A 71,773-nucleotide genomic window follows, 5' to 3' on the forward strand; every position below is an offset into this window, starting at 1 on the left:
CCAGCAGAAAATGAAGGAGACAGGAAGAGGTTTGTTTATAAGAGGAAAGATCTCACTACATATACAAAGATGAAGTGTGTTATGTCAAGATACCAAGTAAGATTCTTGCTCTGTTTTATTTAGATCAAAAAAGAACAGATGCGCTGCAAACTCATCTATATGAGCTATTTTGTTGCATTCAGTTTTCCAGTTACATTTGGAGAGGGAAAATATATATACACAACACCTTGATACTTCAAATCAAAGCTCTTTGCAATTGTACATCTGCCTATTCTAAGGAAAGGGCTCTGTCTTTGATTACCCAACCTCATCTTCTGAAAACACGAGTTTCGAGGAGTTGAGTTTCTCCTCTGTTAAAATCTACACCTGCCAACTCGGTAACTGACATAACACAAGTGGGAAGATTTTAAAATGTTCCTGCTTATCTGCATTATTTGTATAATACTACCAAGACTGTGTTGCCAAACAACAGTATTAAAGTAGTAGAACTGACTTTCCAAAGCCTTAGGTTTTAAAAATATTGGCTCCATTTTATTTGTTTGAGATTTTTGAGAACTGATGTATTCTCAGTTCATATTTTCAATCTTTTGTTTTCATTCAGAAAGACTAAAAGAAATAAAAGAAACAACTTTGAGAAAGTACTTACGGTTCTCATGGAAACACATGAGAACATTTCTGCCTCCCAGAGCTGAATCTTAAAAAAACCCCAATATCGTAAGGCTTAGTGACATTGCTAGAGTTGCCACACTATGCAAAACATCACTTCTGTTGTCTTTGAACTATTGTTTATAAAATAAAGAGATGTACAAACACTTCTGCAATGAAAACATTACAAAACTTCTGTACAAAATATTTAAAATTTTATACAGGAAAACGTGTGCTGAGAATTAGGAGACCTGGCTCCTTTACCAGCTCAGCCACTGAATTTCCATGTGACTCAATTTCATCAGTTCTTTGCATCTTCACTTTCTGCATATATGAAGTTGACTGGCAATCCTTAATAAATGAATCCTTAGAAATGTGCTCTGAAATTCTTGGGTGGAGGTCATGTACATGTGTAGAGTATTATTAATGCTATGACTAACAGGCATGCATAATGAGAATTAGGAAACATAACTGGACAGTATGTATATAGCCTATTACAGACATCTCACCAGCAGGGGAATTATTTCTAACTATGCCACTGATTTATTTTCTCATTTGGGGTGAATTATCTCTGACGCTTGATAGTTTGCTCCAAAATAAATAGGGAATACTAATTCCTCCTGTCCTTTCTGGAAATGTTTTTCTTCTGATTTGGGAAATGTTGAGTGTTTAAGTCCCAGTAATAATAGTTAAATATAGTATCGATAAAATAGTCATATGAGATGGACTGATAAAATAATTCTTTATTCACTTATTCATAAATCACAAAAAACGTGATTGACCCCAGCATACCTATCATCAGCTGAGCAGCACAAATAATTTTACATCTATTTGCTCCATCCTCTTTTTGCAATTTTGTTCTTTCTTCATTTTGCCTGTGTATATTTGGAACAACATTTTGATATGCAGCAGCGTCCTTTAGTGTTTCTTTTTTCATATTCTCTCTTTTGTATTTTCCTGTGGTCTCCCTCTATTACAGCGTACAATAATTGTAGACAAGAGGATGCATGCAAAACAAAGATGCTCATTCAAATATAAGCAGGAAAGCACGAGCATGTTACAACCCAATCTCCATTAGTCCACAACTGACAAATTCCATTGCAGTCGCCGAAAATTTCCTCCGCTATTGCACTGAATTTTTGCACGTTATTTACGAGCTGTTGCATTGGACTCCAGAAGTGGCTGCACTTCCCTCAATGAAAAATTCACTGTACAGTTTTGAAAAACTCATTAAGTTAGCTCACGTTTAATTTAATCTTTGCTCAGAGTTTGACTGGGTGTAAAAAGCAAGTGAGGAGTTGAAGAGCTAGCCCAATATCTGCAAAGTGTTGCTTTGTCAAGAAAAATGCCTGTGTAAACAGTGAAAAGGCTCTTTGTGGTGACGCCAGCCAGTTAATCTAAAATCATGGGTCCTAGAGAGCTGGCTGGGGGGGGAAGCGTTAAACGTGGCTGGCACGGGGGGGGGGGGGGGGGGGAACTTACCGCAGGTGGGAAAAATGATCGGATGGGCTAAATAAAGAGTCTAGAGGTGTTTCTGTTTGATGAGGGAGCAGTGTGCTTGCAGGAGGCCTGTCCGCTGCTGCTGTGCACCTGCAGAAGGAGCCGGGCGGGGGCCGGTGGCATCACGGGAGGTTTCTGAGGAAGGTGGCGATGTGAAAAGCCGTGCGCCACTTTCTCTCCATCAGCCTGCTTCTGTTAGGACGAGAGGAAACGGCCTCAAGCTGCGCCAGGGGAGGTTTCGGTTGGATATTAGAAAAAACTTCTTCACTGCAAGGGCAGTCAGGCAAGTGCCCAGGGAAGTGGTTGAGTCCCCATCCCTGGAGGTATTTAAAAGAAGGGTAGATGTGGTGCTTGAGGACATGGTTTAGCGGTGGACTTGGCAGTGATAGGTTACGGTTGGACTCGATGATCTTAAGGGTCTTTTCCAACCTTAACGATTCTATGATTCTATGTTCTGCAGGCCAAATCTCCCCCCTCGCCTGACTATAAAGTTCTAGTGCATTATCAATAGCCCCCTTGCCTGCTTATAGGCCAAGCGCAGCTCCAGCCTGGTCCTTTCCGCGTTGCCCAGGTTCACGCTGGGCGTGCTGGTCTCTGCCTTGCCCGTCAGGCATTCCCTTCCCGGGAGGGTCACGGTGCTGATTGCAACTGTTCTCTTTTATGGTCCTGTTCCTCCGATAGTTATTGACATGGCTCGCTCTGCTTCCCAAGTAAGAGATTCAGTGTTCTCAGCTCCACACACAAAAAAACCTATTTCATATTGGTCTTCTGTCAGAAGCCATAGATCTTATATACTGATTTTGAGACCTTCAAAATATAGTAAGTCCATTAAAAACTCACAGTGAAACAGGCACTGAAACTCCCTGTTCATATTGACACCGTGTTCAACCTGTGTCCTTACCCCTGTAATCTCTGCAGGGGTCAAATCAGAGCAGGGAGTAGTTTTTGGTATGTTTCTTTGAACCTGCGCTTTTTTTTCATTACACAGAATTTACTGTAAGGAAGATTAATACTTAGTAACTTTGTGAAAATCTTCACTCTTTTTTTTTTTTCCAGTAGCTGCACAGCTATTAAATACGGGGGGGTGTCAGCCAAATAAGGGAAAATAACATCCTGAGAAATGATCGTGTGACCTTTTCATAAAACTTTTTTACAAGTATCCTATGTTCTCAGTTTTATTAACTACTAAGCTATTGGATTTCATGTTTGTTTGCTTTATTTTTTTTCTTTAAATCTGAGTCATAACATTATGCAATAACAGCAGCAGAGCCTACTAGTGAAAAACAACTGCATGTGAATCCAGCCCAGATTAATTTTGATTGAAAATTGTCACCTATTGATGAAGTTGGCCCATTAATTTCATGGCTCCAGCTGCACGAGTCTCTACACCTGAAAGCCATCAGTGTGGCTGGCAGTGGTAGCACCTGGGGAGTGAATGTCAGCGAGGCGATCCAGGAGGATCTGGTGATTCAACCCCTACCTCCAGAGCTGTGGTTTTCTGGCCAAAGCTGGGCTTCTGGCTGTGTTCGAGTGGCCAGGACATCTTAGGAGATGCTTCCTCCTTGCTCTATTTTTAGAGGAACAAGAACTTTATTTCTTAGGGTTGTGATGTTTTAATAAGTACTAGATTTTCTTCTTTTTTTTTTTTTCTTCGCAGAGGATTAGAGTTAACTCAAGCAGGAATTTAGTATCTGATTACAGACAACTGGCAAATGTGACCCAAAATCTTGAGCTTGATCGCCAGAGAAATTTGGAGAAGTCCTACCTCAGACGTACACTTTGTCTTTCTCAATGAAACACTGTGAAGAGGAAGTATATTTCTGATTAATATTGGGAACACGTATAGATGAAATTACCAACTGTCTACACACACATAAAATGAATTCATTAAGTATGAAATTAGCAGTTTGCTACCGAGCTCAGGGTTGCTGCAAATTTAGAAGACAAAATACACAGCAAACCTTGGTTTAGTCCTCAAACTCTCATTTACATCGAAAATATGCATATGCCTGCCTATCGGGAAACACCGTCAGAAGTCGGCAGTTTAGGGCAAATTTGCAATGCAACATGCAATTTATCTTAGCGAGGCTGTGAGATGACTGGTCATCAGATGTTTAAATCTTGCAGCTGTGTCTTGACTCATTCCTGCACTCTTGCTGCCAGCCATTCTTCCTCACTTCTTCATGTGGAGACAAGAGAGGCGAGTGGAAAAACTGAAGGGAAGGCCTCGCAGTTCTGCCTGTCGCAGCTGCACGTGGCCAAACGAGCGGCTTTTTTGCAAATACTGCGCAGACATAGGGACTATGGGGTTTATAGACATGATCACTTTATAGGGCAGGTTAAAAAAATATTTTACCTAAATCATCCCTGAGAGACACACTAATGCAAGTGATTGGAGCCCTCTGTATACACAGAATTAGCAGGCTTTTAAAGGGAAAATAATATTTGATGATCAAGAAATGTACCTGTTATTATAGGGGCTTAACGAACTTTGCTCACGGTGAGACCTGTGAATGTGATGGAGATTTGTACATAGTTATTTTTAGGAGCATCAAATTGATGTCACTGTGACACTGCCTTGATGCCTTTTTATGTTGCTTTCCTGAAGAGCTCACCGATTTCTTCATCTCATCACGACAAACTATCAGAATCATTTAGAAAATGAGAACAAAGGATAAATCATTCTCTGCTATTGCCAAATCATTCTACACTCTTGCCAAAGTGGAGGACTTTTTTTTTTTTTATTGCTTGAAACACTATTCAAAAAAATTTTTTTAATTTAAATTGCATGGGGGAGGCAGGAGAAGAGGGGAAAGGGAAGAAATATTTTATTTGTCAAAACAACTGACATTGTCCATGTAGTGAAAAAGAACAACACATTTCTGGATCCTCGTTATAAAACCTGTATTTTAGTAGATTAATTTGCAGCCATATGACTATTGTCAGGCTAAAAAAATTATTTAATAGAATTTGTCTTTTTTTTTCTCCTTAAAAAAACCCCCACAGCCAGCTATTCTTCCATTATTTCTAATCACTACGCACAAGTGCTTTGCTAGGAATACATTATCTCCGTTTGCAGACTGCAAACTTGTATTTCTGATGATAAATCTGCAGAGACATTGGCTTAGTTATGAGCACAATGCATGGGTAGCTGCACGATATTTCATGTACTGTTTTATATCTAAATTCAAACAATATGAACCTTATGTTCCTAATATTGCCAATTCTGAAAATGTTTCACAAATGTTAATATTATTCGTGAAATGGAGTTCATGGAAAAAGTAGCAAAACCCTTAAGCTGAAAACAGTCCTGTCATGCGACAAAAAAATACATGTATACCTCACTTTAGGTATATATTGAGGTCCTGTTACACTTTTTTTTGAAGCAATGTCTGAATGGAATTATAATTTAATGTCTTCCTATTAAAAAAATATATATTTTTAACTTCTCCATGCACTTCTGAATGCAATGTATGTTTCCACTAATAATAATCAGTCAGAGCAGTGGATATTCACAGCTGAAATTATACCAGGCGAGGTGTCCTGTGCATTGCAGCAATCTCCGAGCAGGTACAGCAGTTAATTAGTCCCCTAGTGTGAAGTTTGCAATCAGGTGTTGAAGCAGTTTCAGTTACAGTGTTGTGGTGAATCATTTCCTTCTGATGCTTGTGGTGATCAATCATGTGGGGCCCTCTTCTAGATTTTCACACTAGCTTTAAGACAAAAGACGTTCACATAGAAAAACAAAATATTATCCATCTGGGTACCCAGCATGTATCTCGCATCACTTTGATTATTTTCAAACTACGAGGTTATACAAACATTTTCCTTTTTAAAATTTACGTATTAGTCTGAAACAGGCTTCATAAGGAAATGTTCTAGAAAAAATATCAGTCTAAAATACAAAAACTATATATAATTTTGAAATGCTGATTTGTTTTTTTTAATTGCTGGCCTTCTTTCTGAGCATTAAATATCTAAGCAATATAACACTCAGGAAAATGTCCTGCTTTTTCCAGAGGCAGCTTTTAAACTGCATAGCACATAAAACTAAATACTTTCCTTTTTTCTGAAATAAACGGCAATACAGGCCTGTACTTGTATGACCACGCATATTTCATTACGTACACAGAAAGCACGTATGAAGAATTTTCACCTGCAGCTATTTTGATAGATTGATTTGGATTCAGGAATGCATCCCTATTTGAGACCACGCTTAAGCATGTGGTTAACAACACGCACAAGGTAATACTTACAGTTGGTCACGCACTTAAATGTGGTCTTGAGGACGACAGGATTTGAGCATGTGCGAAAGTGATTTCTTGACTTGTGGCCTTTGTCATTGCAACACAAAAATATGCATAGGGAACGCCAGCCAGCCGCACACGGCAATTACGACAGCCTAACCTCCTGTCCTCAGTCATGTTTTAATATATAAAATAATTGTGTGATGATGAAGACCTTCGGCTCTCAGAGGTCTCAGTGGGAATTAAGGATCATTGGAGGCAGCGAAACTAACAATATTTGCATAAAAATGCACATGGGAAAAAGAGAACATCAACTGGAAAATAATATTCCGGGCCCTATTTTCAGTGTCTTCTGTATCTTTTTAGCTGACTGCTAAGTTCAGGATGGATTTTGCTAGAAATGTAAATGAACGAGCATTTCCAAAGACACACTTTTTTTCTTTAACTGATGGTAATAAATTATGGAAAACAATTTTTAAGTTTTCCCCATTGTTCCCTCCATTTTCCAGATCTGTACCCTGGGGTCTGGGAAGATTATTAACTGTGAAGATTGCTTGCTTTCCATTCCTACTTATAATTATAAAACGGTTAAATGAATAAAGAATAAGGAACGTGACCTTGTCACCCGAACTCATGAGTGATTGTCAAGTGAGGTATCCCAATAGGTCAAATACTGAAGTCTTCATTTATTTTTTCATTTTATCATGAACTAAAAATGGAAATCCTGATCTCCCAAAGACTTCTGCGCATTCATACTTTAAAGCACCAGAAAGAAAAGCCTATGCCTTAAATATATATGTTACAGAAGTGAGACCTAAGGAAATCAGAAGTCAACCCCATTGACTTCAATAGAGGTTTTCCCATGAAGGATTGCAGGATCGGATTCCTGGGTGATACAAAAGGAGGTTTACAGAAAGTGCTGGGGGTGGGGTAGCTGGTATTGAAGATATAATTAAAGTTGCAACAGTAGTTACTAACCATCGCTTCCGATGAAAGCAGCAAACTATATGCCAAGTAAATTTGAAGGTCTCTGCTCTCTTCTCAGTTTAATCTCTGACAATACGGATCCTCCCGGAAAGCGAGAGGAGGGTAGGTCTGGGGGATGGGTGCATTTGCATTTTCGTAAGAGATGGGGGATATCACTCGGGTAGGGAGAGTACAGAATAGTGATTATGTGGAGACACTGGCACTTGAATGTTATTGCCCCTGCTACAGTATTTTCAATAGCTGGATCAATATAACATTGGCTGTCCTTGCAAAACACAACAGGTCAATAAATAAATTTGTCGGCATTTTTCTAGCTTGCTACGCTGGGAAATAATACAGGTTACTAAAGAATTGTCACCTTTGATTTATAAAGCTAATTAAATGTAGGTGGTTTGGTTTCTCTCAAATCATTTAGCAAATTACAAGATACAGGGGAAGAAAATTCTACAAGTGAACCAGAGAAATACAGTACCTCTGAATACTTCTCAGCTTATGGAGACATCTGACCTCGATTACTGTGACTGCTTTTAACACAGCACTTTAGTGTTGCTTACCCTTTGTCTATTGACAAGACACGATATTCAAAATAAATCTGCAATGAAGCAGTTTTAAATTAGCGTTTAAGATTCTAGGAATTCATTCCAACTTAAGTCTTGGGGCAACAGATATCTTCCCTAGTGATTTCCTGCTTTTGCAGCACTTACTATCTTTTATTGCTTTGCATGATATTATTTTAATAATACCTGAATTTATTCATTTCATTGGGATTCATTTCATGTGCAAACTGGCTTTACTCTTGTATTAACAAATATTTCAGTTCAAGACACCATCCTTCTAGTAGGCTTTGGAAATATTACATGCTATTTTGTCCTGTTGTGTTATAAATGAGTGGCTCCTGCAAACTGAAGGAGCAGTTTCAGGGATTTTTTTTTTTTTTAAATCATGGACTCTTCCTAATCACCTTTGGCTTGCAAACAACGAGAGTCCCAGATGAGAGCCTCCAATATTCCATCTAATTAGGATTCCTTTGTTTCCTTTTTTAAAAAACCTTGGATTAAGATCCTCTGCATCTGACTGCAATGGCCCAAACTGTGCTCGCAGTTACATTGTGCAGCCTTTCTCAGGGAAAACAGAGCCCGGCTGGTACTTCCTGAATATTGGGGGATGAAAGGGGGTTGGGGTAGTTTCAATCCTAAGAAACCTACAGCAATGAATGGGGGGAAATGAAGCTGACTCGTTAATGGAAATTTCCCATATTTCCCCTTGGGATTTTGCATTGGGGATGATAGGTATTGTCTCCAAAGCCATGAGTCAATATATTCCTCACAGCCAGCGGCTCCTTAATCCACTCAGCCCATCCTTGGCTATGAAGAGCTAATCTGGGGTTGATGCATTTCTGTCTGGGATTTCCTGGAGAGAAATACGTGCACATGTGCTGTGTAATGGCATGTAGAATAAACCTGATGTATCCGGGATGCATCAAACTTATTGCACATGTGTGAATCAACCATATATCGCGTGCTCAATAAATCCAACATTTCCGAGAAAAGCAGTACAAGAGCTACACATCCACTACACAGATCCCGGGAACTGGGGATGTATGAAAATTCATCTCACGCTACCGCACAAATTCTAATTGCACTGCCCTTTTAGGCAGAAAACCCAGATGAAGGGCAAATCAAGCCCTTGAATTTTTCTTGAACAAAGAAGAAAAGGACAAAAAAATTCTTTTCTCATCTTGTTGGTGACAAAAAAGGATGTGCTTGCAAATATCTAAGCATAGACTAGCCCTAGCTAATCCCATTGTATTGCATTCTGTTCCTCCTCTGGCTAATTACTGAGAGATCCATGGTTTTGGTTCGTTAGAAGATGTCATATGGCTATTGTACGGTATTCTTTAAAGGTTTTATACACTTCGTTCAGCGGCTGTGTCTTACACTTGTAGTATCTTGGGGAAAATACTGTGCCTCTCTAAGCCTCAGTTTCTCCATCTATAAAATGGGTATGGTGGTGCCTACCACTATTTGTTAAGTATCTGTACCAGTATGCAGCAGTGATTCTTTTGCTCTCACGGCCACCTATGACTTGCAATTAAATGGTGGATGGTTTTAAGTGAGACTTGTGCTACCTATGCAGATTGTGCCTCTGCAAGTCACTCACTCCTACACAATGCATTTTTTAAAAGCCCCACAAAACTCACGTTACCTTTGACCTATTCCTGTTTCTAAGACGCAAGACATGAAAGTCTAGGACATTAACATAGTGCACGACCCTCTCTGAGCCAGCTTCAAAAATTTTATATAGTCATAGCTATCTTCAAAAAGTCTTTTTCCTCCCTTGAAAATGATCAAGTAGAAACAAAGGCTGTTCAGATGACAAATATTTCTTACTAAGAACAATTTAAATCAATGAAAATATTTATAAAATTAAGTAGCAGGTGACTATAGTGAGTCTGTTGACTTTATGTAACTGGTTATTATTATATTAAATACGAGGCATACTGTTACTACAAATCCATTATCATTCAGTATGTAGCTTCTTGTTCAAAGCAGTTAATGCAGTTATGAACCTTTAAAAAGGATTAGTGACCTTCCTGCCTTAGAAAAAGAATTATTTTCCCTTTATTTTACAAATTGTGATTTTATTTTCAAAGCTGAAACAAAGGAAAGGCTGTACTCTGGCAAGGAGACGCACTGCTTAAGGCTGACAGCTGGAGTACTGTATATAGGATGGCAGTTCTTGATTTGTCAGCATGTTGCTAGGGGTAGGGAAACTGAGAGTATAGTAAAATGCCTATTGAGATATTCCTGTATCTCATGGTACATATGCACACTCGCTCTTTCCCTCGTCTATCTATATTCACTGCAACTTGTAAAAAAAAAAAAAAAAGAAAAAAAAATCCTCTTGACAAACCCAGAAAGACACGTCCTGTGTTTCCTTTCTTCTCTCTGCCTTTGTGCACAGGTCTAAAAAGTAACAGAATGAGGGGCAGCCCAGAAACCGAGGCTACAAAAAAGTCAGATCGGAGTCCTGGGATGGAGGGAGAGTGCAGCAAAGCTGCGCTCCCGGGGGGCAGCATGAAAGGGGAAGGGGGGCGGTCAGCAAGCTGACATGGCCGGGGGCGCTGAAAAGTATACGGTCTCCTTACTTCAAAGGCAGTTCTGTATGGGGATCCATAGCAGGATACCGAGCCTTAGATCTTTTTGGTGTCGGTGCAGGTAGAAAATGCAGGGGGCACGTATTCACAGGGAGTTCTTCTGATTTCTCCTGAGTGTCTGTACAGGTAAAAAGGAAATGAAAATTTGCCCAATTAACTCTCTCCATGTACAACTACCTGGTTTACATACCTGAATTTAAATAATTACATGCCTAAAGCAGCCATCCAGCTTCACGCACATTTGCAATACTCCATCGAGTTCCTAATTTCTCTTGAAAATCCACCTTCGATGATGAATGTCTAAAACCATTTTGGTCTCTATCCCAGCAGAACAGATTATGGAGCATTTCTTACAGTGTATAAAATGATCGCATTTACTATTACCTTTCAACATTTGCTAAACGTATTGATCTAAATCTACGTATACAACACCAGAGGACACAGTGTTACCAGTTTACACAATTTTCTAAACTTGTGTGTGCTGCGTTGAAGGCTTTAGTTGGCCAGGCAGCCTGATAAAGATATAACGTCTGAAAAAAACTGGTCTGTGCTGTTCCTGCAGCAGAAGCAGGAAGTCTGCAGCAGGAAGCATTTTTTCACTCTTATGGTTTATAGTGTCACCAGAAGTCCTTGATAAAGCTATGGTTGCATCTGTTGGGCAAGGATTTTGTCAGCACCGAAAGCTGTTATTAGGAGACCTGGGAGAGAGGTCTGCTTCTCTACAATATTCATAGCTAGCTACTGCAGTATGCTTCAGACAAACATGCTGCTTTTTTTCCTGTAAGTATGCATGTACGTGTACTTTCCAGTTATTATATATAGTCTATACAGAATGTCCTGCTTTCTTAATCACAGAAACAAACCGTCTTCTCCCAAACTGTGTTAACAGAAACTTCATTATTATAAAACTATAATATCCTCTAACTTTGGAAGAACACTCTCATATTAAAAAAAGTCCCTTATAAAAAATTTCTCCTGTTTAATCTGCAGTAACACCATCTGAGATGAATAAACTGAAAGGGGTTTACATTTCAATTCTGCTCATCATTTCATTTCTGATGGTTCAGTTTTTGCATTTGCTTCCACAGAACAAGTCACCTTCCTCTTTGTCTAATGTCAGTAGTTTAAGCTTAAAATGTCCTCAGTTGCATGTGTACTGTGAGGCTTCACGGTGTCTTGTTTGAAAACAGGGGGTTTATCGGCAGAAAAATTTCCAGTTATGTTAATTTCTTTTTAAAATGTCCTCTCAAAAGCTTCAATATGAAGTAATAGCTAATTTCTTTGGAGGAAAAAAAAAAAGTCATACAGGAAATAGTGAACAATGGCAAAAGTGAAGCAAAATCTGATGATTTACTTTGAATACTATCCTGACACAAAAAGACTGCAGGGAAGGTATTACTCTGTCCCATATACAGTACTTCCATTGTGGCAAAACACCAATGTCAAATTTTGAATTTCCACATGGGAGTGGAAATCCTGCTTGTTGAGGGGCAGACTTGTCCACACCACAGCCCGCCCATCACCGCAGGACTAGGCCTCACAGAATAGTAGGTTTTAAGATCAAAACTCCTCTTAAGCATGCTAAAATGCTGCGGTGAAGTCACAGCTGCTGGAAATTATGGTAGCTCCATTAAAGGCAATAGTGTGATACTGATATGCACCAGCTGAAGCCCTGCTCTGAGCAGCCCCTTGCTGGCACCATCAGCAGGCAGAGCAGCAGCGCCAGCGCCGAACTCCATCCCAGCAGTAAATGAAGACTGGTAGGGAAGGCACGCTAGGTAAGCAGGATCTCAGCGTTTTCTTATGTGTATTTTAATTTGGCAGGTTTTCTCATACTGGCTGGCTATCGAGAGCTGTCTGTATCTGAGCCGGTGTATTGGCAGCATATTGACAAAACTCCCCTTGTGGGATGGTTTGGGAAATTTTGGCGCAACTCGGCACGGCAGGAGCTGTGGAAGCTGTGCAAAGAGGCTGCGCTTTGGGCTTGGTTTTGAAAGTTACTTGAAAGCTTCTTAGATCTGGGAAGTGTGGGTTTTTCTGTTCCCCCTCCCCCTTTAACCCAGAACAGAGATGGCAAATGTTCATCACCTGTTTATCGGAGCACCGAGTGTGTCGTCTCGCACAGTTGCAAGAACGTTATTTTTGCAAGAAGAGGGAAGCACAAAAGTGTAAACCAAATAAACATAACAAATGTAAGGACAGGGATCAGGTTACTAGTCAGTTGTGAAAGGGGAAAAAAAAGCTAATGTGTTCTGAAGTAAAATGATATTGATATCTTCTTATGGTGTTGGAACAATAATTCCCAAAGTGGGGAAGCGCATTCACTGTCTGTGTAAGAACATGTGAGCCAACTCTCTCTCGCTCGGATCAAGGAATACTTGTTCTCATTAACTAGCATTAGAAGCCAGTGAGATCCGGCAACATACCATGCCTTTGTCAACTGTCATGCTAATACCTCATCTTAAACAATTGCTTGTCTTTTTTTTTTTTTTTTTTTATAACCTTTCAAATGCAGGTTTTTGTCATACCAGCTCTATGGCACTCACTATGTTAAGAAGCCTCAGATTTTTTTTTTTTTTTCCCCCTGCATTTCTGATACAAGGAGGAAGTGTTGATGAAGGTACAATAGCCATCCTAGGAAGAAACAAATAATGATAACAAAGAGCTAAGCTCAGGGAATTCTTTCTGTTATCAGGTTAGGAAGAAGAAAAAACGTTGCAACCCTCCAAGAATGGTAATACCGCTTCAGCATTGATCAATATTAGCTTTCTATTTATGGAGCACCTTTCATTCTGAGGCTGTGTGGTGTTTATAAATTAATAAACACATGTGCAAGAATCCCCTCATCCATTATTAATGCATCAGCACTTTCAGTTTATGAGAGACAATTATTATTTTTAACACCGTGAAAGTTTTGGAAACCATCACAAAATTACTTTTTGTATCCCATTCTCTCTGCCCCACAATTCAGGCTTTTATGTGCTGCAGTAGCACTATAGCTGAGTGTGAGGACATACTCTAAGGGAAATACTTTTGCAAAACCACGCCTCAAAAAATTAACTGAACTCACCATGTTGTTCCTAGGGGTCACAGAGTCTGGGGTAATCTTGCATAAAAACCATGACAAAATAAATACTTCCTTTACTCTGAATTAATATGCATAGATGTCTTCAGTCTCTCTGCTATTTTAAGGCAGATAATTTTGTTTCCTTGCCTATGGTTCAGTTCTTGGGGATCTGCCTCCACATCACAATTACAAGCAGCAGTAACTGCCACCCTCTAAGGCAGTTTTGGTCTTTGAATGCACTTTGAATATGCCATAGAAGGTAAAGGAATTAATCTAGAAATGCCGCCTTCAGTTTGGAAGCGTTTTGTGAAACTCTGACAAGCTACTTCCATTATTTTGATGATACACCCTGTTGCAAATATTACTGGTGTGCCTGAAACTTCAATTCAATTTGTTTAAGATCAAAACAAAGAGGAGGCAAACTTCTTTAATGGAAGGCAAAATGAAAATTGACCCCCGACAGGAGAAGTGGAGAAAAAGGTGACATTTGAATTACACCTACAGCATAGCACAAGTGTCAGAATTGAAGTGTGGCTGTAAAAACTCTTGTTTTACAGACTTGTGAGCTCTGTAGGATCTCAGATTTTTGGTGTAGATCAACTTATTTTGTAACAAGCGTGAACAAAGCTCAGTAACGGAGTGAGGAAAGTTGTATTAACAATACATTTAGGCTTCAATTTTAGAACCAGTTCAGTGTACACCTGCCTCTGTATGTGTGAGTAGTCAGCTCAGGGTTGGGCTTTTATTATTATTTTTTTTTTTTAATTGAAGAATGGGGTTGGGTGCTAATTAGCATGGGTGAATATGTTTTTATTTTGCCATATCCAAACAGTGGGAAGAAGCAGGTTCTAAACTGAGAGTGAGGAGACTGGAAGCTCAAACTAATCAAGGAAGAGAGAGGATTAATAGCCAGTCTCTAGATCCGACTCTTGATATTCAGAGTAAAGGCCACGTGACACCGGGAAGGACAATTTGGAAAGTTACAACAAAAGTTTAGGGCCTCTGGTGCTGATAACTGAGCCGTTCTGGGCAGAGGGTATGACTTCATTATCTTCAGTTTGTTTATCTTCTCAAGCAGCCTTTTTTACATCATTTATATTTCACCGATGTATTTGTCTTCATTCACCGCACAGCACAAATGTAGGCATGCTTCAACTTTGTTTCTGTTTTCAGTCCTGAAGAAGGGCTTGTGTGCCTGAAAGCTCTTCTCTCTCTTCCAACTACATCTAATAAAAGTTGTTACTTCTCCATGCAAATCTTTATTCTTTATCACCACAGTAGCAACGATGCTGCTGGTATTACTGTTGTGATACACTCCATCAAACTACTACGTGTGCTTGAGTAAATAACAGTAAGATCCCACAGATCTCTCACCCCACGAGTTATAAGAAAAGAGAACACATGCATCACGGTGTGCCGTCATTTCGAAAAGGATCCATTTGCAGAACAAAGTACAGGAACAAAACTGTAGGTTGAGCAAAATGGGCTTCGAGAAAGGGATATATTTTCCTTGCGAAATCTACATGCTATTGAACAAGCTTCTGTTTACATGTCTTTTCCTATGCTACGTATACTGTGATAAGTAAAAAGAAAAGACATGTCATGCTTCAAGTCTGTTAAAGTTCATACGCAGCGAAAACAAAACAAAATCAAGGTCAAACAGAAAATCTTTAATAGCTGTACTGTCAACATGCCTTGCAGGATTTGATATCTATGAGTTTATACAGACAGGATGTATAAAACAGTGAAAGAAAAACCCTGCCATTGCTTTCTCATTATAAAAATAAACTGTTCTACATTAAATGTGCTGCTTAGAAAGTAACTAAACCTTCAAATTTTAGCTGAGCATAAAAATAGCTACGAATGCATTTTTAAAGAATGCAGCACTTTGGTCTAGAATGCAAAGAGGGGGGGGGAAAAAAGAGCTGCTGTTGATGCGAGGGAGCCTGGTAACTGAATATGGGTTGAGGAGATAGTTACTAATGCAACAGCCAGGCACATTCTTGGGGGGGAGGGCGCGGGGAGCCTTCTGCATGGTTACTGCACAAAGTCGCTTCATGGATTATCTGATGTTGCAAGAACCTGATTGCTTGCAGCTTTCTCATCACCGTCTCATCTGTGTCTTCATTTAGTAAATCTAATCATGTGAGCATGTTAGTCAAATCTGAGACCGTGTCTAACTACCAGAGTGCCTCTGCAGCAGGCGTTTCCTGTAAACATACTACTGCGTGTGCTTCTGCAGAGGCAAAAACAGGAGAATCATCTGACACGATGGGATTTTCTTTTAGTCGTTGCTGAAATAATGCTGAAAGAAGTAATTTGTGCAAAGGGGAAATTCAAAAAACAAGCCACAAAACACTGATAAAGCCTTCTTAAAAGAAATTCTCTCTGTTTTCTAGTCTCGGTCTCATCTGAACATTGCACAAACAATTTATGAACAATTTTGTAAGCAAAGAGGCAAAATGATCCTGACTTTACAAATAGAAATTGTTGTGCAGAAATGAAGACTGTAGACTTTTATATTCCAGCACATGGCCCAGCCACCCATTTTAAAAAGGACTTCTAAAATGTGTCCTCTAACTTTGAGCCATTGGGTTACACTCTGATTGTGGTTTCAAGCTTATCTCTTTAAAAGCTAAAACACTGCCTATTTACTTTTATTTATCTATTCATGCCAGCGAACGGAGAATTTCATGTAATGACTTGACTGCTAGAGCAGGGGCTTAAAAAAAAAAAACCAACCCCAAACCTGCTGCATTTTGTGAGCCCTGTGAGAAGACTTGCCCGAGATCACGCAGGAAGTCTGTGGCAGAGCTGGGACTGAGCCCAGATCCCCTAAATCCCATTTGTGCCTTAACCACGCGGCGGGCCAGATTTAATAGCTGCCTAAATATGAATTTAAAATGAGAGAGTCCCTGTGCAAAAGAATGAAACTTGGCCGATCTCCTGCTGCCAGGTATAGACTGGGTATTTTGCTACGCAGGTCAGTTGTTTGAGACAAACATCCACACTTAACCCTCGAAAGACTGTAAATTCAGGTAAAGGCTTTCTGTTGCCTGATCAGCTCTGTTTTCATTCTCTCTCTGGCAGCGAGGGTTTTCTCATGTGCACTATGTAGAAGAGCAGGACGTGAGCCAGTTCACAAGACTTTATTATGGATCTTTACATAATGTAAATATACATAATGTAATTTAAAAGAACTTCTAAATGTAAGTACATTAGGAGTTTGGGGACTGAATCTGCTTTTCAGCTTTTGGCAATGTTGTTTTATTTTTTTCTGTTGTTATGGAGGACATTATCACAATTTTGGGCATGCTGCCTGGTTCCAAAGTCTAGTTTGGGGCTAGGTTTAATATTGCAAGACTGTGTAGTAACATATAGTGCAGAACAGTAAACACAGGTCTGTCAGTCTTTCCTGTGCATTTGTTGTAGAAGTTTTTACTTCATACATAATACATCGATTGCTGAAGCTTCTCCAGAAAGGCAACAAATGTCCTCAACACAAGGCAAAACAGAGGGAGAAGAAAATATAAGATTTATTTTTACACGTTGGCCCTCGCCTCCTATCAAACATTTCCAACGCCATGAGCATAAATCACAGAGGTCATTGTGGCTAATCTGTAAAAATAAATTGGATGTTTTCATTTCAGTCATGTAATGTGATAGTATATGATGCATTTTGAGAAAAAAGGAAAAAAGAAGAAAAGTTTTAAGATATTCTGAGCCTCTTATTTTTTTCCTGAAACAGTCTTTTTACTTATGTCTTCCACAGAGGTGCCATATCTCAGTGGATAAAAACCATACGGCTTCTATGTTCTTTGTTAAATCATGTTTACAGTCATCTGGAGTCCTGGCTCCAGTGAAACATCCCTTGTGATCAAGAAGGTCAGTAGATTTCACCTGAAAAAGCACAATTTTTAAAAAGGGGTAAAAAATGAAAGGGGGGGGGGGAAGTAATGGGTTTTGGTATGTCATGAGAACAAGAAATATTGCAAAACCTGACCCTGTGAGTCTTTTAGGAGACATAGTTAACAGCAAAAGCACAAGTCTAATATTTTTCAACGTTTGTGGGCCCTGAAGTTGTTTCTAAGTCTTCAGTATAATGACTTTAAAAATGCTCAAATCAGAAGACAATAAAAACACTAATTTTTTTAACAGTCATGATTAAGAGTCATGTGACTCAGGACATTGGGTGTAGCAAAACTGGTAACTCCCACATCCATTTCCAGCGAAATTCTACTTTGTTCTTTTTGCCATGCTGCCATTTGTAAATAATCGATACTTAAAACTTACAAGTCCCACTGAAGCGTACTGGCCTACTCCTATGCTTAAACTTGGGAGCGTTTGTGGGATCAGGTTTGGTCACGTAGTATAAATTAGCGTGCGGCAAGTTACAAAGAAATGGGAAGCTCTTGCAATACAGTGGAATATTTTGCACGCATGCATAAACACCTCACTCGGATACATCATACTGCAAAAAAATGACACGTAAAAAACCAACTGAAATTGCTCATTGTGCAGCAAGCCCGACATCAGTTTCCTCCCGGATCAATTCAAAACTCTCCAACCATTCAGAGCAGCGGGAGGACCAAGACCTAATGCCTGAAAACCTGCAAAGCAGCAGACTAAGGTAAAACCGCGTGGTTTTGGTTCACACAGCTGATTGATGCAGAGGTTTTTTAACTTTCAGGAAACTAGTAAGGGTGCACCATCGACCTATATGACTAGTTGAAGGGCCAGGTCTTAAACATATGTATTTTAGAAGTTTGGCCTTATCAGTTTTAACCTTCTTTTCATGAAAAGAATTCTGTTTCAAGTTAATGTGAGGCAAGATTCAACTTGGCCAATAAAGATATTTCATCTTCCAGAATTACCTGGTGAGTAAGTATATTGCCACATTCTGCAATGTTTTTGATTAATCTTTATTTGCCATATAAGCGACCTAAATTTCAACCTCATTTTAGACTGGGAGAACATTTTGAAAACACTTAAAAAACCACATAATTTTAGTTGCAATTATTTTAGAAATGTCCTCCATTCAGGCAGGATGGTTTTTATATTGAAGCAAATAAGCCCCTGGGTGTGATCTAAACCTACTGATGTAAACTAAGCTGACTTTAACAGGTCTCAGGGTGTCTTTGGGGGAAAAACAAGAGGAGAGACCACGTGGAAGCTCACCTCTTTCTTATCCCATTTACTCGAAAAAGGTGCTAACCTCAGAGTCTAGCAGAGATTAAGCACTTTGCTAACAGCATTATAACAGTATTACAGATTGCGTTTAACTCCTAAAAAGCCGCTCGGTTCCAGGTGGAATACTTGAAAAAATACTTTTAAGTCTTTTTCTGCTTAATTCCACTTTAGCCTCCGTCGCTCTGGAGAAGTAACGCTATGCCAGGCAGAACAGCTGAGCGCTTATGACTGTCAGAAGAAATGCAAACTCTAGGTGACGCTTGGCCTTTTTGGGGTGACGTCTGCAGCAAACGGCGACCTTCCCGCGTTGCGTCCCCTCCTCGTGAGGCGGCGTCCCCGCGGGCGCGCGCGGCGGCCACGGGTGGCGTGGGCCGTTTCGCCCCTCAACGAGCCACCCGGGGAAGCCGATGGCCGGTACTCACGAGGCGCATCGGTTTTATTTACATTTGCAAAGAGGGGGCTATCGGAGCAGCCCAGCGCTCTACGCCAGGGCGACACAAGGCTCCCCGTAACTGTCCTTCGCCGCGTTTTGTTATGCAGGCATAGCCATCGGCCTGCATCACAAAGCACAAAGGCCGCCGAGGCCTCGACCGCCGCCGCTGCGGGGCCGCGCACCGCCGGGGACTCCCGCGCTCCCCCTCGCCCCGCGGCGGCACAAAGGGAACAGTCGCCGCGGCGCTCAGCCTCCCCGCCCGGCCGCCCTGAGGCACCGCCGCCCCGGGCCCCCCGCCCCGCTCCGGGCCGCGTTATTTAACGGGCGGCCCCGGCCTTGCCGCCCCGCGCCCCACGAGCCGCCCGCCCCGCCGAGGGGGTGGGGCCTGCACGGGCGGGGGCGGGGCCCGGCGGCGGGGGCGGGGCCCCAGCCAGGGGCTGCCCGAGCAACAGCTGCGGCGGGAGCCGTTTACAAACAGTGCCCCGAGCGCCAGCGCCGCCGAGTCCGGGCTCCGGCGGCACCGCGGGCGGCCGCCCCCGCTCCCCTCCTCCCTCTGCCCCCGCCTCAGGATGCCGGCCGGGGAGGCGGCTCAGGCACAGGTGAGGGAGGGCTGGGGGTCAACTTCCAGGGGGCTCTGGCCCCCCTCCCCGCCTCCTCCCCCTCGCGGGGGCACCTGAGGGAGGCGCAGCCCCCTTCCCCTCGGGGCGGGCTGTGCCCTGAGGGGCTGGTTGTGTGACTGGCTGCGGGGGGGGCAGCCGCCCGCCGGGACGTTTCAGGGGGATCTGGGGGGTAGGTACACCCGCCTTGGGAGGGAGGGACCCCCAGGGCAGGGCCGCCCGTCCCCGTGCTGTCCGGCGCCTGGGAGGCTGGCGAGGCGCACGGCCGCCCCTGGGGGAGAGGAGGAGGAGGAGGAGGAGGAGGAGGAGGAGGAGGAGGAAGGGCAGGTGTGTGGGGGGACGCGGCTCCCGGGGGTGGAAGGGCCGGGGAGGGGGCCAGGTGTGTGGCAGCCGGCCCACCGCGGGCCGCGCCAGCCTCGCCCCCCCCGCGGCGGAGCAGCAGCAGGTACCGAGCCCCTCCCCGGGGCGGCCCGCAGCGGCCGCGGGCGGGCAGGGGGCGAGAGGCGGCGGCGGGCGCGGAGGAGAGGAGCCCTTCCCTCGCTCCCTCCCACCCCCAAACTTCTCGCTGTCCCCGATTCCCTTCTGCTGCCCGGGATCGCCTCCCCCTCCCCTGCTTCCCCCCGCGCAAGTAGGTGTCTCAAACTTCCATTGTAAACCTGGGTCTTTGCTTTTAAATACTCCGGGCGAGGAGCCTGGGTTTTGGGGGTCCTTTTCTGCCGGGTGGGGAGGGGTGGAGCGGGAAGAGACACTTTCTTTGTGAGTCAAAGATGTTCCTGGAAGAAGGATTTGTAGTAAGTGGCTCATGGGGCGGGGGGGGGGGGGTGTTAATGAAAAGTTTATTGATCCATTTTGCCAGGTTCTGTTTCATTTACCTTTGTCTTCAAGACTAAACCCTTCCTGATAATTTCTTTGGCATCGTGTTTCTCTTTTTTTTTTTTTTTTTTTAAAGGGGAATAGGAAGTTTAGAAAATAAATAAATAAGCCGCAACTGACTTCTTAAGCAACAAAAGACGTTGCCAAGTGAGGACAATAAAATTCTAGAATATCTAGAGATTAGATTTCATTCCTGTTCCGTGATACCTACTGGACTTTCTGTTTCTGGGTGTGGGGTTTTTTTTTTGTTGTTTGTTTGTTTCCCACACAGAAAACCTGCAGCCAAAGTAAGGTCTGTATGTACTCTAATGAGCCATCCCATAAAATGTGCTGTGTGACTCCCAGTAAGTATTTGAATTGAAGTGTAATAGTTTTGAAGTGGTGGTGAACAAAAATCTTTATGTTGGGTTATTGATCTGCTGATGAAAGGCGTTTGAATTTGAAAAGGGTTTAGTTTAGGGGTTTTGTGTGTTTAAAGGTTTTTTAAGGCAACAACGTTGTTTTTTTTTTTTTTTTCATTTCTGAAATGACCTTGAGAGCTTTAAAACTACATCAGTTTCTACCAGTGGGGTTGAGGGGGAGGCAGTGGCAGAAGGATCTAGTGAAAATCGAAAATAGAAATAGGAACTGAAGTAGATGCAGTGAAATGTTTTCTTATAGAAGTATGTGAAAAGGGAAGTTTTTGTAAGAATGTGTGAAAAAGAAGAGAGGGAAATAACGCAGTTTCAGATGCAATGAGAGAGGGGGAGCATATCATTCTTCACATTTTATTAGGCCCTGAAATGCAGGAGTGATATGATCTGAAAGACACAGAAATAAAACGCCTAACTACAAGTTGAATAGCAGGCATTGACTTGCTGACCAATGCTTACATGCTTGTTGGTTGGTGGGGGCTGGTTTTGTGTCTGCAAAGGTATCAGAGCACAGTGCTATGACAATGGCTTGCAAATGCTTTAACGCCATGTTTTATTGCTCTTAGGAGGTCTTATTAACTGTAGGTTTGGGAATACGACTAATACTTTAATTTGTGATGTCCACACTAAGGTTTAAGCGTTTCCTTGAATAATATAAAAGGACAGTTTCAAATAAGTAGGATAAACTGCATTCTTTGGCAGAGGGGGAGGGAAGAGGGAAAGGGTGGAGGAGGGTTTTTTTTTTTTTTTTTTACCCTGTACTAGTTCTGTAACTGAGTCAATATTTTAAGATCTGTAGCAGGAATGTGGCTTTGTGATCACTAATCTTTCTGTAACGTATTTTTTAATGAGCAATATTGTAATTCTGTGCAAAATATTTTGGATTTTAGATCTCACAGCTCATTCTTGAAAGCAGTATGAGTTTTTCAAGTTTTGTCTTTAAGTTTTTAGGATGATGAATACGAAAAACAAATAACTTCAGAAACATGGTTATTACAGTGATTATTGATTGGCTTGGCCTACAGCCAAACAACTCTTCTGCTTGCACCAGAGTTGCTGATTTAAATTCTATAGATTCTTTTTCATATGTTAGCCTTTTTGAGTCGTTAAACAGTATATATAGCTATTTAAGAACAGTAGATCAGTTTTTAGTTAAGGTTGTTCAATTATGTCTTCATCGCTTTGGAGTTGGTTGAATGACTTGACATGAGATTAAGCACAACAAAAGAAAAGGCAGGGGAACAACAGCTGCCTTCCAGTACCAGAGCACTAGTATTCTTAGCAGTTAAGCATTTTACCTTTTAGTGTTACGTGGTGTCAGGTTTAAATGTTCGTATTTATATTCGTGTTTACAAGAACCTTAGGCATTCTGATAAAACATCAGACACTCGAATCCTGGATATTCATGTTTTGGGGTTGTTTGTCTCTTGCATTTTTAAGAAAATTATCTTAAGATCTGATACTGAGGAGTGAATTGATCTCATTAACTTTTCAGACAAAAGTAGCAAACAGTCACCACTAGTTTGTACTTGTTTAGTTACTGTGTGGTAAGAACTTTAAGGTGTGTCCTTAATGGCAACTGACGATTCTTGCTGTGAAGCCTTGTTTATTTTAGGTAGATGTTTTATACAGAATTTCCAGTGGGACAAATTACTACACTGACTGCACTTATTCTTTCTGAAGACTGGCTGTAAGCATAACAGAATAATTTTGCCATGCTGCAATCAGAATATATTTTAAAATTGAAGCCATTAAGTTTTGCTGTGTATTTTGAGGCTTTTCCTACTTCCTTTGTTTAAACATTCTTAAACAGTGCGTATCATATATGAATTTAAAACATTCATATGGCACTGTTGGGGCTGAATTTAAATTTAAAATGAATACCTATGTCCTTGTTGATCAAAATAGAAAAAACATTTCTTTAAATAAGTGGATGTTTTCTGGTTTTGAATGTGGTAAGAAGGCTATATTTGTATCTTGTAAACAAAGTTTCATATTAAGTAGTCTTTAGAGAATGGCTTCCAGGCTTTGGATTAGAGGATTTTTTCTTTCTTTTTTTTTTCCCCCCTTCATTTTAAGTGAATAATGTTTTTTTTGTTTTGCTTTGTTTTGGTAGGGGTGGGGAGAGTGAGATTTAGGGTAGGGGCTAGAAAGAGAAAGATAATAAACTTTAGCACCTTTTATCAGACTGTCTTACACAAAAGGTTACTTCATTTTGGTTTCCCCTTTCGTTAGATCACACTCAAAAAAAATTCCTTTTTGAGCACGCACTTCTAATCTTCAGAATGTATCTTCTTCTCCTTACTACTATATTTTCATTTAGAACTATGTTGATAGATTAATGTCATATTTTATACGAACAAAGTGCTAAGTTATTACCGTGATCGGGGGAAATAATTTTAAAAGGGAACTGTGGGTTTCACTTAGACTTTCAAAACTGTGATTACAATAAACTTCTAGTTAGAAAAATCTGAGAGTTTGTAATTAAGAAGCTCTGGGGAAATGTGAAGTAAATTTTAACTTCCCTTTGTTCTTTGGGACTTTTTGTTGTCCCAACTCTTTCTAACCTGAATCTTGATTTGGAATTCATTGTCCTAGTAAAAGATTCCATACACTGTATATGTAAATACACTCCCTCTTTCCTGTGTTATGAAATGCTGTAACTACTGCTGGCATATGGAAAGAACAGTCCCCCCTTCCCTAAGGTAAAATGGACTAAGCTTTCTTTTCTTTGCGAGAAGCTGAAAGAAGAGTTTGACCTTTGAACTCACCCTCACACTTCCACACTGCTTTCAGGATGATTAAATAACCAAGGATATTTGCCTGTGTCTTATGCTTATTTATCTCACTTAAAATATTCTAATACTTAACTGTTGAGGTATTGTCTTTAAATATAGCAAGACAGTACATTTCAGTTACAGCAGGGCTGCCATTTGCCAGCTCAGCCCTCTTATTTTTGAGACTCTTGATTTAGAACATCAGCGTTCCAATCAGATACTCTTTCCACATCTCATAACTACATTAATTTCAAATGGCTATTTACTTTTAATGGACTTTGGGTCATTTCTGATGACCCTTGACCTCCTTTTTTTAAGGTGACTTTAGTAACAAAAAAGTTTTTCTTTCTGGTGCATTAATACAGTCAGGGGATTCTGCTGACTACTGTATGCATGCTTTTAGAGAGTTGTGACTCATACCACAAGAGATTTGCAACTGAATACAAAAGTAAGGAAAAGGATATTACCAAGCTGTGTAAGATTCTCAACGTGTGTTGTATTTTAGGATTAAAAAAAACTAAACACGCTTTTCCAGCCTAAACTTACCTAGATTTTTGTGCGCCTCCAAACAGAAAGCTACTCTCAAAATGATTTGCTTTTAGAAATCAACTTTTTTTTTTCAGTGAAATTCCCAAATAATCTTGTTTTGTTGCTAATGAAAACTTATTTATGCCAGACCTGGGTGTATGTCAATGGGAAAAAAAACCACTACAACTTCTACTGTTATAATCATATGACTTTGGTCAGAGCATAGTTTATACCTTATCATAAATCTAGCTCTTTTGAGTCTTCCTCCTTATTTTTTTTTTTTTAAGGGGGGCAGCAAGTTAAGTGGTATGATAAGAACAGACTTTCAATTTCAAAGTAAAACAATGTGTGTGCTGGGAAAAATGAGTTACAAATCAAAAATATAGGTGACATACTTGTTTCAAAATATCATGTCTTTGAGTTCATTGCAGAAGATGGAATTGGTTATCAGACTGCCTTCAGAATTTTAAAAGAAAGTACAAGAGGAAATGTGGTTAGAATATGCAGGAAAATCTATGTAGATCAGTGTGACTTAAAGATTTGAGCACAAACCCATCCAAGTATAAGTGAATAATTGACTGGATAGTGATTTTCTATGTGCTAAAGATTTTATGTAACTAAAAGTATCAAAGTCTGAGTTTGTTTATGCGCAATAGGTACACTTGCATTTTTCAGTGTAATAAAGTGAGTGCAGTTTACCTCTGACATAAACTACATAAGGGAAATTAAAGGCCCTTGTATTGTGTTTACACTTTATAACGATAGTTGAGAACTGGTTGGGTGAAATCCTTGGGGTTGTGCCAGCCTCTCTTTCTTTTAATACACAGGTAGGAAGAAGCAAATTAAGATGTACTCCAAAGACTATCATGTTTAGTACGTTGTAAGGAAAACGGATGTAAAGGTGGTCTGGAGAAGCCACAATTTCTGTTTAGCTTTAATGTTCGTTTCTAATCTTTTTTTCTTATGGTAGTAAAATTTGTGTATGAAACAACTGCCTGTTTGAACGGTCAGTGTCTTGTGGATGTGAACTCTCCTTTCTGGGAGAGTCTGGCACTCTGAAGCCCAGTGTGTTGGGCTACATCACATACATCCCTTCAGTCCGCTAGTGTGAGATAATGTAATGCTAGGCAATTGGAAAGGTTTAATCTCCATCAGTCTATGTGGGTCTCTGGAAGATCTCCCACCTCAATGGAAGAAAGGAGGCAGCTATTTGAAGTGTCTATTTCTAGCACTTTTCTATTTTAGTATCTTCAGATGCTAGTCCAGGGGATGACTTAAGTAGAAGTAAATGTCTTTCCTCAGACTGTGTACCTTTCTCCATCTTTCCAGACTGATTTTTGCAAATACATAATTTTGGATATGTTTGAAAGTGACATCTTCAAAGTCTGTGCTATGTGGAGGGGGGGAGGGGTAAGAAGTTGCTGCTTTTTCTTCTAAGGTACAGGGGTTTGAGCGGTGTTGGGTGAGAGTTAGATTTAGAGTTGAAATCAGGTGAGAGCACTAGGGAAGATTAATGACCTTAACAAAATGAACTCTTTGGAAGTGACTACTTCTCTCAAGTTCAGGAATAGTAGAAGTATCTCTTTTCCTGTTATTTCCCAGATGCTGCCCAAAGGGATGCAACTTGCCTATAATTGCTACAGGGGATCTCCTGGCTCTTGAGTAATAAGGAATTAAGTCTAATTTGGTGAACTCTGAATTTACCACTTCTTTGTAGTTGTGGCCACTGGAGAGACCTAACATGCTTCTGCCAAGAAGTAAAAAAGTAAAATTTGCTTTTAAGGTCTCTGAAAATACCTTCTTTCAAATGAAAACCAAGACTAAACATATAAGGCAGTCTATGTAAGGTGAGACTGACTCAACAACAAAAATGTATCACTCACTCCACCAAGAGAGTCTTTACCTGCTGTGGAGAGAACAATAAACTGTTTTGTAAGGTAAGGGGTCATTGCCAGTTTAAGTGCGTGTAACTTCTTGATTTAATGAAGTTGCATCATCTTATAGCAGTGGTGAAATGTCTCAGACTTTATTTTAAATAGGATCACTCTTGTCTTTCAACCTTTCTACAACAGGTATTGGCCACTTCATATTGTCTAAAGTACACTTTGGTTTTGTAGTTCCTGAGAAATTCTCTCCTAATCAGAGGGGAAAAAAGGGGAAAAAGTCTGGCTGTTAGAGCAGTCCTTCTGAACTTTAAAAGTCAATACTTATTTGTAGCACTTCCTCCTTTAATGCCAAGAATTAGTTTCTTTTATATTTGCTCTTGCTCAGTGGAGGAAAAACATGTGCAAAATGATGCAAGCTTATATGTTCTCTGCTTTAAAAGGAATAATTACATCTTTTGATAGAAGAGGCATTCAGTTCACTGAGGAGACACATTCAGCTCATCCATCCTCTGCCAAAACACTGTTAGACATATAGCCTTAAAGAAAAAGGGACTCCACAGGAAAAGGTTTTTTAGAGAAAGGATATCCTTTGTTTCTATTAGTATAGATGTCTGAAATGGGGGGAGGGAGTTTTCCTAATATTGTTCATTATTAACTACTAGTTATTTTCCACTGGTGATTAAAATCCTGTTTGCTAGACTTCAGGGGGAAAATGACTTGCATGTGTGTCTCTCTTATCTGACTACAAAAGAGCTTTCAATACAAAATCTTTCTAAAGTGTGGAGAAATGCCTGGATAATAACATTCTTGCATTCTGGTATACATGTCTCTCTCTCTTCAGTTCTGTTTTTATGAATTGTCTTAGTATCGTTGCATTGGAAAGCTCTGTAGTGTTGTTAGGAGGGACTGTAACTGAGGAAAACAGAAACAGGGTAAAAAGATAAGCCATGAAAACCCCTCTAAGAGTTTAAGTTTAGGATAACTTTGAAAACTTTAAGCCTGAAGGATGAAGACTAACAAGGGGACTTAAGTTTGCAGATTTAGGGAGTGGAAATTCCAATTTGGGGTCATCTTTTATGTTCTCTTTTCAACCTTAACGTCTTCGTTTTGATCTTTCCTGCAACTGAAACAAACAGCTCTCTTCCTCCCCTTCCTCCCCCTAAATCTCCATTTCCTTTAAAGGTACTCATGTTAGCTCTTTATCAGACTGAACTGTTAACAAACTTTATTTAAAAACATTTTTGTACTTGAACACTTGGAATAAAACCATGTGTGGATGAGAATGTTAGGTGGACTCACATGCTTCTCCGTTAACAAAGAAATATACTGGGAAGTTGTGTTAAAATGATTTACTGTTAAAAGATAGAAGGGAGTAGCTCTGCCCTTCCCTAGAAAGCAATAGAACACACAGTAATGAAGAGTAAGTTGTCGGCTTCACGTAGTGTTATGAAGAAAACCTGACTCTTCTGCAAAATAATGTTTCACTGTGCTGACTTTTATAGCTTTCCAGTGTTTTAACTTAAGTGATAGGCAGATGGGCAGTTGTACCCTTTCAGAAATAAGGTCACAGTCCATGCAGCAAATAATGCAGTCTTCCCTAGATGTAGGGCCTACCCTTCCCTCAAATTGGGGTAGGAAAGGCATTTCTATCTAATACAGGAAAATACCTTATTGCGTGCGGTGTGACATGTATGTGTTTCTTCTTAAATGGAGAAAGGAAGTTATGTGGTTGCCATAAAAACCCTAATACCTGTAGAGGCAAACTTGAAATTTTATGCTGTGGATGTTTGGAAATCTGACTAATGTTTTGGAGCAATTGGTAAATCGGAACCTCACAATGACATTTTGCTTCACTTTCTGACTAAAGGTAGGAGCCTGCGAAGGCCACAGCACACCAGTACTGCTTATACAATGGAGCCATTGTCACCGATGGGTTCTGCAAACACTACACACACAACCTAGGACACTATAGGTACTATCTAGAGAGTTTAGAGCTCTTGAATATTGTTAGCAACTGCTTGGGGATGCTATTTCTGCTTAATATCCTGTGTGTGTACTAGGTGTGGTGCAACTGGCTTAACTTCATGCAATGATATAGGTATAAAAAAAAGGAGATGCTCTAAATAAGCTAAGTTCTGCTTCAGCTCAGGCTTTTATTTGAGAATTTGAAGTTGTATTTATTTATGCATGAGCTACTCTGCCTATGATCGATATTATACCTGAATATAGATGTGCCCAGACAAAATAGATAATATCCGTAAAGTAGTTTTTATTTGTGGTCTCAATGAGGAAAAAGTGATGTTAACTGGTTCATTTTATTTATGTTCACTAGATAGAACTGTAACAACTATTCTGAAAAAGCAAAACTTTTAGATTGAAATAAAAAAAGTGTTTAAATAACTTGTGGTTTCCAATAAGCGATCAGCAGTATAAAGTCCATTTCATTAGCAATGCCAAAGAGCAGCAACCTGTTCTGGGGTGTAAACATACCAAGAGAAAAGAATGTTTCATGTAAAATGACTCTTAATATCCTGAAACTTTTTGAAACATGAGGAAGACTGAATATATATATATATATTTTTTTTTTTAAGTGGAATTGAGTTGAACATGAAAGTTTCTCAAGTCAAGTAGACACAGTAATAATTAAGGTAGTTAATATGCAGCAGCTGGCTCTCTGGTGAGTTTTTGAGTGTGGGTTTCTCGTTCTTTGCTGGCACTGGCTTATGTAGGACTCGAAACCTTGTGGAACCTTAGTAGGATCTGGTCATCTGTTAGACAGTGATAGCTTTGCTACTGGCCTTGAATTTAAGGGTCTGCTAACAGTGTGTTGAGGTAGTTATGTCTGAGTACGTATCTTCTAGTATACAGAAGAGTAACTAAGTATCGTATACTTAGCTGTAACTTCTAGTTTTCTCACTTCTGTTTTTAAGAAAGTGTTGCAGCAACTAGGTTAACTTCTGTAATTGTTCCAGCTTGCTTTTTGCAGTTTAACAATAGTTTTGCTAGCACAGAATTAGCAAGGTATAGTTGTTTTTCCTGATGCTAGCTATGCAACTTTTATTCCCAGTGCTCTATAGTGTTTAAAATGGGAAATTCAATGGTTAGACTTTGCTATTCTCTGGAAGGTGTGTCTCGAGGTTTTATTACATATTCATGGAAATTTTGAAATGCAGGAAGTAGAAATGCAATAAAATTACTACTGATAGGTCATTTCCCAAAGAAATCTTTGAGACTGTAATATGTCATCTTTGGTTGTGTAATTTAATAAAAATAAATTAAACTTCTCTACAGGCACTTAATTAAAATTTTCTCTGTTTTAATAATCCATTTATATGCAGCAGCTTCTTGGTGTGGTTCTTGGGTTGTGTGGCAAGTGTAATGAAACAAGATGTTCTCATCTGTCCAGTTCAATCTTTATTTATATGTTTTGTGGTGTTTATAAACATAATGGGTATTGCTGCAAACCTGTTGAAATATTTGACTAAAGGCCATATAGCCAAATATGACTCAGTTGTGAACTGAAGATTGCTAAATGCTCAGGCTCTGGACTGTTGGAAGAGTAAAGTACAGTAGATGGCATCCTGCAGTTGAGAAGCATTTGCCACTTCTGGACAGAGCACTCTAGGAAATGCCCAGGTGTGCTGAGCCAGGCAGGTTCACCTCAAGGCAGTTGCAGCAACCACTGGAACATGTGGGCCCTGGACTCTGGTGTGAGATGCATGTTGACATTTACAAATGGATAGGGGAGTCAGAAGTCAAGATTTTTTGAGTCACTTTATTGTGAGGAGGGATAGTCATTCTTTATTTTCAACCTTGAGTTAATCTGTAGCAAATTTATCGCTTTTCAGCTATTGGAAGGAAGGATTTCCTGTTTTGTTCTGTTCCTTTACTCAATATCTCTGACTGATACTGGTGTGTCGCATCTGTTCTTTTGTCTTCTGAAAGTGAAAGACAACAGAAGAAACTTCAGGTACTGTATTTTTTTGTTGAGCTAATATACAGATCTTCAGCTACAAATAGTTATGGTGCTTGTCAAAGCTGCAGGTCATCCACTTTCCCAAGGAAGCAATAGTACGGAATTAAGGCAACTCTTGACAGTTTTGCTGCTGCCTACAGGGTTTTGAATAACAGGAATGTAATTAATCAGCATTTTTGGTCCTCAAATCCAAGGCATAATATTATCTTCACTAGGAAGAAAGGTTTCGTTAATAATGGGTAAAATCCTAGTGTAGATATTTGGTTTGTAGTTTTAGCATGCGTTAGCTTGTCTAAACAGTGAGAGCGTAAAATCATGCCTACTTGTAAAAGCCATATATCTAATCAGTGAAGTGTGTAATCGCCAGATACAAAAATAAGACTAGAGCTTTGTAGCTCACCTTCTGACTCTAGTAGTAGTATCTTTTTTTTTTTTCTTCTCAGTTTAAATATAATTCTGTCTAGTTGCATCTGCAGTTTTCTTCAGAAATGCTACCTGCAATTTTTTTTCAGGCCATAGGTACCATCTCCTGTATATGATGGTATATCCAAGAACAATAGTTACCTGAACTGCAAGTAGACATTTCGGATTCCTAGAACAGGAATATCTTGCTCTGCTTTGCAATGCTGCCTAGAGGATGAGCTGTGGCCAGTTCTTCAAAAGTGTTCATAGCCTCCTATTAAAAACAGTGGAAGTTTGAAAAGCGTTCAGCAGCTAACGCAGGTTGGTGGAGGTGTGTAAAGTGCTCTGAAGAGCCATGGAAGAAGTCTCCAAAGGGCTTGTTCAAACCTATTGTTACCTTAATAAAATTTGGATCCAAACTCCTGTTAAAGTTCCATGTTCTGTATTTATACATGCAGTTGTGAGGACAGGTTGGTTTTTTAGACAGCTGAGTAATGTCTGCTTTGATACATTTAAATGTGAGGAGATTGAAACAGACCCGTTCTCAAAGGGCTTACCAGAGGAAATGTTATTGATTGATTGAGGTAGATTTTTTCACACATCAGTGACCAGCTTAGGGCCTTCCCTAGACGCGTTCTATGCCTGTCCCTTAAATTCTAATATATCTTTAAGCATGTGTTTTTTACAAAATGTTTGTATTATCCTACGTTAAGTTTGAGTCGAACCGTGTGTGGTGATCCCTGTTACAAGGGTGTCTCTTCTGCCCTCATCTGATCCCCGAATGCTGTGGAGGATAGGGGATTGAGTGTGGATTTCTGCTGGTTTTCATCTGTTTTCTCTCTACAGTGACTTAATTCTTGTTGCTCTATTGTGTCCATGTTGTAATGCCACAAAGTGGGAAGCGTAATAAAGTGTAATAAGCTTTTTCTGTATTTGTAGACACTGGCAAGGAAATAGGTGGTGACGCATCTCAGCAATTCAGTACGTGGGACTTTAGGCACTCTGGTGTTTGACTCTGACTTGATGCCCCAGAAACGCCTCTGGCCTTTTTGTAGGGTGGTTCTTGTACCTGTTACTGCAGAGCGCTTACTTGTGGCTCTGAACATAAATGCATTGAACTCTCAAGTTTGTTCAATTTTTTTATCTTGCCTGGATGTTAATTATTGGCGTTGAGGATCCTTTCGAAGTTGCTGTTCAGTTCTGGTTTGCAAGTAAATTATTTTCAGGCAGATAATCTCCATTTATGCACATGAGCTTTGCCGCAGCATGTCATCCTGTTGTGTAAAAAATACCTCTTAAAACTACAGTAGAAATAGAACAAAACGGCAAGTCGAAACATGAAGTAAAACATGCTAACCAGCACCCTTTGATATGTTTTTCCTTATGTTTACAAAAGGGAAAGCTTTTTGAATACTTCAGCTTCAAACTTTTGTTATAGGTTCACCTGCCTATAGGGCTGAGTGAAAGCCAGAAAGTCAAAACTGAATGCGGCAGGTAGAAAGGCGAAAGCAAAGGCAGCAATAGAAGCAATTCAGTCGCACCATAGACTGAACCTGCTCATTACAAAAGATTTTTGAGTCATTATGCAGAGAGGAAGTGTTAATCATGGCAGTGATAAAACTGAAAAAGGGGATAAAGGGCGTAGTTAGAAGAGACTTTGGCTGCAGAAAATCTATGTTTTGTTGCCATCAACCAACCTGTCAGCCAGTGGCTCGTTCCCTCTTGCACTCTCTACCCTATCCCCCAAGATCCCTCCATTTGTGTTTAACTTAGCATATGATGAGTCTTTGGCCCAGTCCTGAACCAACTTGGGTTTAAAAAAGCTAGAAGCTTCTTGGTGTTAGATATGATCATTGTCTAGGCCTGCATTAGAGGGCTAGGCAATGAAGACACTAAGCTCTGGAGATACAGAAAAAAATGGAAGACAAGCAACTGGCAACAAGAACTTTATTCTGTATTGCCATTCTGCTGGGGTTTTTTAACCCATCTTCATTAGGCTCCAGGATCTTGTTGTCTGCATGATAGTGGAAAAGGAGCTGCAAACTTTTCAAATTAAAACCAAACAGTATTCTCAGGGCAAGGCTGTAGTGCAGTGAGTGAATAAAGTGTTTGAGATGTTGGATCCATTACTCCTAGCAATGTTGTCATGTTTCCTTTCCCAGGTGGTTATCTTGCCTGGGCTTGGCTGTTCTGTGGTAGGTAAAGGTGTCCAATATAGTTGAAGGCATCATATCAAAACTTGGGTCTATAGATAGAGATAGTTGCGTTTTCGCTTCAGCTGGTTAAAGGTCCTGTCCCATTAACCTCCTGTGGCTGTTAGACATACTGGTTCTGCCAGCAGGAGCGTTATCTGCAAACATGTTTGGGCCGCTGAACTGCATAAACAGGTCAAGTTCTGGTGGCTGATTTCTACTGAAAAGGTTTAAGATTTAATGGCTTAAGATCACGTTTTTCTGTCTGACTGGCACCGCTGATCAAAAAAGGCTGGAGAAAGTAACCTCAGCTGCATAGATAGCTGCATCTTTACTTGCTGCAACTGCTTGCCATGGAAGTCTCTCTAGCCTGAACTATTACAGGGTTGTGTTTGAATTGTTACCCTTTCTTTGGCTGAAATGAAACAAAATGTTTCCTTTTTTTTCCAAATAAAAGCAAGGCAGAGGTGGAAGTTGAGATGAAGTTTAAAACCCTACTTTGCCCATACTGTCTTCTGCTGTAAGAGCTATAGAGCATATTGTGTTTTGAGGCATATTAATTCAAGTAATGTGAATCACTGGCCAGCTGTCTTTTATGAAATAACTTGTGGAAGTTTAAAGTTTGAGTCAAATTTTGAATGCATTCTTTTCATTAGATATTCATGTGTTTGGAAATGTGCCTCATCTCAGAATGATTCCTCTTCAATTTATATGGTCTTCTATTAGTTTGGTAGACTTTTCCTTTATCCAGAAATTTGATCAAGCAGAGTCCTGAACTCCACAATACTATAACTGGACAGCCCAGAGAGTCGTGGGTATTAATTGCTGCTAGCAGACATTATAACTCTTACAGACTTAAAGATTTAAATTGGAGTCGTGATTAACTATATTATAACCCTTTTTAATATTGTGGAATCTTAAACCTTCCCTTTTGAGTATAATCAATAAAACACATTTTTTTGTGGCATGCAATTTGAAATTAGAAGCATTTCCTTTTAAAGTGTAATATTTGGTCTCTTGGATGATTTAAATACTAAACTCCTGTTAAAGAAACAGTATAATTAGTTTATTTCAAACTTTGAGGTGATCTAATTGTGCCAGCCCAAAATTGTCACAGAGATTGTAAATCTGCAAATAATAGTAAAAGCTTTGAGTACTTAATACCAAGGTTTGTACTGACACTTACTGTGTACCAGAACTATGAAAGCTAATTCCAGGCAGTCTAGTCTTGGGGGGAAAAAAAAAAAGTCTCTTGCTCAACAGCCTTTAGAAAACAAACAAGTAGTTTTACTGTGCCTCTAAACACTGGTTTCACAGGTTCGAGGAAAGGTTACTTTGGCTTGCTGCATTTACTTTTTATGAATTCAGTAATTTATGTACTGAAATATGGTTTCAGCAGCTTTATGTAACTGCATAAGAGTAGGTTTAGAATAGATAGTAGACAAAGTATTATGTAGCAATCTTAATACAGAAGCCCACTAATGGAATACAGGGATGTTCAAGACCATACTACTTTAACTGTGGTGGGTAGAAAGGTGACCAGGGTTTCTTCTAGCTGTCCCTCATTGACTATTTATTAAAAGCATACCTTCTGTGTTCAAGAGCATTCAATAGTTCTCTAGCCCTAATGTTTTCATTATTTGGGGGACAATACCTTTTCTTTTGACAAGTCTGACTGACTATTTTCTCTCCTCTCCAGGTGCTGGAGTTCTGTGTGGCACTGAACTTGTCCTTGAGTGTATTTTGCCCAATGCAACGATTTGAAATGTTTGTACAAAAAAACTAAATGCAACTGACTGTTTCTACCGACTTGAAAAATCAGAAGAAATAGTTCAAAAAAAACCTCATCCCGTCACTGAGAGAACCGATGGATACGCTTTCAGTGATGTGTGAACACAGGTAAAAATGAAAAAGAAATAATTTTTTTGCTTTTGGAAAAAAACATTTTTCCTGGCTGAGGTTTTTTAGCTTAGCAGACTTGTAAGCACATGTTGGAGAACTTTACAAGTGTCCTTATTGTGATCAGTGAGCATCCCCAAAGAACTGAAACCTTACATTAAAACACGTAATAGGGAACAGAACATAGGAAACATGCCAACTCAGCCTCTCTTGGCATACATGGATGGACCGGATGGAATAGCCAGTACCGTTGGTGCACAGATGGAGAATAATGATGCCTCAATGACAATAAAAGGAACAAACACAATTTCTTACAAAAGCTTGCAAGAAAAGTTCCTCTTGCAAGCTGAGGGCTGCATGCCTCTGGACTGCATGTTTTGTGATGAGACTTTTAAACATCCTGAAGAACTTGGTAAGCATGTTTTAACTCAGCATAGGCCCACTCTTTGTGAACCAGCTGTCCTGCGTGTTGAGGCAGAGTATCTTAGTCCTCTAGATAAATGTCAAGTAAGAACAAATTTGCCTTCACCAAACAATGAAAAGGACAGTGAAGAACTTAGTTGTGAAGTTTGTGGACAAACATTTGATGAGGCTTTTGACGTTGAGGCACACATGAAAAAGCATAAAGATTCTTTCACATATTGGTGTAATGTATGTGGAAGAAGATTTAAAGAGCCGTGGTTCCTCAAAAATCATATGAGAACGCATACTGGAAAGCCTGGTTCTAGAAACAAGCACCAACAAGGTTCTGAAAGCCCCATAACAATAAATGAGGTGGTGCAGGAGCATGTAACTGAAAATGTAACGTCACCTTACAAAATTTGTATGGTTTGTGGTTTCCTATTTCTCAATAAAGAGACTCTAATTGAGCACAGTAAAGTACACACCAAAGAATCAGTACCCAATGGTGAAAGCCCCCAAGTGACTGGTGAACCTAAAGCAGAAGAAATGTCTCAAAGAGAGGAATTTTTGCGATTCTTGAACTTAAGACCAAACTTAGTTCCAGAAAATGACAAATCACAAAAACCTGTGAAATGGATAGCTGAACTAGATCCTTTCAACACATATCAAGCATGGCAGCTGGCTACCAAAGGTAAAGTTGCAGTTGGCCATGGCCAGATTAAAGAACCAGGGCAAGAAGGAAGTACAGACAATGATGATTCATCTTCTGATAAAGAAGAACTTGGTGAAATTTGGAATGCAAATAAAGGTAGCCAGACTGAAACTACAGGAAAGCCAAAAGTAAATAAAAACAGCAGTTACACAGGGAATGGTAACTTATCCCAAGACAAATTGAAACATCCCGGTGCTGAAGTGCCTTCTATGGAGATGGATTCTAAATTGTCCCAGAACAAAGAGAAACCAACGCACTGTTCAGAGTGTGGTAAAGCCTTCAGAACGTACCACCAGCTAGTCCTTCATTCCAGAGTACATAAGAGAGACAGGCGGACTGATGGAGAGACTTCAGCTGCTTCGAGGACGTGCTGTGGTGATGTGATTGCAAGTCTGGATGAAAATGGAGCAGGAGAACGAATAGAAGGAGGCTCTGAAGATGGATCTGAAGATGGGCTTCCAGAAACCCTTCATTTAGGTGAGTAGCATTTTGAGCACATAAGTTTGAAATAGCTGTTACTGTAGCATTTAGGAACTCTTTAGAGCCAAAGAATGCATCTCAGTTATCTTTTAGAAACTTGGCCAGAGTTATGAAATGTTATGGTGGGGGAAGGCAAAAAGCGAAATACGAGAGGGAAAGAAAGGCTCTGACACCACCATTTTGAGATATTTGAAGCTGTGTTGGGCCTTCTTGCACTTATGATTTGGGTTATGGGAGTCATTGAAATACTTTCAATAACAATCAGTTATTATTACTAGGAAAAGTCACTGTTTACTTACCCCTTCTCTTATAGCAAGATTCTTAGTTTTACTGGGTGCTTTTGAGTGTTGCAGATCCCTTCTTGTCCAGCACGTGTTTTTACAAGTAGTATTTCTGAAGGAATCATAGTAGTTTCACTTTTTTCTCCTGCATCTTGTAAGAAAGAGCAGAAAATGTCCAGTGCTCAATACCAGCAGTTGTTAAGATCCTGAGAAGTAAAGAATAATTCCAAACTTTTTCTATCAAACTGCAGGGTATATGTTTCTTTTGAACAGTACGTAATTTGAAAGCCTAAATGTCAGAACCAGCATTTTTAGATTAGTTGCGTAAGGACATGCATGCAGGCTATTAATATGTGGACATCATACACGTAAGAGAGGTATATATTTAACTCCTCTTCCTTGAAGGGCTGCTAACCGTTCTCTTTGACAGAGTAGATGGGCTCAATCTGTATGTCACCCAGGATTAATTCTGCATCTCACTATGTCTTAGAAGAACAAGTGATACTGAGTGATTCCTTAATTGAAAAAGGTTGCATGTCTGGGGACAAAAAGGAATAGTGAAAAGTCATCTTCTAGCTGATCTAGCACTCTTGTGTGTGGCATGCTTTAAGCCTGCATTTAAAGAACAAACACTTGCATAATCTCAAGAAAAGACACAATGTACAGAATGTTCTGGCACGCACAACTGACATTTCCATTTCTGGTAATGTGCAGCCCTTTATTTTGCCTCCAGTAACAAAGGAATGGAATTATTACCTAATGTTAACTTGCTTGTTTTGTTTCTCAGTGTCTCATCCTCAACTACAACAGCTTTCATTGTGAGATGCTGAGTCATGCTTATTGAGACATTATCTGGTTGTTTAAAACAGCTCTGGCTTCTCTTAGCCATAGTTAAGCCATCCTGAGCATTTCCAGTATAGAAGCTTTCCAACATGTAGGAACTTCAGGGAACCGTTTTAAGCTATCTATCATACATCCATCATCTTAGTCAAGCAAAACGTCTCCTTCCTTCTCTTCCCACTGTAGCTTTCTAGTTAGCTTTGACCTGGATATTTTACTGAAGTTGTCTTGATGTTTTTTCAATTCAACCTGCCAAAGAAATCGTGTTCATTTGAATGGTGTATTGTATTGAAGTTTTCTCCCCTTTCTTGTTAGACATTATGCTGTACTTGCCGCCCTCCAGTGGTAACTACTGCTGCTTACACTTGAGTGGAACCAGTTTTTAATCTGTGAATTTGTTCCTTGAATACATGTTTCACAGAATAGCAGCCCCTGTCACTTTCCTATTCCCATGTTTGTCAAAGCTTAAGCATTAATGCTTCTGGTGAAAGATTACTCATTAAATCGAAGGATGTTGTTACACAGGCACGACGCTCCATTGATTAGCACAGCAATAATAATATTACAATTAATAAGAAAATCCATCTTCCTCCCTGCCTTCCTTCCCCAAAACACCTCCCTGTGTTTTGGCATGGTGTGCAGAGCAGGTTTACGATCTGAATCACCATGCTCACACTTACTAATTCAAGCATTCCCTTTAATAAAAAAATACAGTTTATAACATGTATGAATTTTTGAGGTGGGTCATTCTCCATCAAGTTCCTGTAGGTCAGTAAAGATAATTTTTCTTTTACTACTTTGACACCTAGTTTTGCGTCTTGTTTGTTCTCTGGGGCTTCTTCATTACAGTCGCTAACAGCAGTGTTGCTTGACCCAGACAGAAGCCTTTTTAACTCTTTTGCTCTTTGATTGCTAAGTGTGCAGAAGTACAGAACAAAAGATGCTTGTAGACTGTAGGAGTTGACAACAGTTCATCATTCCTTAAGAAAGACAGTTAAGATACTTACTTACAGTTTTAAATGAGACTCCAAATTTGCGTTTGCTCTTCATAATATAGCTATATTTTCTCCCAAAGATAAAAATGAAGATGGTTTGGAAAGAGCAAAAGTTAAAAACCTTGGAGCCTCCAGAGAATGCAGCTATTGTGGAAAGTATTTTCGCTCAAATTATTACCTCAATATTCATCTCAGAACTCATACAGGTAAATGGGCTTCATCTTTGTGGGAGGGGAAGGAAGTCTGCTGAATCCAGTTGGATGGAATGTTTGGTTTTGCTTAAGAAAAACAGAAGTTGCCTTCGAAATTATTGATATTAAGAAAAAAGTTTTCTCCGATGCTAAAAAAAAAAAATAATTGAAATTTCCTAGAAGGCATTAATTATTTACGTAAGTGTAAATATTTTTGAATAGGGCTAGTTACATTAAGTACTGTTAAGAATACAATGTATTTTAAAACTTTAATTCTTTCGGCTTTTAGCAGTCTAGCAAAAAGTTGGTGTTTGTGTTTTGGGGTTTTTTAATGTGTATTTTTTTTTGTTTTGTTTTTTAAAAAAAACCTATTTCCCAAGTACTACGTTGATTGTCTGCCAGTTCCTGCTACCTGGGAAAAAACTATGTCCATTTTTCAGTTCAGCTTTTTGTTTTCCATAGCCAGGCAAACTCTTTCTACTTCTGTTAATGTATGTCCCTGTTTCTTTTGAAACAGCTCTATTTATAGATGAACTGTAACATTTGTGTTGTTGAATAGCGTACTTGTGGTATGATCAAGGGCTACAAATTGTTGGAGTTGACCCACGGCTATACTTCTTGCTTATCTCTGCCAAACATATTGTCAGCTACCATCTCCATACATAGCCAGTGTGTGGAAAACATCTTCATCGTAGCCAGAAGATGTCACTGTAGTTAGGAAAAGCAGTAAGATGTAGTTGTTTAAATGATTTAGATGAGTTTGAGAATTATGAGTATGTGGAAGGGGAAAGAAAAATCTATTTTACTGTTTTGCGGTCTACATTATTCCCTTGTCTTTAATTATATTAAAAACTTCAAATCAAATTGTATCAAATTTATTTACTGATAAAACTGTGTTTCAGGTGAAAAACCGTACAAATGTGAATTCTGTGAGTATGCAGCAGCACAGAAAACTTCACTGAGGTATCATTTAGAGAGGCATCACAAGGACAAGCAAGCTGATAGTGCACCAGACGTGAAAAGTGACAGCAAAGTTTCATTACAGAGTCAGGAGACGGAGCTCTTGCTGGCTGCTGATGGTGCTCAAGAAACCAAAAATTCGAAGAGGCTTTTTGATTGTGCCAAAGATGCTGAGGGCTGCCGACCTACCAAGCAGCAAAAGGAAGTTCTGTCCTTGAACAATGCAATAGGCAGCACAGTCCTTTTAAAAATGAAAAATAATTCTAGGGAATTGAACAAAGGTTCCGTTTGTAACAATTCAAACAAAATACATGAGAATGTGTCCACTCCTTACCCGGAAAAACTAAAGGCTGAGAAGGAAACAAAGGAAGCTCAGCCCAATGTTCCTCATAAAAGAGAGAGAGAGGCTTCTGTGGCATCAGAGGGAGATGACGTCCAGTATGTTTGTGCTTTAAAGGATGGAAAAAATGTGAATGATGTGCGAGAGTGCACTGAAAACTACAAACACAAACCTATGGTGGACTCTCAAGAAAAACCCTTGAACTTATCTATTGGGACTTCACAAGAATGTTCAGTGGTTTCAACTAGAGGCATGCTAGCACCCAGCACCTGTCCGTTTTGTACGTACAGAACATTTTACCCGGAAGTCCTAATGATGCACCAGAGGCTGATGCACAAATATAATCCTGACACTGTTAACAAAAATGGCTATAGAAGCAAGGCTCCAGCTAAAGCCAGACGCACTGGATGCCCTCCAGCTCTGCTTGGTAAAGATGTGCTTCCTCTGCCTTTTAATTCTAATAAAAGCAAGGCTTCCCCATCTACACAGCAAAAACTGTTGCAAACGGGGAAAGCTAAACAATGTCACCCTCCACAGAGCAAAGTCCCTCTCTTTTCAGTGACTGACTCAAGCAGCACAGCCCCAAGTAACCTCAAGTTTCATAAACAGCAAAGTAATATCGGAGCTCAGGCAAATAACTATAGACAACCTCAGCAAGAAATGCACTCCAGTTCCAGTATCTCTCCGGTATTGGACAGAGTAAAAAGATCTGAATCTAAAGTAAAAGCGCTAAGTGTCCCAGTGTCTCAATCTGGTCTAGTAAGCAGCAGTATGAATGGGGCTGTTGACTCTCACCTAAATGAATCTGCCTGGTCTTGTCATCGAGGAAGAGACTATCTTTGTAGTAAATCTGTGAGCAATGTAAATCTAGACTATGGTGAAACGCCCTCTAAACGAATGAAACCTAATCTGTTAGCTATTGACCATATTGACTCTCCAATGGCTAATTACAGAAGATACGAAATGAGCAGATTTCGTGTTGCAAACAGATATGCAAATCTGCTACCTCAGGAATGTTCTCGCACCAAACCTGCATCCTCTGTTTTGCCAACCAAACAAGGGCTTCTGAATTCAGACGATGTTGATCCTCCTAATGTATTGACTGTTCTCAAACCTTATGAGCCATATAGCTCTGGATCACTTTACAGTTCTTGTGGATCTAGCAATGGCCAAGTAACCAGCTCTACAGTAGAAGGTACTGTATCTCCTTCCTCGTTAAATGTCTTACACCATTACAAAGGAAGGTGAATGAAATATAAATAAGTGTATACTCACCTTGAAACAGAAAAAATAAAGCTGTACTTAGCATTTCACCAAGTCCAGTCAATGCTTGGTTTTTAAATTTAAAATCCAGGCTAAGCAAACTCCTGGCTTGGAGAATTAGGCATGGAAGTTCTGAATTTTAAAGGAGGGATTTAAAGTTCCTCAAGTTCCCTCTTCCCTCCTGCCATGCGTCTCTGATAGCAAACATGTATTGTTTGCTCATCAGAGCACTCCAGACATGCTAACTAATCCAGGATATGGAATGAGCCTTTCTGCTTAATATACATGAAGTCTTGGACCATCTGGAATAATAATAAAACCACTTACAAAAAAAAAAAAAAAAAAGCTGTCATGGACAATTGTTCCCTTCAATTGCAGAAAAGGATGTATTATTACAAATCATAAAACTGATTTAAATCTTGTACCTCTGTTGTTCAATGGGTTTTTATAATTTTTACTTTTAATAGGAACAGAACTGTTTGTTAAATGGAGACAACATATTTTCTGCTATTCTAATTATGGTGTCTCATTGCGCTAAGTAGTAATGCTTTGTGGAAAATTCTGGGCCTAGCAGATAAATGTTTTTTGATGTATTTGGAAGGCTTGGGTACTTTCATGAAATACATGCTTTTTGCCTTTTGTTCTTAGTCAACATTTTCATAACTTAGCAGGAGGCCAAGATTAAAAGGTGCTAGGTGATATTTAATCAGTTGTCTATTTGTAGAAGGTGGTATTTATGACTTTGAGCTGAGGTCAGTATGGACTTAGCTATAAATATAGGACTTTGAATTTTGAAATGAAGACCCTATTATAAAAATGAATAGTGTGTGTGTGCTGTGTAGTCTTAAAGTCTCTGCTAAGTTCTTAAACTCTGTGAATACTCCCATTCTCTGGAAGCAGTAAGATTAGTCTTGTGAAGTAGTCTGGGTTCATAACAAGCAGGGGTGTGTTACCTTAGGTCACAGCAAACTGCAAATACTAAATCTGCATTTAGTTATGTGGCAAAAAATGTATTCGCTAACTCTGTTCTGGTTTTTGTTTGCTTGTTTTAAGGTTGTGGGCTTCATAAATATTCAGGCTTGCTAGTGGGTTATGCAAGGATGAAGGAAAGTGTTAGAGTTCTGTTTCCAGTCTGGGTAGGGAGTGGATAAAGGAAAAGCCAGCATCACAGTTGACTCACTGAAGTGGTTGTGAAATGGAGTTAATTCCTAGTTTCATGAAGACTGTTGTCTGTGTACCGTGAACTGTACCATGAATTGCAATGAGGAATGTAAAATGGGCACTAGGTTATGCATAGAATGCAGAGGGACGGGCAGAAGGACAAATGTTGTTGCTGTGTTTTGATTCCCAGTGATCTGAGAGAATAGAATACATACAGGGTATTTTTTTTTTTTGAGCACAGAAGTCATTCCTGCAGTTGTGGAATTTACAGTGCTTTGCAAGACTTTTTTTTTTTTTTTTTTTTAATTGATGGTTGATAGCAGCTAAGAGGTTAATGTGTGATCCCCACATTTGGTGGAGGACATGACTGTCCTTAGGGACTAACCCATGTTAATTTGCACTGACCAAGGACTTGCGCTTCATGACATTGCTATCTGTTGAGCAGATAGAACATTCTGGATTTTGAGGGAATGCTCTTGATGTTGTATAAAACCCTATTAATTTTCATGAAAACAGGAAGGGGAAAGTTAAAAAGTCTTTCGCCTTCAACCAGCTAGACAAGAGTAGTCTGTACCCCAAGGACTAGATGGTGGGCAGTGTCTTGCTCCTTTCCAGCGTTACTGCATGGTGGGGATAGGGAAATTCTCTTATTTTGCTAGTTGCCTTAGTGAGGTTAGCCTATTGAGGTGGCAGTTGATGCAATACTATTTTTAAACAATGACTTAATTGGAATCCACCGTGTTCTTCTTTTGAAAACTCCACCTGTCTGCCAGAAAAATCTGTGGTAGGCTTTTCTTCCCCTTCTTTGGTACAAGCCTGGAGACAGTAGCCTGTAGTCAAGAACTTTCTACTGTTTCTTGTTCTTTAGAGCTCTCAAAACTATGGCTGCAACTAATTTGATGGTATTGTTGTCATGGAAATAAAGATTTCATTGTTTGTTACACAGTGCTGTCTCAGGACAAGAAAAGCAACTTTTTATGGCTGTTACCTACATTGGAAAGACTTGTGAAACAAGACCCCCCTCTGTGGGTTTTCTTAGCAACTTCAATAAAAGCCCCATGCAATAAAATGTAGGCTTTTAAAGCTAATTTCCTAGTTTTCCAACCGTTCTGCTCAGAAGTACCCAACCCAAACCTTGACAGTTGTTTGAGAGGGTGGAGGGTAGCAGACAGGTGAACTTCTCAGCATTGGAGTTTTAATGTGGGCGGAAACAGTGAAGATGAAAGTTTCTGCAACTTTTTTTTTTTTTTTTAAAAAAGCTGAAGTATGACTGTTTATCTGAGAGTTGCAACTCCTCAGAGATGTATTTTGTAAGATATCATATGCAAAGTACTGCAGGTATAGACCTGCAGGTTTCTGTAGTCTTTTTATTGAACTCTGGTGATATTATAAAACATGATGTCAAAACCTTTTTTAAGGGCCTGTCTGCCTTGTGGCAATATTATTTAGGTCCTATGAACATGTTATGTTGCATGTTAAATGCTGGATCAAGTTGTCATGAGAATATGTTCCACTTGGCAAACTTGATTAAAGCGTGATGCCTTCCGTTACTGCTTGTAAGCTCTGCCATTCTGTGTTGCCCTGAAGAGACAGAAACATTCTGAAACCACTCAGTTTGTGTTATTTTCAAATTAGCTGCCTCTGCAATGGCAACATGCTATCAAGGATAACCTGTTGGCTGATTGATCTGGCAGAGGCTGCAAATTAAAGACAATTGCTCATGACACACTCCAATGGCTTCGTAGATTCTCTTGAAATATTAATTTAGCTTTGCCATTTTAATTTAATTAAAGCTTGCTAGGTTTTTTCAATGCTGCATTTAAAGCTTTCATGGAATATGGATGGCAGTTGGGCTTTTTGTATCCTGTGGGAGTAATGATTCCTGACTTTTTTTCCCTTAATTTTATGAAGTGTTTTTGGCTGCTTGCTTAAGCTAGTAAGACTTAGTATGGAACAGGCATTGATTTCACATATATAAATCTGAATTCATGGTCTCAGATAAACATGAAATTACCTGTATACTAGACTGAAAATTGCTTAACAAAGGTCTTCAAGTAAATGTATATTAACACTCTTTAAAGTGTCACAATTGCCTATGATGGCAATAATGTAGTATACCTGGTTTCCCTGTCAAATACTCATATTGAAAAAATTCAAATTTCAAACATACCAAAACTGGGTATGTAGACATCATTCTATAGAATGTACTGCAGCACTTAAGTCTTCTTAAAATGAAACCTGCTGTATGATGAGTTAAGCAAAGATATTTTTCTTGCAAATGAGCAAAATCTGGAGAGACGGACATCACGTGTACAGCTTAGAACAAAGCTGTTAAATTAATATTTGTCATTCCTCTTGTATTTGCTCTGGATACTGAATTTCATATAATATTTTAATAGGACTAAGGATATCTTGTCTTGGGCCCTGCACATGAGATGATTTGTGGTAGCATCTGTGGGATTCTGGATGCTAACATAGACCTGCTCACAACTGAATGTCTGACCAATTAGATTAGCAGGAAATAATTCTAACTCCTCTAAATTTATTTTTGTCAGGAAAGAGATCAGTGTCATACCAACACTTATCTAGCAGCGTGCTACAAAAGCGAAGTTATGAAAGTTTCATTGGTAATGCACACTTTCGACCAAGTGACAAGAAGACTTGATCATTTACTTCAAGAAATGGTAAACAAACCTTTTGAACCTATTGTTACTTAAATGTTGCATTATGTACTCATAACATCAAAGGTTTCTGCATAGCATGATGAGAGGTTATGAAAGTCTGAACCAGAACAGCTGAAAATACAAACTCCCCCTTTCTTACGAACTGAACCAAATACTGGTGTAGCAGCATTAGTTATTTTGAATAGTGGTAACGGCTTGTATAAACAGTACGTAGATGCACCTTTTCTAAAAGAAATGGAAGGGCTAACAGTAGATTAATATATTAATTAGTTACAATACCAGTGGGAAGTGTTCAACGAAAGGGCTTTCCCCTTAAGTCAGTACGTGGGGGTGGGGGAACATTGCGTGGAGAACTATAAATGAGAGGAAGTGCCTGTTATCACAGTTCGTGAATCCTATGAGAGGTTATGTCGGTTAGTCCTTCCTGAAAATGTAGACATTACTCATTTTACAACTTCTGAAGATTGTGAGGATTGCCTTAAACAACAAGACTCTTTTTGGTGGATTATTTCATAGGGAAGTAAGGGTTTCCCGATAGCTCCGTGACAGTTTATCTTTGTGTACTGGAGAGGTTGTTCCAAATAGTTTTTCCTTTGTTTGACTGAGGGGTGGGTGTAGCCTCTTGGAGAAACAGGTCAAGTGAAAAGAATTAGCCTGGTGTTCTGAATTCCTGTGCTTCATCTCTTCTGTAGCTATATCTCAGAACTTAACAACCCCATTGTGTTTGCAACATTCTTAGCTGCTAAGGAGATAAGTGCTCTATAAGACTATAAATAAATATGTCTGTATGCTGTTTTTCAAACCCAGAGCTACAGATAGTTTTCCTCATTCAAATTTAAGATGATGTGTCTTGAATGCTATAGCACCTGGATCAGCATGCACTACTTTATGGAAAGATTTTACATATCTGGGGAGCAGAGCGCTCTCATATCTAGTTGACAGCTTTTAAAATACTTCACTTTATTTCTTGATATTCTTCTAATCTTTCTGCTTTTATTGTCCCCCCAGTAAGCATATTTTTGTCTAGTTCTGCTTTTTAAAGCGAACTCAATTTCCTGCCTGTATTTCTACTTGGGGCTTGAGTATCTTAAAAAATAGACTTAATTGCCAGCTTTTATTTGGCAGATAGAAGACACAGGCCTTATAGGGCAATATCAGTTTCTAAATACACTTATGTCAGGGTGTGGAAGAAATTCCCTTTATGTTTTAAAGATACAACAAAAATGGGTTGTACTGTTTTATAGTTGTATACTACAAAGCTATTTTTCTTTTTTCTTTTTTCCCTTAGGTCTAAGGACACAAGTGCATGTTCTATGGAGTTATACCTGCAGTTCATCCCTTGAGGAAAAATGAATGGTGAAAGCTACTGAACTAAGCTGTGATTGTACTGTATATAAAAACACTACAGTTTTATAATACTGGTTCTGTTAACATTTTGTACCAAATAGCCATAAAAAGTAGTCTAAACAATTGGGTTATGAAGGTGTGTGGAGAATGTATATCTTGACATTGACTTTTGAGTATTTTTCACTAGAATTAATTGACCAAATATTAGGTAGGAATTATATTTTTACATACTTGAGCGCTGCTGAAGAGTTTCTCTTGGAAAGAATATATTGCACCTCAGGTAAACTGTAAATACTGAAGTTGAAATCCTGTTGGCTTAATGCTCCTTTTCCATAAAGGTGAAAGTTTCTCATCTGTTTTTTCTGTTGAACTATGTTAGTTTTTTAAAACAACTTCCAAATAAACTGTTTGAAACTGTCCAGTTTATAAATGTTGTGAACATCAAAGCAGTGGTGCTGACATTATGGTGATCTGCCTTGTATATGTTAGGACCATAATGTGTTGGAGGGATCTGTTTCCCTGGGGTTGTTTCCAGCATATTTTTAAATGCAAGGATGAGGCAATACTTGACATTTGGATTTCAGTGCGGTGTTCCTGAAATACAGTTGGATTCTTTTCTTGGCATTGGTTGCTGTTCTTCAGAGAAGCCTCTTAAACGAACATCTCTACCAACATACAATCTTCTACAGCAGAAAATACCTAGGACTTGCATGAGAAACGATACTAATCTAAATGTTTCAGATGTTTAGTTTTGTACTAAACTCAATAGTTACATTTAGAGGAAAACTACTTTGCACCTTTGTCCAAACTGTAAAGTCACCAACAGACTTGCAATATGAATATGGGATCTACAGACTTCGAAAGGGATGTGACTATGGTGTAGCCTGCTTGACTGTGCTTGGAAGCTTCTTGATGTCAAGTTTTAGCATCTACTGGGTGTTCAAAATTAGTGAGAAATAACCTGTTAATGGGAGAATATCTCCTTTTATTTTTTTGTGAGGACAACAAGAGTTTTTTCTAATGCACATGCAGTTTAATTTTTGCAAAGGGAAGATGGCCAGTTACCAGCCAGTAAAGCAGAGTTGTTGCATATTTTGACTTGTGTTCCTAGTTGCTTCTCATAAAGCCTGTAGTTAAGAGTTAATTTCTTCTGTACCTGGCTTTGACTTCCATATATTTTAGTAAAACAAAAAATGAAATATTTTGCACTGTTCATTTTGCTCTCGTCCCTCGTACAGCAAATGTAAAATAGCAAAACCTAGAAACTCTTGTTTTTTCATTATGCAACTTGAGATGTTCCAGTTGTATGTCTTAGTTCCTGTATATGGGACCTATTTTTAATGTCTCTGTAAACTGGCGATGTAATGAAGTGCTGTGTATCAGGAAATTGTACACTATTTACCTGTTTTCCTGTTCATAAGCTGAGCCATATGTACATAATCTAGATTTTTGTTTTCCTAGTTTTGCACTTTTATAGCCTATTTTTTGAAGATGAATTCACTTGGAAAATGGTTAATCTATTTTTTTGCGTGATCTTTCAATGAGTCTTATAGAATGCATGCTGTAACTATCATCTGTGTACCTTATGGGGTTCTGTGATTAAAATGTGCGGGGCTGGTTTTTAAGATGTTTCAGCAGACAGACCTAAGACTTGTTTGTTTTTAATCTCCCTTCATGCTGGTACAGTTTCCCTCAAGGCTTGTTTTTGGTAGGTATCTTGGGGTTGGAATGGAAAAACGAACACGACTATTTCATGGCAGCACAGCCCTGTACTTCAGAATACACTTTGCCCATCAGTATTAACTATTGGGATACTACTGGTTTTGTATGTTTCTTTGGAAATAACAGTGCATATATGGAGGTACAAATTGTTGATTTTTTTTGGTTTATGTATTTATTTCATTCCATTTTGTTTTATTTTAATTGTTGAAACCGGAAGTCGACAAGCAATAGGCACACATTACTCATTTAATTTATGATGTATTTCACTTTAGTTGTGTGTATTATTACATGTTGATGTAAATATAGACTTGGTGTTTTGCAAAACTGGTTTCTGTGTCTTGCTTTTAAAGCTTTAAATGAGTTGCCTGGAATTTCATATTCACTTGACCTTTTGTCGTACTCGCACCGCTGGGGGAGGAGGAAGAAGGAGAACCTGCCAATAACCAAAACCCAATTCATGCCCTGTTCAGTTGCTTAAATGAAAATACTGAGTCACTTCCCAGAATATCTGTCTGTGAAGCTTAAGAGCAAAACTCGTAAAATAATGAAGAAACCTTTTGTTTCTTTTCAGTTATTTTCCTTCAAGAAGGGAAATTGAGTTATTGTATGCATTCTTTCTGGTAGGAAGATTATGAGGGGAGCATGGATATTTTTTTTGTTCGTGTGGCTTCAGGATCTGTATAAGCTTAAACTATCTTTGAAACCAAATGGGTTCTGAAAAGTTTCTAGGTCTGGTGTGTTCTTGGACCTCAACTTCAGGTGTCAGACCTCCCCAACACCTCTGACCTTATCTCAAAACTAGATTATGAGCTTGGAAGACGGCTAGAAAAGACTTGTCAAAGGCAACTCATCTTTGAGAGAAAGGGAGCTCATCAGATGAGATCTGCAATGTAAATCAACCATATTTAAGAGCACTTAATGTGAGTGACCACAGCTTCATTGACATCGCAGGTTAAGCTTTTGATTCTGGTGCTAGGCTGGCACTTGTTGCCATGGTAAGGCTTGCAGTAGTAGGTTAGACTAGTTTCTTAAGTGAAGCTTTTCTCCTCCCCAACAGCACTGCTTTTAAAATGGGAGCTTAAGAACAAAATGATGTGATGTGTGGATATGTCACTTGCTCTGCAAACAGCAAGTTCTCACAGTGCCTGTGGTGCACAAATGAGGGGTCTTGGAGTCTTGCTACTGCAGATGGGCTTCGGGTACCAGGACTATCAAGGAATTTCTGTGCAGTGCTGAATGACAACATGGTAGACAGGGTGCAAGAAATACGTGTGAGCTTTGCAAGTCATCTTTACTATAAACCGTGGCTTTCCTTTGGTGCCTCTTAGGAGTGTTAAGGGTCGTTCTTTGTGCCTTTAGTGTTCCGGATAAGCTAGACTGACTTAGAGACAATAGATGTCTGTTCCAATGACTTTAGCTATCATATTTAGATGCCTACGTTGTCATACCAATTTGTGAGCTATGCAAAGTCAAATTAAAGAGCAGATCTCACTAAGTGACTGAGAGGGAGGTGTCAAAGGTACGGAACCAGTGCAAGGTTATTCAGCTGAAGACTGAGAAGGCTTTTTGGCTTCAAGTCTCTTGCATCTTCAAGCAGTGTGGGATTTTGGAGTTGTTTTTTTTCAGTGTTACCGTATCTGTTTTGTCATATAATTGGTTTCTCAGTTGTGAGCTACATTAGTACTGCTAAAACTTTTTTCCCCGCCATTCCTTTGTTATTCCTAGCCTATGCTGGGCTAATTCAAAGATCGAGGCTCTCTGGAGAGAAGGCCAAAACAAAAAAGAAATGGAGCCAGTGAATAAATCTAGGGTGTCTTCTCACTGTTGGTGTTGATCCAGCTGCCCTAGTTGAGGTGCTGGTGAGATGTGCTCCTGGCTCTGTGGTCTGCTGTGGTTTCTACCCCCCTCATGCCAGTGAAGCCCTGTGATAACGGGTTTGCGGGACAGCCTGCAGGGTGCCAGGTCCCGTTTGTTGTCTCCAAGCAGGCTATCGGAGGACTTCAGGTACTATCTAGAAAGCTGGGAGGCGTGACTAAAATACAGTGTTTCTCTACAGTGACTGTGACTGGCCAGATCAGCATTATAAACACTTGTTTGAGGCATCTTCTTCCTATGCTTTTAATGAATTACCAGTTAAGATACATAGTCAGACTACTGTATGTCTTGAAATTATGAAGAAGCAAAACTCATTTTCTCTTATGAGGAAGATCTAATATTAAATCACAAAACAGTTTCTTCTTCCCCTTTGTGGAAGAGGAAAATATGCGAGTGTGTTACTGAGCAGATTTCTCTGTTCATTTGCACACACTTAAGAAAAGTGCATTTAATTAGGATTAGCAAGTCTCTCAATTGCAGATGGTTCTCAGGGGAAAAAATAGTTAAGAGTACATTCATGACATTAAAATCAGTACATTTAATTCAATTTCATCTTAATATTAATTCATAACATCTAAAGTAGTAGTTCCTACAGAAGATACTCATATGACTTAGGATTACTGGGGAAAATGAGATCTAGCATTTCCAAACATGCTACAGCATGATTACCATGTGTAATTATGCAGATTGAGTAACTACATGCTAATTACAAGAGCGCCCATTTTGACATGTGTTGTTATCTGTATCAAGGGTCTGTTACCTGATACGCAGTTTTATGTAGTTTGGAGTTCGTCGTCGATAGCTCCTGAGTCCAGTACGGGGTCTCATGTGAAACACTGCAAAAATCAGTAGCTGCTGGTGTGTGACTCCAGGGACAGCAGGCTGCGGGGCCGAGCATGGCGTTACAAAGCAACAAATGCTCTGGTTTAACACTTCTCTGACCGCCATGTTGGCCTCTGTTCTGACCACAGGCCTGAAAGCATGCTATCTCTTTCTTTAAAGAGTTAACTGTAAAGGTGTGGTATCTTCTACAGATCATCCGTACTTGATCTTGTTATTGGCTGTAGTTGAACTGAGCCTGATCTGCTTAGGGCAGATACAGCAGCTTCATGTTCCTTCTGTATGAAAGCAAAGTAACATCCTTAGCTCTGGACCAAGCTGGATGCTCCTGCAGGATAACGAAGCTGGGCACTGGGGCACTCTGGGCTCTGGTACTACCGCTCCCTCTTTGGAAGTTTCCTCCCTTTGTTTCCACTGAGGTCGTCCCTAGCTCCCTACACGTGAAATGCCATCGCTGTCGGCTTCCAGGCTGAGCTGGGCTCTGCAGCCTCCCGCAGTTCGTCGCTTCTCTTGTTTAACGCTTCACAAATGCCCCTCAGCTTCTGTAAGCTGGGGAAAGGCTGTTGGGTGGAGGCCTTCCAGAGGGAGTCACTTGCTTGCTCTTATTAATGGTGGAAGCTCTAGGGTGGACGAAGGGGTGGCTCCCAGCAGCACTGTGAGCAAGGGACGATGCACAACAGGCGATGGCGGCCTCCTGTTTCCTCCTCGTGAGAGCTTAGCGGGTGTTCGGGCGTTAGATGGCAGTGTCAGCAAGGGAGAGCCACCTGCAGCAAGCTGGAGGAAGAGAGGAGCCCTCAGGAGACAGAGCAGCTCCCTGTGCTGAAGGTGCTGTATATCTTAAGGCCAAGTTTACTTTAGATTCCTAAATTAATTAACAATTGCATAAAAGCTGATAAAAAATAAAACAAACACGGAGCTGCCCCAGAATAGACCATACATGCAGAAAGGCGTTGACCTATTTAAATAATCTGTGTAGCAGAAATCACAGTATAACCAGAAAACTTCACCGGCAAGTGAGATGAACCAAAGGAAATCTGTAGATACAGAAACGTTATCTCCAATTTTCTCTTCTCACCCTATCAATATTTACTGAAATGTGTTGCTACAGAGCAGATTTAGTGTGCAGTTTAGCTGCTGGCTACCATTATTTTTGACTGCTCGAGATTTTATGATTAATTAAATGATGCCTTTTGTAATGTGGTACACATCCCTATGAGACGGACATTTCTCTGAGCAAATCTTAGGTACCAAACTATTTGCATGAGCAAATCTGGTCTAATAAATAATTATGGAATACTTTGGCATTTAAAACTCATTTTGCACATATAAAATGTTTTCGTTAATCCTCTATGAAAGTTATGACCTAATTACTGATTTTTTTTTGTCTTGTTGGATAATTACTTGCAAAGAACCTTTCTGCGATTTCATCCCTCCGTCTTTGGTGCAGTTTATGGGAACAAGTGGGAAGCAGTGAACGGGAGGAGCCGGCGTTACTGGTTTCAGCTGGGGGTTTCTGATAATTCAGGAAAATCAGGAAATAGTTTTCACTTAAAGCAAAGAATGCCTCCCTTTTTCAATTAAAAAAATAGTTCACATTTTGTCATGAAATGTTATTTCAGTTTAGGGTACTTCTGCATTTTTAATATATATGTGTATGTTCTCAAAAATCTAATTAAACATTGCTAAATAAAGTAATTCTGAGCAAACCGAATGAAATTTTATTGTCAAAGTTAAGCATAAATAATTAAGGAAAAGAGACAGTCAGAACAACTAAGTGAAATTAATTCAGAAATACATTTTCACCAAACTCGCATTTTTTCCTCCTGTGTTGTTCCAACACCTCTCACCAAAACCTCTAGAAACTCCCCAGCTTTTCAGCCGAGGTATTTCGTACATCTGCTTACAGGTTTCCCTTCTCAGTTAAACACGGAGAAATGGCTCTGCACGTCAGTTATCTTTACTCTCTAGCTAACACGTTTTCCAGGGTCAAATTTTTGGTAAACTTCAGTGCAAATACACCTTAACTGCACCACCTTCCCACTGCACTTGTCAATGGCAGCGCTGTGCGTTCGCTCTGCGTGTTCCACGAAGTCGGATCGGGCTGAGATTTGGGGCTGCTTAATTTCTGTTTCTTTGTGATTTACCTTCAGTGTGTGTTTGGGTTTGTAGCGCTTGTCTCCCTCGCTCTGCTGGAGGTTAAAAGGTAATTGAACTCAGCATTTCTAGTCAAATTGGATCTTGTAAAAGTCTCTCTTAGCAGAACCTAAATCTGGCCCTTTGACATTTTGACAGAATCTGTTTTCAGGTTGAAAAATTTCCTTCCCAATAAGAATTTTGGTTGTTTTCCTGCTTGACTCCAAAAGCCTGAGCTGATCATCTTTAAAGCATTAGCACAATTGCTTACAGATGGACTTTCTATATAAAAAATGTGATTTCCCCCTTCTCTAACCTAGCATTATTGCTGTTTTCCTAAGCTCAGGGGCTTGTCATTTTGTTAATTTAAGCTGAGTGTATTCTGGGATGAGTGTATCCAGAGCTATTGATATTTCATTAGTTACTTCAGAAAAACAAGCAAACAAAATTCTTACACACCTGCAATGCTGTTCAGTTCTTGTCAGCTAAAGGGGAATACTTCAGTGTGCCGGTACAAACAAATGTTTTGGATTTGGTTTTCGTTCTGGCTTTTTGTTTTTTTTACTTGTCAGTGATTTTTGGAATTGTAGGGCCCGGTCTCAGGACACCTTAATCACACCTGAATTGCACCATGCCACTGAGCTGCACACTCAACAAGTCAGATTCAGTGAATTTAGTTTTGAAGGCTTTAAAAATAAAGATCAGCAATAGTCTACCAGCAAAAAGGACTTTTTGGTGGAGAGCCAGCTCTGGTAACTGAGGAACTGTAGCTATACTGGCATCATTATAAATTAGAGTATTAACATAAAACTGGCATCAATTTAAAAAAATAAACTTCATATTTAAGGCATATTTCTCTGGGCAATATTTCTTTTATGTAATTTAATGTTTCCTTTGCAGTAGCACCTGAAATGTCCAGCCTCAGCATTGCAGCCCTGTTCTGTCTGCTTGCTGTCGGAACAACCAGCAGGCCAGAGTCTCGCCGACATTTCAAAGGTGGCGTTCATCACTACGTCTATAAAAACTCCCTAAATACGCTAGAGCCATAAAAACACCATGTTACCAGTGAAAGTATGTCTTTTCTGTATTAAAAATGTTGTAAATACCGTTCAAGAGACAGTACCATTGTAATAAATATTTTCAGTGTAGCCAGTCTTTGTTTCCCAGATGCTCTTGTCAGTGTTGAGGTTTATCTGATGGGCTCTGCAAGAAGCCTCCTCCTCCCTCAGTAGGGCCCTTTAGGTGTGCGATGCACCTAAATATTTCAGGGACTTAGGTGTCTTTTGCAGGACAACCAAAGGAGGCATCAAAGGGCTTAGCCTGGATTACTGTTTGGGCTGCAGAAAACAGATTTCTGCCAAAGCCCTAAATTTTACAAAATGGAGTGGTCTGGACCTTGCTCCACAGGACTGCAGTGGTCTGGCATGCTGAGAAAAAGTAAAGGCAGTATTTGACCTGTGTTTCCCAAAAGCACAGCTTGGTTGAGAACTCCTTTAGGGTGTGCAGCTGATGTTTAAGGTAGCGCACAGTCCTGGGGCAGCAGGGAGCTGGGTACCTGCCGAGAGCTCTCGCCCCATTTTGTGCCTTCTTTACCCTACCACCATGTCTTCCTATTGACTGAATCCCGTAGGAGCACATCCCTTTTCCTGCTTACTCATTTCAGGTGCCAAGTGCGCTGCTGATCATCAGAAACAGGGCAGGTGAGCAGTCGTCATTTGAGGAGGGCCCTGTTCAGTCCTCGGGTACACGTAGCCTGAATCTGGCAGTTGGTGTGGTTGGTGATTTCTGCCTGCCGCGATAAAAGCCTGATCCGGTGCACGACTGCCAACACCAGCAGGCTCCCGCTCCCCAGGTGAACTGGGGGATAGAGGAGGAGAGGCTCTCCCAGCTCATTGCCCTGGGTGGGGTAAGTGCTGGCTGCTGGGGGATCGGTGTGTGCTGCATCCCGGGAGGGTCTCCATCATCAGCCTCAGGGCCTCGACTCCTTCCCGTGAACAGGGAACGAGCATCCCAGTGGTGGGAGCAACTTAATACAGCCTGAACTTTTATACTTTGTTTTGGATTGGTTTTCTTGTGATATTTGTTACTTCTCTTTCCATGAGGACAGCCTGAGGTCTGGAGCACAGTTAAAAGCTTGGTTTGCTCCAGAATTGCCTCTGAGCTGCGGCTGAGGAGTTGGTGTGAGTCAGGAACAGATGCTGAGAGTATGTAGGGGTGCCTTTTGTTCCTCTAAACTTTTGTTTTCCTGACCATAAATCTTCCTAATAAACTGCCCTGAGTGACATGAACCTCTCCAGCCGCTGTGCTGGGGTGGTGCGCTCAGCAGCCACGTGCCGGCTGGCTCAGCTGTGTGCGGTGCCCAGGAGCGCTCCGGGCATGCCGGGGCGTCAGTGGAGGCCCCACACGGAGACGGCCCCGGCCCGGGTACCCCCTCGCTCACGGAGGGCATCGGGGTGATGAATGGGGCTGTCTGCGAAGGACGGCCAGCTTGGGTGGCACTTCTGTGCTTTTAAATTTCGGAGCAAACTGTGGGTCCTTCCCATTTTGTGGTGTCTCAGGAAGATGAGTCAGATACTCCCATGGCAACCCCCAGCCCCTGGTCCCAGGCTCTCCTCTCCTGCCTCCCACAGACTTGGTGATGTCCCACCTGAAGTCCTTTGTACCATGACCTTGGTGCCCTTCTGGAGCTAATCGATCTCTCCTTAGTATCCAGACTTCGCTGTCAGACCAGCTATTTAAATTGTAAAACACTCAGCAAAGGTAGACAGAATTAAATTTATTCCTGAATTGTTGAATAATGTAATATTCGTGTTGTACATAAAAGAATCACAAACCACCCAGCCTGATTTTCCTATGAAAACATTTAACTTTTATTAAATCAAGACAGTTTTAAGGAGCAGCAAAGAATGAAAGCAAAAACAATTGAACCAGCTTTCAAAGTTGCCCTGTAGCCAAAACATCCATCTGAGAAGCTGAAGGGTTGATTTTATTTGTTTGTTTGTTCTTCTGTTGGAGTGTATCACCAATAATTAAAAAAAAAAAAAAAGAGCTGCAAGTTCAAACCCTTGGAATAAATTAGAGCAGTCTCTTAAGCCTGCTGAGAGCTGCCTACAGCTGCTTTGGCAGGCTCCATCAATACGGGAACACTGCAGCATGGGTAGGCGCTTGATCCTGCCCAGCCCCACTCCTGCCCAGCCAGCTGGACCCAGGGCTGCGGGACAGACGGGACACGGCTCCCTGCAGGCCATGGTCCCGGCCCCGCAGCCTTACGGGGTGGCGTGGGGAGCCAGTCGTGTGCAAGGGCACGCGGTGAAAACACGTTCAAGTGGCGTGCGTACTGCTGCTTTGTGGAGTCATTAAAATATTTGGGGTCAACGCCTGTGCGCCTTGCAGGTGAGACTCCCTTCAGGCCAGGATTTGGCCCTGTACCTATAAAACATGTCTAAACCATTAACTGTTCTTCCCAGGAAAGTGGCAGAGGACCCTGCGTGCTGGAGTTAAGTCAGAAAGGCTAGACAAAGCCCTGGGGAGCGGTCTGCGGGGAGCAAACCTGTATTGGCAGACAGCAAGATAAATTGGATGATCTAATAGTCCTTTTCCATCTCTAAGTTTTATGATTCATTTGTTATTTTAGCCATCTATATATATTTTTTATTTTACCCTAGAGGCGTTTCTTGAAATGTGTGCAATATATTCCTTTAAAAAAAAAAATCCCTTAAAAAAAAAAAGTCAGGATTGCAGGATCCAAGACACTGTCTTGTGAGTGTATGCGCTAATGAACTACCCGGCGTGTAGAAGTCGAAGGGTCCAGCCATGGGGCTGTGTGGGTGTGGGATGGTCACACCAAGGAGTGGGTGGTGGGGCCAGGAGGGTGCCGAGCCTTTCGCCGGTTTTGGCTCTGTGCGTTGGGGATGGGAGGCTGGAGAAGGGACGGGTGCTGCCCTGGTGGCCCCTGTCCTCCTTACCAGGCTGGATGGACCCTGAGGGGGGCTTGGGAAAGGCAGATTTGGAGGAAATCCGAGGAGAAGGGTGATGGCAAGGTGGGGGGACACATCCAGCACTTCCCTCCCCTCTGAGTGGGGCCAACTGCCCCCTCCTTCAGTGACCAGCGAGTGCATGGATGGGACAGAAAGGCTGGCAGCAGCGTGGGGAGGATGCTCTGCCCTCGGGACCACGGCTGCCCACGGCCATGCAGCCGGCCGGGCTGTCTGCAGATGGGCTCTGCCGCTCAGCGTACATTTTATCATGGTGAGGAGGAGCAGCGGCAATTAAATATGGCTAACAGGTGATACTGTACCCATCAAAATTTAATGAGTACAAGTCTCAGAAATCTCTGCCACGGAGAGCTTTGACTCATCGGCAGTAAATAACTCATCACGGCCGGGGCGGCATCGGTGTGTGCTGCCGCACGCGGGCGCGTGACACGGCGCCCCGCTCAGAGGGACGGTACGGGGGACGAGGGAGCGCTTAGGGACACTAAGTGTTAAACAGAGCCATCCGTCTGAGGTGGAGCACTTGAGAGAAGGGTGTTTGGTATCTCAATCATGCCTGGTTTATGGCTAGCGAGCCTTGAATTTGTGTGACAGCAGCCCAATGCCTCGCTGTAGATTACACCATAAATAACCCAGGCATGGAGTGGTCAGAGGAGCCAGATGAGGGAAAGAAAAAGATCTGTAGAAACAAATGCAGGGTGGTGTAGTTGGATTTTTTTTTTTCTTTTTCTTGTTTTAAGTGATTATTATTTAGGGGAAGGGAGGCTGCTAGAAATCGTTTGTGAGTTTTACTGAAACAGGCATATTCCTGTGGTTTTTTACTCCCACAACCTCTTCAGGTCAGTCTTTTTCTCTCTCTGCAGAGAAAGAAAGGGGAAAAAAAGAAAGAAAGAAAAGAAAAACCCACACAAAAATCAATCCATCAAATGTCATTACAGATTTATTAAGCCTGATGTAGAAAGACTTTTAACAGTAACATCTTCAGAAAGCATAAAAAGAGCACTTCTGTTCAGTCTTGTGCTTTGAAAATCTAAATATATTTTTATCATATAAATAATTCTTTTCATGTTTTAAGTGCATCTGTTTTTTTTTTTTTCCTTTTCAAATTTCCATTTTACAATTGGCCAAAACTGAAGTCTGCATTGACTGAAATGAAGCCATTTGCAAAGCTAATGATGTTGTGAAGCATGTCTATGGTGAACCATATCAGCTAGATTTCAGAAAGGTAGTTCAATGAGTGCAGCATTAAAATGAGGGACAGCCTCCAGCAAAATCATAATTGAACACACCCAAGTCCTTAATGTCTGCAGTTGGGTTTCCTGATGCAAATTATGATAACATTTCAGATGTGAGCAGTCGCTTTCCAATAGCTGCAGTGGAAAAGAGACATTTTATGCCACAAAGGAAAGAATTACCATGTTTAAAAATGTAAATAATATATGTATAGAAACCTTTTTTATGGAAATGAGGCATTCAGGATTATGTGAACAGTTTGGGCTATTTTTTTTCCTTTTAAACACAACAGATAAAGATGTGTGATCTATTATTCAGGGCTTTAATTACGGTTCTAAAACTGCAGTGATTTTATTAAAAAAAAAAAATCCCTGGGCATAAAAAGTAATGTTTTCTGTGGTAAAGTTGAGGGATTTTTTTTTTTTTTTTACAATGTGTTTACCATGGTACAAATACAGAACAAAAAAAATCACTGTTAATAGATTTCAATGCTGCAAAATCATACACAGAAATACATCTTAAATGCACTGGAATACAGTCATCTTCCTGTAAATCAGAAAAGGCCTTCGATAAATAGGTTTGACCTGATTTAAATTTAATGAGATACATAGTCCTGATTGTTAATAATTGGTTTGGGGGAACCCAAAACAATAAAAGCAGTAATCTCCTCTAGTATAAATTATACGAATTTATTTAGCAATCAGCCAAAGGAAAAAAAAATGCCATTAACATTATCAATTTGTTTAGTTTAAGTTAGTTATAATAAGCAAATAATTTGAAGCAAAATTGCCAGCTAGGCTTTGAGAAAGAGTAAATATCGGGAAGATGCATATCTGTGATGAAGCTGTAGGGCCACTAGGTGGTACGGTCCTCCAGCAGAAAGGGGTTTTTCCATTGTAAGGACCATTCATAATCATCAAAACCAAGTGAAACATGGTTTTGATTAAAACAGCCTGTTGGCTCAATAATCTTAGTAATTTTAAAAACATCCTTAATGTGGAAGAAGAACACTGCAATGTCAGAAATGGCCTTGGGGCCCATTATAAACAGCAACAAAATAAATAAGGAGGAGAAATGAGAGGTCATGAAAACAAAATTAAGCTAATGTTTCAAATTTTGACAATTATGAATTGTTCCTCCAAGAAGACATTAAAAAAAAAATTCAGGCACTATTAGATAAAATACAAAGAGAATAATTGTACATGTATGAGTTTTCCCATGGGACTAAGCATGCTTTAAAAGCAAAACTTGACTTAGATTTCCCCTCTCCCCCCCGCCCCCCGTTATAGCCAGCAACTGGGCAGGTCTCATGCAAACACAGACTTGCTTCTCAGAGTTCCTCCAAAAACTCAGCTCTAATTCCTTTATGAACCATTAAAAGATGATGACCAAGAAAACAAACAAACAAAAATTACAAGCCTATTTTCTATACAAAAAAAAATAATATCCCCCGTTATGGACCAATTTTTGTAGGAAACTGAAACAAGCAAATATAACAAAATCTGTGTTCATAACATGGCAATATAGTTAATATATACAAATATGTACAGTATAAAAATGCATCAAAGGCATAACTTTTCATCCAAACAAGCTGCAGTGCACAACGAACAGCAGCTTGGCCCCCCCCCCCCAAGTATACAGGCAGTATATTCTATACAGCATGCACTTGTTACAAAACTAGTGCAGAAGCACTGAAACATTCTACAGAGAAAGTCACCGTGAGTCCTCTCGGAAAGGAGTCCCATTTGCGTTGTTAATATAAAAAATGTGTTTAATCTTCCCTTTTTGCGATTTGTAGTATATACATTTTTTTTTTTTAAAGAGAAATGACCTTTTGATTTCTTTTTTTTTAATTTTTTAAACAAAATTCTAGACCTAACACCACGGGTCACAGACGTAACCTGAAGATGCTGCCAATAACAAACTTACTACATACCACAAGCGCTGGGGCAGAGCAAAACTGTCAAATTTACTATTATGGCCAACTATGCTCTATTATTTAAAATGGGGATGGTTCTTGCATGAGTCGTGCTGACATATTCAACATAATAAAAACCAAAACAAATGTACAGAAAAAAACCCCAACAAAGGATTAGTAAGTGGTGCCTGAGCACTAGACAAAAGGGCATATTGTACCAGAGACATATGACAGTGAAGTACCCTGAGCCGAATAAGAACTGTTTAGCTTGTCAGCTTTTGCAACCTGTATTGCACATTCCAGCATTTGCTGCATTATAAAGCCAAACTACTGCATTGTACATCCTGAAGATATCTGCTGTTTCGCTCGGTGCCAACAGCGCCCAGCTGTTACTTCAGCCACAGAATCGTTGCCTGTTTATAAATAAATACACATACACGTATACAGTGCGCCAGTGCGTGCGCAAATGTATGGATGTATATAGGGGGTGGATATCTGTATATAGCTGCATATCTACCTAGATATATACAGATATGTAATTTTTGAACGTTACATGGACTCATTAGTAAGTGAAAACATTGCCCGTATAAATCTTCCACATTTGAGACAATTGCATGGCTGTTTAAGTACTGTAAATACATCCCTCACCTGGGGCTGATGCCCGTGCGGGGATGCAGGTTGCAAGGGAAAGCATTCCTTGCATTTAATGTAGCTGCATTTGTGCAAGATATTATTTTCATTTTCTTTTCTTTTTTCCTGCTCTCTCGTCTAAGAAGTCTAATGAAAGAATTTGTTGTCTTTACTTAGATCAAAAAAGAAAAAAAAGTTTGCTCGGCTAGATGGCGTGAACTCAAGTGGAGATGTACGACCTGCGAGGATTAGTATTTAATCTGTTGTCTCAAACAGGGCTTTTTACAAAGGCCTGAAGACATTTCATGAGCTGAGAGTGATGATGAACTGGAAGTTTATTACTCTGCAGTTAAGTCCAGTGGTACAGCTATTTCACTTTTAAAAATACTCTCAAAGAAAATATTGTACAGACAATTTGGTACAAGAAACAACAGTGTCATCTTAAACTTTATCTGCTCTTCACATTTTTGCCAGCATAGTTAAAACAAAAAATCACCACTAGTGTAGACTGAAGTATACCGGGATAAAAGTGCTTGCACTGGTATAAAAGTGGTCCAGCAAAGCAAAATAAGCTGTACCAGTATAAAGTGCTTTATAGCGATACAACTGTTTTTACATCAGGACTTCTACCAGCATAGTCACATCAATAACAAAGTTTTGCAATCACTTCCCTGACATAACTATAAACCTTCTGAAGTGCAGACTGTGCCTTAGATTTAATCTGCACAAAGCTAGAGACTGTTTGCTGAAGTTGTTTTCAAAACCATCTAAACATGTTAGGAATCCAAGGTTAGGACCGTGAGGACAGCGTTTGGAGCTGTGTAGGCAGAGGGTAAATATACTGAATTCGAAGGAGTAGCTCTGGATTTACACCAGAATAAATGAATTCAGAATCTGGCTTCTGTTTTTTAGAAGTTGGCATAAATAAAGCTGAAGACTGGAATGAAATTGGAGGGAGGCGGTGGCAGGGAAGATTAGGATCGTGCCGGCGGGACGCGGCACAGCGCGTGAGGGATGCGGATCCTCTCCCCGGGCTTTTACGCTTGGCATGTGTTCATCTGCAAAGGTATGTTGGTTTCTGTTATCACTGCAAACCCATTATTGTTATTTTTTTTTTTCTTTCTCTTTTCTTCAGGAGACAATCGGAGAATAAAAATCCTAAATTCTGCATGCTTGTGTGAAGTCAACCACTGCTGGAAATATTTAAGAAAAGAAGAAAAAAGAAAATCCAGGGAGCATTTCTTTCTGGAATAACTACCTAGTGGCTCATCCAGGGCCAGCAACAGAAAGACTTATCTTGACTTCAGGTGCTGACAAAGTAGGACCTCACTTTGATGAAACGTGAATTGAAAGCTGCCTTTAGATGCATGTCATTTATTTTTTAGTTACAAGTTTGAAAATGTTACCTTTGCTGCGGCCCAAGCTGTCACATACAAAAAAGGTTCAGTTTATACCTACCAATGTCCAGCTCAAACTCTTCAGCACCGTTACTGAAAAGTTCTTAGTTTTAGTGAAATTTAATAACCTCTTGCCGATCATTGTCAACCGAGGCCAGAGGTTCGGCAAAAAGGAAAGTTGCAACCTGTGGGGTAAATTGTGAGGTGGAGCAGAAAAGGAGGCCAGCAAAACCACGGTATCACTGACTCTGTTGTGACTTGAAACCCAACGAGAAGCTGGTCTGAGGTCTCCTCTGGGGTGGCCAGTAACCAGGAATTACAACTCTATGTAGCTCCTAAACTCGGCTTCCTTGGAGCAAAAATAATGTCAGGTTGTACTGTAAGAAGATGGGCACATACCAGTAGCACTTTTTCAAAATATATAGAGGTGGTTATATCAGTGCTCTTGCTTGGGGACAGATGGCCTTTAAAGCCTGCTGTAATTGCAACATATTGATCTGGAATCTGTGATCAATACTGTCTTTATAGAGAGAATTTTAAATATAAATTGCATCGTATATCTGTTTGCAAAGACAAAAGCCCTATGTGACGGAGATCCACCTCCACTTAGCCAAGGCGCTTTCTCCAGCCTGAGAGTTACGATGGCAAGCGGAGAGGGAACGGTGGCCTCAGCCCAGCCTGGCCTCGGGCGCTGAACAGAGTAATTTCTTCGCTGGGACAAAATCTCTGCCAAAAATTAGGTTGCCATCTTTCATTCCCTTGTATTTTCTCAACAGGTTTGATTGCAAGATAATATTCACAGCAAGACCAAACTGAAGGCTGACCTGAGCTGCTGTGCGTGAACCAGAGCAGCGCCTTCGTGGCAGGATCGGGCCATTAGTAATTAGCAGAAAGCCACGCTATAGAAAGCAATCTCCCCTCGGTAGCTCACAATCAGAGGCTGCCCCAGGCCAAAACTCTGTCACTTTTGTGCTTTCCTGATCACGGAGGGCAGCCTGCTTCCCGTGCAAAGCCTGCACAGACGCTTCCCAGTGGGAATATTCCCTTCTATTTTAGGAACTGAACTGTGGGTATAAATTAGTCAATAAATACGGCACTTTATCAAAACACGATTAAGGAAAGAAAAAAGACCAAAAACTAGGGGAACAATCCTTGCCATCTGAATGTGTGAGAGTTGACTCAATAGCCTGTAAAACTGGCTTGGAAGGCTTCAACCCCTATTGTGTTAATATATAATTATTGATTTTTAAAATGACTTCTTATATCCTCCATGATCTCGAAAAAAGCTAGGGAGGTCAGTCTTGTAAATACTTTTACAAGTAGGTAATAAAAGCCATGATAAGTTGCATTGACAAGTAATTACTGGGCAGGTTTGTTAGCAGATTCTCAAAGATTTTTTTTAAACCAACAATTATTATTGTACTAATGACAGCCATTTTTAAAGTTAAGTGTCCTTCTCCCTCTCAGCTTAAATAATAAGAGCCTGGAAAAAACACCTGAGACTGATCCACTGAAATTCTTATATATTAGGCTCCAAAGAGATGCTAATTACATCTCCCTCTTTTAAAGCAGAACTTTTTTTTTTAAGGTGATTCGGCTTATTTTGACATGGATGGTGGCAGGAAGGGAGCTACGGTTTCTGAATAAATCTCTCAAAGCAGTGTGTAGGGGTAACAATTCTTACTGCTTTATTGCAGCACAAGAGCATAAACAGCTTGGATATGTGGTGTATCAATATGCCACTTGTTAATAAGCAAGGACGTGAATCATAAATATTCGGCTGTTTGATCACCAGGCTTTTAATTAATGTTTTGATGATCTCCAATAAGAATAAAAGTCAGAACGATAGATATTGAGTAGATACGACAGAGAAAAGATGCAATGATTTTCTGTGTTACCTGATTTATATGACAGATAAACTATCAACTCATCCAATTTCATACAGAGAAAGAGAGGAGAGAGACATACATTTTCTTTTTTTATATCATATTGTAAAAAAAAAAAAAAATCACTTAATTCAAATGTGTATCTAAAATGTTCCCAGAGGACAGCAATGCAGGCAAAATAATCAAGGTTTAGCACTGTATAATAAAGGTTTGCGGCCAGCTTTTAAATGAAGTAGCTGTTCCTGCACTTGCCAGTGCTGGAGTGAAGCTTCCTGAGCAAAACATGCTCTGGTCGGCCAGAGCTCCCCCGGGGGGACCGGCCCTCCCCAAAACCTTGAGAGAGGTTTTCAGCTCTGAGGTTCCAGGTCCCAGCATGGCTGGGGTGGCTGATGGTGGGACCGTGTTTCCCATCGTCACCACAAGCCCGCTGCTCACCGGCTACGGGGCACCAGGGAAGCCTCTCTTCTGCCAAAACCGAGCAACTGGTGCCCCAAGGGAGCCCCAGCCCCGGATGCCACAGGCTGGCCGGGGCCATAGGGCCACCCTCTTGCGGGAAGAGGGCTCCTTGCTCCTGGCAACAGCCCGTGTCGGCATCCATGTGGCTCGGCCATGGCCACAAGCAGCAGAACATACGGCACGGGGGGTTTCTACCGAAGCAGACAGCAAAACACCCAGCTGCGACAGGGCGCAGGATTGGGGCTGTCGTAAGTCGGTGGGAACTTCACCCACTGGATGCCACAATAAGCCACATATTTTTCTAGAGCATCCAAAAGCTTGGGGAAGGGAGTGGGGCTGGGGATATGGACATGGTTTCTCCCAAGTCGCATTTTACCACAGCGCTCACTGCCTTTGGGTCTGTGCCACAGGACCCACCTTGTGCAACTTCACTTAATAACTCTGAACTGGGCTGTGCAATTTAACAGCTTCTGAGGAGCTCGATGCTAATGCATTGATTTTGCTTTAATAGAATTTTGTTGTCAATGGCCGGTGCTCAGCACGGTGCAGGCTTCAATCTTAACCCATCTGAAGGCTCTGCTCGTTTCCAGTTGAGCTCCGTTCATTTCCAGTTGAATAGGTTAAGCAAAGATAGACCTCACTGTTCTCAATTCACTTTATGATCCTCCCATCATAAAAAATAATATCAGCACCTTGCTTTTCATGTCAGAACTACATTTGAGCTGCTATTCCCTATGCCCATGAGTAAATCCCATAAAAGCCGCCCCGTTGTACTGTCGCTATTTTTCCTTGTGGATGATTGATTGATGGATGAGTGCTGACACTTCAATGAAGCTATTTCGACTGCCATCTCAATCCGATGATGTGAGGGGTATATTTTCTGTCCATGCCTCATTACTTCAGAATGACATTCCTGGAACTTCATTTACTTTTTCCCTCCTTCCCTCAAGCGCCATATTTTTTCCCATCTAGGTTATGCATGCCATAAAAAAAGCAATTTGCTATTATATGTGGCATAAGGGCAACACTTTCCCTAGGAGGTAAATAAGAAGGGCCTTTTTTTCTCCTCCATGTTGAGTTTAGGGATCATGTCAAAATTTCCCAAACAACGCCAAAACAGGCCCTTCTGCACGAGCCACAGGGAATGCAGTAAACATATTTAGTCTGATTTTGTGAATGCTGCACTTCAATTATATCCTTGAACGTCTAAAATAAACCAATAGTAAAAGACACCCCAAAGCCCTCTCTTATTTGAGAAAGATCCTCTTCTCAACTTGTGCCTAGCATACTTTGAATATTTCATTTGCAACGGAGCAGCGATTTACAACTTGATCCAGACTTATTTTTCCTTTGAGAATAAGGGAAGTTCATCGTTAAATGCAGAGATGGATTTGTCTGCTGGAAGTTGCTTTCGCTGGGAGGAAACGCTCAGCGAGGGTAAACAGGGCTGCGCCTGCTTTTCCAAGCAGTGGACTAGGCAACGTGAGACTTGTGACATTAGCATATCCTGGAAGATTGTGTGAGTTGACTCGGGACCCAATTTTAATCTGTGTAATACAGTATTCCCGTTAATAATAATGTATAATTAAGACATCCGTTAAAAATCCATAACGTTAATTTAATGGAGAAAATCTAACACAGTTCTATTGGAATTTTTACGTTAAATTAACTTTAACGGGCTTTTAATGGATGTCTTAATTAGATCTCATTATTAACGTGAATATTCCACAAATTAAAATTGGGACCTCGAAGTTTTAATGAAAAAAGTTACAAGCACAAATTTGAAATTGCCATCTTTGTAGCCCCCTTCTCCCTAGGTCTCGGTTGACTTGAAGACAGCTGTGCTTTCCAGCCTGTCTGTGCCAGCAGTACCAGCCAGGCCGGACAGAGAGCGCGAAGACCAGATTCTGATCTCATTTATAGTAGCATAAATCCATCGCAACTCCATTGACTACAACAGAGAGATTTAGATTTAAACTCACCTAACTGAGAAAGGAATTCTACTTTTATTCTTTTATATCTATATATAGATATTTATATAGTGATATTTATATATAGATATACCTATATTTATATAATGTTCAATAATCTAACAATAGTACTTTTGTTTAAAAATCACTCCATCGCATATGTCTCATCATAAACCATAATGGAGATTTAAATATATATATATATCTGAGGAATAAAACAAACTGAAAATAATCCATTTTAAACAAATCTTTGGCAGCAACATGGTTAAGCATAACTATTTGAACAACTTGCACAGAAGATTAACATTGTTCAGAGGTTTTTTGGCTCAGAATCTGTTTTAACTTAATAATTCTTGTACTTACGGTGATGTATTGATCCCTAGTGCAATGACTGGATTGGGCAAGCCAGGTGCAACAGTAATAGCTGCACAGAATAGAAACATTTCCTTTAGACAAACTATCCCAAAGGGGTTATAAATAGGAAATGGACATTACCATGAAAAGTAAAGCTTCCAGTGTGACTGCATCTTGTGTAGCACACTTGGACATTAAACTATGAAGAATTTTTTTTTCCTGTCAAGTGTTACAAATTGACGAAATAAGTGCATCAATGTTCTCAGTCATTATCTTACTTCAGTGGCACTTTGTTTTAGTGACAGCAAAAAGGGACAGTGGAGACCAGACAGCCCCAGTGCAGTTTATCAATGAAAATCTAATATCGTCCATAAGCAGGGGAGTGGAAATCAATACTTCATTACCAAATTGTTAGTGAGGATGAAGAAGAATAGCGGGAGGTTTTTTGGCAGTCTTCTTGGTCCGGGTTGTTGTGAGTTCAATGTCAGGACTGGAGTGACACGCGCAGAGGCAGGCTGGGTGCGGGAAGCCTGGGCTGGAGAGCTGGAACTAAGGCATTCGTCCTGCAAGCAGAATAATAACAACAACTAGCGTTACCGAGTTTGTAATCATGGTGCCAGATTTTATTGCTTATGTACTTTTATCAGTAGACATTTCTGGAAATGGGTCAGCTTTGCTTTATGTTGTCCACCCATAGGCTCACAAAAAGGCAAGGACACAAAAATGTGAATAAAAAACCCCAGATCCTTACGTAGGTAAGTCTGCAGGGATTGGTGGGTAAACTCCGACTGATGCTGCTGCTCTGCCTGGTCCAGTGAGTGTGTTACTCTGCATCTCTGCTTTTCCCTCATGTTGTTAAACCTGGGCAATATAATGGAGCTTCTTTCTACTACCAGCCAAGAATATGCTCTAAAATCATCACGGCGAGTTGGACGTCTTGTTACCCACATTGAGTTTCAATTACTTGACTATTGCTGTGTTATTTCTCGTTGTTAAGGTACCTCCCCTCCCCGGCACTAAAAGCCGCCGTTCTTCCAACGGACCTTCTCCGTTCTGCAACTACTGAAAGTGCTAAGTGACTCAAGTTGTGAAGTTACTTATATAGAGATAGAAGGTGCTCATTTTACTTAATTTCAAGATGTGGGTTTAAAAGTTCAGCTCAAAGTTGAGTTCTGTTTTGCTTATAACCTGGGAGAAAGATACTGAGAAAAGCAGTAGAAAAAACAACTGGAAAAACAGGGTGAGAAATGAGGCAGGCAATAAGTAGAATGAAAGTCAATCTGGAGAGAGCACAGAGGAAAAAAGACCAACAGCGGGAAAAGAGAAATATGTTACTGAAAAATATATTATCTGTTCAAGGCCACGGACATTTCAGCAAACACAACTCAAATCCTGCGGTGTGTTCCCTGTGTTCTGGCTAAATCAACTGGAAATTCAGTAGTAGCTTTATTTAAAGTAAAATAAACTCAGCTTTTTCAAAAAATTCCATATGAAAACAAAAAAGCCCATTGACTCCATCCTATTTAGTTTATGATTTGGTTTATTTTTCAATATCTTCACCTTTTCAGTTTTCACAGTGATGCTGAGTTTTGCACTGGCAACCCAAACCTGCTGTGGAGAAACTGTTGGAAGGGAAGAAGAGGCTTTGGCAGCTGAATGTAGAGACTTTTGGCAACTGAGGATGCATGGAAGTCGGTTTGAAATTGTGGTGAATACCTTAGATCATTATTCCCACTTAAAAGATATTAAAAGCAATCCATGTTGACACTTTAAAATGTTGTCTTTAGGTTTCAGAGGTAACGCTCCAGAGCAATTCACATTTGCAAAGCTATTATTTTTCACTGCAAAGGGACAAAGCTGTGGCAGTTTACACGTTGTTCAAGTTTCAAAGAAGTCCAGAAGCCTTACCATTGTAAAGCCTAGAGCTGAAATACAGTAATGCCATGAGCTGGCTCTGCTTCTGCGGCCAAGTTCTCAGCTGCGGAATCACCCTCTGCAAATGGTCCAAGTGCAGACTGCGGAAATGGCACAAGCATTTGACTTTACCTTTCTGAGGAGATTTTGCAGCCCTCACCAGAATGGAAAACTACATGTGGCATGCCACGTAAGTCCTGCCTTGGATCATATCAAGCTCTGTAGTGGCTCTGACGTGCAGAGCATCTGCCAGCCTCATGGGTGCAGGACACAGAAGCTATGGGCTGGTCCTGCATGGGCCAACATGAGGGGCGGTGGTGAAACAGCTGAGCACAGGAGTGATAACTGTTGATTAATTCAACTCTGCCTCCAGAATGTCATTAGGACAATTAAGCAGCACGTAGTATCACTGAGAGTGCTAAATCTGGGAAGGAGTCTTGGTATGAAGCAAAGTAACTGCAGAGCACTGGTTCCCTGCCAGTGGGAAATATTTATCGAGGGCTTGGATTGGAAAACTGAAAAGCCAAACTCCTGTCTCCTTTTATTTTGATTCATTGTGAGGAAGGTCCTTGGACTTCTGTATTAGACCGGCTGTAAAATCAGCTTAATAATATTCCTGGTCACTCCCATGTCACAAGGGGAGCATGCAGAGAGCAACATTAAGGACATCGTTAACCCTTGGCAGAGCTCTTCAGACACACATCAGTCAGGGTGCAGGTCCACAAGAAACTCTTCCGGCAACAAGCCTGCTTCAGAAGCTCTCACCCCTTCCTGTCATTTCCACCCCACGGTGTGATAAAATCCTCAGCTGTGTCCCTGCAGCTGTCCATGGGTCTGCACCACCCCAGCCGTAAACTGGATCCAGCCCTGCTGTAGCTCACAAGGGGCCACACAAACACTTCCAAAAGGAGGCCCAAGTGCAGGGCTGAGACTGCACAACCAACCAGGAAGGGTGGAAGGCTCTTCAACTGATTTTGCTGCTGGAGCAAAGGTAAGATGGAGCAAGGAGCCCGGGAGCTGGAGGGGGTTCTCTGCACTGCTGCATGTGTGCAGGCAGTTCTGGTTTAGCACTGCTATAAAAGCCATTTGTGACAATTGTAGAAACTTTTGAGGCTAAGCGTCCATCTACTTGACTAATGGCAACATCCATGCATGACTAAAATCAATTGGGACTTGCCATTGATTTCAATGGGATAAGTACTTCACCCCTAGGTCTTTTGGCCAACTAAAGTCTCCATCCTTGGGGTTTTTTTTGCATTGATATCACTGCAGGCTGGGACAGGACTTTGGGAAATTAATTAGTGCAAGTCCTGATCAATAAGGGTCATAGTTTATGTATTTCATTATCAAGTCTCTAAGAGATTCAGGGAGTATGTAGAGAGCTTGTCACCCACAGTCTAGGGCATAGCAGCCTGGCTGTTCAAACAGCACTTGAGGGGCAAAGCTTGTTGCCTCCTGGGCATTTGTTGAAATGTAGTTCAACCTGTACCATAATGAAAACTCTATCATTTAAATTATGTTATGAAAATGCAGTTGAGGGTGTTCATTATGTTGATGTATTGTACAGCATATGTGAAATATCAGTTGCAGATACTGAAGCTTTGCTTTTATTTAACATTAATTATCAGCCATCAACAGATGTAAAAAGTTGTATCTATTTTAATGCCGATGTGTCAGGACTCAGGATTCCTTCTAACGAGCACTTTCCCACTCCTTGTCCGTGGCACAGCTTCCCTCTCCTCACTCAAATCTTGCCATAAAAACACAGCTGTGAAACCTTTGAAATAGGAACTCTCAAACATGTCTGCAACCTGAGACAACTGTCAACTGTATGTCAACAGCTAATCGCGCATGTGTCCGGCCTCCGCGGGCTGGCACCAGCGCTGCTCAGCTGTGCTCCTTAGCCCCTGCATGGCTCCTGGCTCACAACAGCAGCGGTGAGCTCGCTCTTTCACACACACACATGCACACACGTGCCAAATCCCATGCTTTTATTTGCTCTCTCTAGTCTCCTTTCCCCCTTTCCTCTGTGGCCAAAAGCCACACTGACCAAATGACGCAGCTTCCTGCGGGGTAGGACAGGGGTTGTCTGCTCATGGGGTGGTTTTCAAGTCCTTCGCTTGGGGATTGCTGTCACTGTTTGCTTTTAGGGTTCTGCAGGAGAACACCGACCGCTTCAGTGGCACGGTCTGAGGTGTGATGGTACTCTAGAGCCAGGCAGATGGCAGCAGGTTCATGTGTTTATGATGGTTTTCTGTATTTGCAGATCTTTGCTACTATCATTTTATCATCTTCTATTAGTGTAATGGGATAATAAAAATGACAATATGTATCTGTGATCCACCCACCAAAGTCCATGGGAGTTTATGGATCAAAACCTTTTCATGCTGCAGCTGTACCTACAGTAATAAATTGCAGGACTCTTAAAAGGCCAAATAGAAAGACACAGACAGTCCCTTTGTGGTTACCAAACATGTTATCTCTAGATGTCATTTTTGACCTACTTTTGCTAGATTTTTACAGCAGCAGAAAATCTGTTCCTTAAAGAATCATGCTTACGTGCATAATACCTAGATAGGGAGAAAAAGCAAATCTGGATATATTTTATTTCATTTAGGACTCCTCTCACCATGAATTACAATATTACAGACTCTAAACGCCTTCTCGTTACCCATAATTATAACTAAAATTACATCAATCTAAACAGTAACTACTCAAATGATTCATCCTGATTGTAAGGAGCATGCTCTCTTAAGTTATGCCTGCCCATCCATTTTAAAGCCTTGCGGCAGGAATAGCTTTCCAGAAGGTCATTTAACAGCACATTAAATAAATAAATAGAACATATTTGTTTCAGAAAACACACTCTAATAGGGTGGGAAAGCATTTTGGGAGAGGTAAGAACAACCCTCTTGAAAACTAATACTTTCAGTTCTTCTTCGTTCTTTGCTAAGGGTGCAGCACCCACCCAAACACATGCAGAGGCTCCGCATGATGCCAGCAGGAAC

General features: G+C 40.4%; 2 protein-coding genes and 1 long non-coding RNA gene across 9 annotated transcripts in view; 2 read left to right on the forward strand and 1 right to left on the reverse strand.

Annotated features, from left to right (window-relative positions):
- The first annotated feature begins 12,203 nt into the window (after nt 1-12,203).
- Nucleotides 12,204-19,355, forward strand: LOC148056524 (uncharacterized). The gene is made up of 4 exons (XR_015703109.1): nt 12,204-12,314; nt 17,376-17,488; nt 18,125-18,233; nt 18,965-19,355. It is a non-coding gene; the product is annotated as an uncharacterized LOC148056524 (long non-coding RNA).
- A 311-nt stretch (nt 19,356-19,666) lies between these two features.
- ZNF217 (zinc finger protein 217) lies at nt 19,667-48,491 on the forward strand. 5 transcript variants are annotated; one of them, XM_087750165.1, is made up of 7 exons: nt 19,667-19,825; nt 20,988-21,060; nt 34,590-36,380; nt 38,580-38,705; nt 39,593-41,185; nt 44,970-45,098; nt 46,387-48,491. In XM_087750165.1, exons 3-6 carry the CDS (start codon nt 34,982-34,984, stop codon nt 45,077-45,079), a joined length of 3,228 nt encoding a protein of 1,075 aa, XP_087606291.1. In that variant the 5' UTR covers nt 19,667-19,825; nt 20,988-21,060; nt 34,590-34,981; the 3' UTR covers nt 45,080-45,098; nt 46,387-48,491. The 5 variants fall into 5 exon arrangements, with proteins under 5 accessions (XP_087606291.1, XP_087606290.1, XP_087606293.1 ...); XM_087750164.1 differs by lacking the exon at nt 20,988-21,060; XM_087750167.1 differs by lacking the exons at nt 19,667-19,825; nt 20,988-21,060 and adding an exon at nt 19,879-20,015.
- A 15,729-nt stretch (nt 48,492-64,220) lies between these two features.
- The window catches only part of TSHZ2 (teashirt zinc finger homeobox 2), a 228,467-nt gene continuing 220,914 nt past the window's right edge, over nt 64,221-71,773 (reverse strand). For 2 of the 3 annotated variants that reach the window (XM_087750225.1, XM_009465512.2), the window contains exon 3: nt 66,767-67,414. In XM_087750225.1, coding sequence (XP_087606351.1) covers nt 67,413-67,414 — 2 coding nt within the window. In that variant the 3' untranslated portion in view covers nt 66,767-67,412. Of the gene's footprint in view, nt 66,479-66,766; nt 67,415-71,773 lie in introns of those variants that run through there. The other variant, XR_015703048.1, reaches the window with a different exon arrangement.

This window comes from Nipponia nippon, unplaced genomic scaffold (genome assembly GCF_047370975.1).
Source record: "Nipponia nippon isolate SJK-2023a ecotype South Korea unplaced genomic scaffold, ASM4737097v1 scaffold_13, whole genome shotgun sequence".
Lineage (NCBI taxonomy): Eukaryota > Metazoa > Chordata > Aves > Pelecaniformes > Threskiornithidae > Nipponia > Nipponia nippon.

Excerpts from the sequence above, each read along its gene's own strand:
- ZNF217 (XM_087750165.1), top strand. The coding sequence starts at position 34,982 with ATGCCAACTCAGCCTCTCTTGGCATACATGGATGGACCGGATGGAATA. Across the intron at positions 36,381-38,579 it reads TCCAGAAACCCTTCATTTAG|ATAAAAATGAAGATGGTTTG; the intron begins GTGAGTAGCATT and ends TTTCTCCCAAAG. Across the intron at positions 41,186-44,969 it reads AACCAGCTCTACAGTAGAAG|GAAAGAGATCAGTGTCATAC; the intron begins GTACTGTATCTC and ends TATTTTTGTCAG.